This window comes from Hemicordylus capensis, chromosome 1 (assembly GCF_027244095.1).
Source record: "Hemicordylus capensis ecotype Gifberg chromosome 1, rHemCap1.1.pri, whole genome shotgun sequence".
In the NCBI taxonomy this organism is placed as follows: domain Eukaryota; kingdom Metazoa; phylum Chordata; class Lepidosauria; order Squamata; family Cordylidae; genus Hemicordylus; species Hemicordylus capensis.
The window spans coordinates 190,289,069-190,361,157 of NC_069657.1; the positions used below are offsets into that span (position 1 = coordinate 190,289,069).

General features: G+C 43.5%; 1 long non-coding RNA gene across 1 annotated transcript; it reads right to left on the reverse strand.

Moving 5' to 3' along the window:
* Window positions 1–7,435: 7,435 nt before the first annotated feature.
* Window positions 7,436–44,233, reverse strand: LOC128346236 (uncharacterized). The gene is made up of 5 exons (XR_008316856.1): window positions 44,127–44,233; window positions 24,500–24,560; window positions 17,179–17,229; window positions 9,025–10,650; window positions 7,436–8,935 (listed from the first exon to the last, which is right to left on the reverse strand). It is a non-coding gene; the product is annotated as an uncharacterized LOC128346236 (long non-coding RNA).
* Between the last annotated feature and the right edge of the window lie 27,856 nt (window positions 44,234–72,089).

Consider the following 72,089-nt stretch of genomic DNA (forward strand, 5'->3'; position numbering starts at 1 on the left):
TCAGTGTTGCAGCATTGGCTGAAATCAGCTGGCACTGCACACGATCCAGAAAACGGGGCTAAGGGAGTGTTTGTTCCCTTAACCTCGTTTAGGGGGTGGGCTCCTTAGGAAGGCTTGTTGCCAAAGCGCCGCCAGGACTGAGTGTGATCCCAGCGGTTCTTTTGTGCAGCCAAGACCAGGTTTGTCTTCCTTAGCCCGGTCTTTGCTGCGTGCGAGAACAGCCTGACAATCTACTAAATGCCTTGCTGAACAGATGGGTTTTTGTAGGGGAAGGATGGCAGTTCAGTCCCCAAAGAGCAGAGCAAAACCAGTTTGGGAAGAAAGGAGCCAAGCAAGAGGTCTGGAGACAGTTTTTTAGGACTGAAGAACAACACGGCTTTATCTTAAAGGTTACAAATAAATGGAAAGAGCTTGCAACTCATTTTAGTTGCAGCTCATGGCTGAAGAGAGAGAGACTAAAACAAATAGCCATCTCTGGAAGAGACAAAAAGGAGACTACAAACTCTGTGTGAACAAAGAGGGGAGGAGTCCAGCACTTTTCATCCATGACCCTAAACCTCCACCAGCGGTCACCATGAGACATTGCAGCTGAGAGCAGATGCTGCTAAGGTCCCAGTTCCAACAGTTTTGACAGCACACTTAAAAGCAGCAGGGGTGAGGATCTGGTGATCTTCCCCAGGGAATATACCATCACTGAAAAAGCCCTGTCTTTCCAAAGCCCAGTAAATCTTTTGTGCTGGAGAGAGTTACAGGCTTTAGAAATGCTGAGAGAAAGTACTAATTCATACCATTGAATTGCTGGATTTGGTGTCTTCTGCATCAAATAATTTGAGTATAGTAATATATCATTTGAAAATTCCACAATATACTATTCTACTTTATATATCTTATTTTATACATCTTTATTATTTAGAATTATTTAGAATACTGGTTTTCAATTTTTAAAAAAATCTCAAAGTGGTTATATAGTAAAAGGAGTAAGAAGATGGTTCCTATTCCCAAAAGGGCCACAATCTGAAAATAAACAGAAGGGAGACACCATCAACAGATACTGGAAGGGGCGCTATGCTGGGATAAATAGGGACAATTACTATCCTCCTGCTAAAGTGCCACTTTAAAAGGTGCCTCTTTGCCTGGTTAGCAGGAGGCGTTTAAGCAAGGGAAGTTAGATGTCTGATATTAGAGCTGTCAACACCAAGGCAAATGAGAGCTCACACAATATTACACAGCACATTTCCATTAAGATTAATCACTGACTTATACAAAACTGGCTGCAGCCACACCTGGCATAGCCAGGTGGATCTCCAGTAGAGATTTAGTCATTTAATATGAACAACCAGCTGTAGACAAAACACTGGGGCATATTTTACATATATCACATGTTCCACTTTGTCACAAGGTTTTTGTTATGAGCCACGCAGCTTGGAAGAGTCTATAAAATAGTGATTACAAGCTTTCTCCTGCATCTACAGCCTACCTTTATAATATGCTGGGTTACAAACAAAAATACTTTGAAAAAGAACTCTCTTGTTTTGGAGCATTTGGATTGAAAATAAAACTGCTAATATTATAATGCCCTTATAAAAAACTATGGTGTGGCCACACCTGGAGTACTGCATACATTTCTGGTCACCACATCTAAAAAAGGACATTGTAGAACTGGAAAAGGTGCAGAAGAGGGCAACCAAGATGATCAAGGGGCTAGAGCACCTTTCTTATGAGGCAAGGCTACAACACTTGGGGCTATTTAGTTTAGAAAAAAGACTGCGGGGAAACATGATAGAGGTCTATAAAATCATGCACAGTGTGGAGAAAGTGGATAGAGAGAAATTCTTCTCCCTCTCCCATAACACTAGAACCAGGGGTCATCCCATGAAATTGATTGCCAGGAAATCTAGGACCAGCAAATGGAAGTATTTTTTTCATACAATGCATAATCAACTTGTGTAATTCTCTGCCACGAGATGTGGTGACAGCCAACAACCTGGATGGCTTTAAGAGGGGCTTGGATAACTTCATGGAAGAGAGGTCTATCAACGTCTACTAGTTGGAGGGCTATAAGACACCTCCAGCCTGAAAGGCAGGATGCCTCTGAGTACCAGTTGCAGGGGGGTACAGCAGGAGAGAGGGCATGCCCTCAACTCCTGCATGTGGCTTCCAGCAGCATCTGGTGGGCCACTGTGTGAAACAGGATGCTGGACTAGATGGGCCTTGGGCCTGATCCAGCAGGGCTGTTCTTATGCAGGACTGGGGTTGTAAGGGTGAGTGGGCAGTTTTTTCCTGGTTCCACCTGCTGAGCTTACTGCTCAGCCTATATAGGAAGACTGCCAGTGGCAGTGGGCCCGCCACCGGCGGGGTCGCCCCTTTGGGGGAGCCACTTCGGGGGAGAAACGAGGGCGAGGGCTGGACACTTTGTCCAACCATTTGTCTAGAGGGAGGCTTCTGTTTAATCAGTTTTAGGTTGTGCTGAGGTTGGGTTGAAGTTGTAATGTGCGTGGGTTTGTCTGGAGATGGGGAGCCAGGGAGTGCCTTCGTTGAAGGTGGGGCAGCTATTCCTGTGGTGGTGGGGAATAGAAGAAGAAACGCTGGCAGGTCAGCAGGCTGTTCCGGGGGAAGGGTGGTCAGAAATTTAATAGCTGTCCCCCTTTCCGGCTCTCCTGCCAGCTCTTTGATCTCGGGGAGCACTGCCAACATCCCACATAACCATACCTTGCTTCTCTGCAATGCCAGGTCAGTCCAAAATAAATCAGAACTCATCCATGATTTGATCATGGATGAAGGGGCCAACCTGATGTGTATTACTGAGTCTTGGTTGGGGGAGGCTAGTGGTCCAGTTTGGTCCCAGCTTCTCCCGCCAGGATATTCTGTAGAGGAGCAGGTGAGGGGACGTGGGCGGGGAGGAGGAGTGGCTGTGGTCTATAAGGATAACATCTCCCTTACCAGGGTCCCTGTTAGGGTATCGGACCATATCGAATGTGTGTACTTGAGTTTGGGGACCAGGGATAGATTGGGACTTCTGTTGGTGTACCGATCGCCCCGCTGCCCAACGGAATCCCTTACTGAGCTCACGGACTTGGTCACGGAACTTGCGTTGGAGTCTCCCAGACTTTTGGTGCTGGGGGACTTCAATGTTCATTTTGGGACCAATTTGTCCGGGGCAGCTCAGGAGTTCGTAGCGGCCATGACGACTATGGGCCTATCCCAAGCGGTCTCTGGATCGACGCATATTGCAGGTCACACGCTTGATTTTGTCTTTTATTCTGATCAGGGTGGTGCTCCGTGGGTGGGGACTCCTACGATCTCCCCGTTGTCATGGACAGACCACCATCTGGTTAAGGTTGGACTTACAACCACTTCCCACCTCCGCAGGGGCGAGGGGCCTATTAGAATGGTCCGCCCGAAGAGGTTACTGGATCCGGTAGGATTCCAAGAAGCCTTGGAGGGATTTAATGTTGGCTCTGCAGGTGATCCTGTTGATGCCCTGGTTGAAAACTGGAACAACTTGCTCACCAGGGCAGTAGACACGATTGCTCCTAAGCGTCCCCTCCGACCTGCTTCAAAATTGGCCCCTTGGTATATGGAAGATCTATGGGGGCTGAAGCGGCAAGGTAGGCGACTGGAGCGCAAGTGGAGAAAAACTCAACTCGAATCTGACAGATTACGACATGGAGCACATTTAAAGATCTATGCTCAGGCGATACGTGCGGCAAAGAAGCGGTTCTTTTCTGCCCGTATTGCCTCTGCGAGTTCACGTCCAGCGGAGTTGTTCAGGGTTGTCAGGGGACTAGTATCTGCTCTCTCTCCCTTGAACCAGAATTTGGAGGCATCAGTTACCCGCTGTGGTGTGTTTAATGAATTTTTCACAGACAAAATCTCGCGGGTTCGGGCCGACCTAGATGGAGACTCCACAATTAATCTGATGTCTGAACTGGAGGTGTCCGACAACTCCTCTTATATGATTCGGCTGGATCAATTTCAGTTTGTGACTCCTGAGGATGTGGACAAGCTGCTTGGAGCGGTGAGGCCTACCACTTGTCCTCTTGATCCTTGTCCAACATGGCTTGTTCTATCTAGCAGGGAGGCTGTTGTAGGCGGCCTGGTAGAAATCATAAATGCTTCTCTGAGGGAGGGCAGGATGCTTCCTTGTCTTAAGGAGGTAATTATTAGACCTCTTCTAAAGAAGCTTGCATTAGATCCCTCAGAGTTGAGCAATTATAGGCCAGTTTCCAATCTCCCATGGCTGGGCAAGGTAATTGAGAGGGTGGTGGCCTCTCAGCTCCAGGCGGTCTTGGAGGAAACTGATTATCTAGTCCCATTTCAAACTGGTTTTCGGGCGGGCTATGTGGTGGAGACTGCCTTGGTCGGCCTGATGGATGATCTCCAATTGGCAATGGACAGAGGAAGTGTGACTCTGTTGGTCCTCTTGGATCTCTCGGTGGCTTTCGGTACTATTGATCATAGTATCCTTCTGGAACGTCTGAGGGGGTTGGGGGTGGGAGGCACTGTTTTCCAGTGGTTCCGCTCCTACCTCTCGGACAGATTCCAGATGGTGTCGATTGGAGATTGTTGCTCTTTAAAATCTGAGCTTAGGTATGGTGTTCCTCAAGGCTCCATACTCTCTCCAGTGCTTTTTAACATCTACATGAAACCGCTGGGAGAGATCATCAGGGGATTTGGAGCTGGGTGTTACCAGTATGCTGATGACACCCAGATCTACTTCTCCATGTCAACTTCTTCAGGAGTTGGCATATCCTCCCTAAATGCCTGCCTGGAAGCAGTAATGGGCTGGATGAGGGAGAATAAACTGAAGCTGAATCCAGATAAGATGGAGGTACTTATTGTGCGGGGTCGGAACTCTAGAGATGATTTTGATCTGCCTGTTCTAGATGGGGTCACACTTCCCCAAAAGGAACAGGTTCACAGTCTGGGAGTACTTCTGGATCAACGTCTCTCCTTGGTTTCTCAGGCTGAGGCGGTGGCCAGGAGTGCCTTCTATCAGCTTCGGCTGATACGCCAGCTGCGCCCGTTTCTCGAGATCAGTGACCTCAAAACAGTGGTACATTTGTTGGTAACCTCCAGACTGGACTTCTGTAATGCGCTCTACGTGGGGCTGCCTTTGTACGTAGTCCGGAAACTTCAGTTGGTCCAGAATGCGGCAGCCAGGTTGGTCTCTGGGTCATCTCGGAGAGACCACATTACTCCTTTGTTGATGGAGTTACACTGGCTGCCAGTAGGTTTCCAGGCAAAATACAAAGTGCTAGTTATTACTTATAAAGCCTTAAACGGCTTAGGCCCCGGGTATCTAAGAGAGCGTCTTCTTCGTTATGAGCCCCACCGGCCGCTGAGGTCACTTGAGGAGGTCCGTCTCCAGTTGCCACCAACTCGTTTGGTGGCTACACAGAGACGGGCCTTTTCGGCTGCTGCCCCGAGATTGTGGAATGCGCTCCCTGCTGAGATACGATCCTCCCCATCTCTGGCAATTTTCAGAAAACACCTGAAAACACATCTCTTCAGCCAGGCTTTCTCAGCTTTTTAAAATTTGTTTTTAAATTGTTTTGATTGTTTAATTGTAGTTTTATGATGTTTTTAATTGTTAATCATTATGTTTTATAATTTTAATTTTAATTATTAACTGATTTTAAGGTGTTTTAATGTGAACCGCCCTGAGCCTTTTGGAAGGGCGGTATAGAAGTTTATAATAATAATAATAATAATAATAATAATAATAATAATAATAATAATATGTTCTTATGCCTCACATGGCACTGGCAAGTTCTTAGACCATGGATAAAATGGATGATACTAGGTGGTTCGTACCCACAAAGGTGCCAGAAGCATGGTAGGAAAAGTTAGGAACTACTATGGACTGAGGGAGGATTGAAGAGTTGAGGGAACTCTGCTATTTGGAGCTGATGAGAAGAATCCCCTTTCCTGACTTGATAGGACTGGTGGTTGTCGAAGAGTAGGGTATACCTACTTCCTTAAGGCCAGCCATGGGACACGTAATATCTCCAGATTTATTCTTTCCTTTTTTATGTGCTTATGTGCTCTTATATCTTATGGAAGGAAACCCCAGTTTCTCCATCACTGATAGTGTATCTCTTCCTAAATCAGCTGCTTTTGTCCTACTCTCAGTAAATAGCTTGTGATTAGGATACGAACAGCAACTCCAAGAATCTGGTGGTGGAAGGAAGCAGCAGTTAAGGAATACTCCACCGCTCCTTGTAAGTATACCTCATGAGTATACTTGATCTTGCATTAGAAGAAGTATCTGAGCCTTCAGAATAGTACTAGTTAAAAATAAAAACATCTTCTGACAATGAAATGTAAACTAGAAAACGACATAAAACTGTTAATTTCTATTGAGATGCTACTGAAATCCACTTCAAAGAATTCCAAGCAATCCTTTTAATGTTTCAGATTGTGTTTAATAAATTATAAGAATGATCATTTAATGACAGGAAATGGAAACATGAAAAGAGGCACTGCTTTGGTTCCAAAAACAGTCACAGTTTATGTATATACAAGATGACTTTTTAATTTTTTCCCTGTGTGCCCTAAACCATTAAGTCTTGTCTATACAAACCCTGTGAGTTCAAGATTCCTTTCCTTTGCATTATGCTAGTGATGATTATAGACCTTCACTGAAGGGAACATCTCTACTAACAAGAGGTTTGTTTAATCTCCATGTCTATTATCCTCTCAGCTTACTGACTACAAATCAAAATGCTTTTCTGTGGGCCTGAAATAGACTTGCAACACAGAGACAGGAGTAATGCCAACTCGTTTTATGCAAGCTTGTAAACTACTGTCAAATCATTTTAACTTGGTACTAGTCCAGTGATGATTCTGTTTCTTGCACCTTACAGCAAACATACAGTGGTAAAGGAAAGAAATTCCTATGGCTGAGTTTTCAAAAATGAATCAAAACCAAGACATGCACCTCATTTCATGTAGGAAAGAGCAACAAAACACACACCTGAACAAGTTGTTCTAGTAAGTAGGATTGCGGCCGAAACGTTTCGGAGGCTATTATAGAAGTCTCCAAAATGTTTTGGCCACCGGGGCCGTTTCGGGTTTTGGAGGTGGTGGGGTGTTCCCTTAAGGGTGGAGGAGGGTGCACTTACCCCTCCACCGCATTTCCCTCACCGGTGCTCCATTGTATCAAAGCCCCTCAGGGCAGCAGTGTACCTCCCTGCCACCCTGTTGCCGTCCTCAGCCAGAAATGGTCAGAAGTACCGGGTGCGCGGGCACCTGTCACGTGTGTGCACATGCATGGAAGACAGACGCGTGCACATGCGATGGGTGTACGTGCGCCCGGTACTTCCAGCAGAGGACAGCAATGGGGCGGCATGGAAGTATGCTACCACCCCAAGGGGCTTTGATACAACGGAGCACCGGTGAGGGAAATGCGGCGAGTGGGGTAAGTGCACCCTCCTCCACCCTTAAGGGAACACCCCCATCACCTCTGAAACATGGAGGAGCGGTTCCGGGCACAAAGGGCATCCCTTTGTGTCCATACAGCTGTAGCAAATTTGGTTCAAATCGGTTAGGTGGTTTGTTTACGCATCCACCATCTTGGAACAGGGTGTATGACATCATTACAAACTATGCCATTGAGGTGTCCCTATGTGTCCCTACAACTGTAACCAATTTGCTTCATATTGGTCCAGGCGTTGCGAAGTTGATGGTGGGGACACACACACACGGATGGACACACACGGATGGACACACACACACACACACACACACACACACACACACACACACACACACAATGTCGGGTGATCCCATAAACCTACTGGAAAGTAGGCTAAAAAATGAGTGGTAACCACTAGACAATAGTCCAACTGGAAATGATATGGGGAATATAGTGGATCAGGCAATGACTATGTCAGTAATATGGATACTCCTGAGGCGGCAAAAAGCAGGCAGTTATTTCAAGTTAATTAGAATGGTGCAAGATTTCCCAAGTTTTAAAGAGAATTTGGTACTCTCACAGAATTTGCAGTAAGATGCAAAGTTAGATCTATCTTGACTAAGTCTTTCTCCAGGTTTCCTCAAATTCATTGTCTGATTCCCCCATGAATCTGAAAAAATGATGATGACGACGACAACAACAACAACTACTACTATTACTACTACACATTTATATGCTGCTTTTTAACCAAAGTTTTCAAAGCAGTTTACATAGAACAAACAACAAATAAATAAGATGGTTCCCTGTCCCCAATGGACTCAGTCTTAAAAACACAAGGTAGACACCAGCAACAGCCACTGGAGGGATGCTGTGCTGAGGGTGGCTAGGGCTAGTTGCTCTCCCCTTGCTAAATGTAAAGAGAAATACCACTTGAAAATGAGCCTCCTTGCTCAGCAAGGAATTCTGGATTGGATTCGAAGGGTTTTCCCTATAATCCTCAGTGATTTGAAAAAGCTATCATGAAGCTTTTAGAGTGACACCTTGAGAGTTCTTATCCTAGTAAAGCTCCTCCACCACAGCAAAGTTTCTGAGAAACAATTGAAACTGCAACACAAGCCCTTATCCGAAGTTACCCTCCAGGTGGAGATCACTGTACAGTAGGGGTTCTGTGCAATTTGTGACCCATCATGCTGAATGCAGGCCACCCAGTGTAGCTCTGTTGCCCCTCCTCTAAGACAGTAATACAGAGGGGTTGTCAAGCACCTGGAAAGTCCGGATACCTGTCTGGTAGGGCTTGCTCATTGCCATGTCAGTATTCTCGTCTCAAGAGAAGAATGCATTAGTTCTTGCACAACTTCGGAAGCTTGGTCCTGTTGCTTTGCCTTATGGCAAAGTGTCTGTTTCATCAAAATGTGGTTATCTCCGCCCAACAAAAAAAGAGATTGCTTTTACAAGTAATGGAAAGTGACTGTGTTGTTTTCATTCCCTCTCCTTTCCACCATGACTCTGAAAGCCCTGCAAAAGCATCAAATAATGTGGTCTGATTTAAAGTTTGTCACGAACTTGTCTCTGTGCATGTTGGCATTCCACTTAGAAATACTAACCCTTCAGTGTGATTCTCTGGAACATGTAGCTCAGCTCCTTTTCCAGGAGCAAAAACCCCCAGAGATTTCGGTCACGATGCCACTTCAGGAGGATCAAATGCAACATCTGAAGATCAGAGGGGCAACATTAGAAGCCGTTATCAGCCCATCAGGAGAGACAAACTTGAAATTAAAAAGACGTATGACACGGAGTCAAAGGCAATGCGATGCCAAGTTCCACATTCGTCATTTAACAAATTGTCCCTTGCATGTCTCCCGTGTCAGCCAGAATGACTGCTCAGTTTCATTTCTGTCCATCCACGAGCAGAATGATCAGAAATGTTACCACTGGGCAATGCATTACAGGACCTGGATACATTTGTGGAAAAGAAGTTCCTCTATCTGTACCCATTGCTCTTGCTTTAAAAAGATTCAGCGCCCAAGTGACAAATTCAGCTCCATGCACGACATGTGCAAATTGAACTGGTCTTGTAGTGCATTGCCACACAGCAAGTTCGACATTATCTGGATCCGAAGTTTTTCATTCCACTAGATCACAATCTTCTAAGACAGACATGTCATTTTAATTTGTCACTCTTTGTGTGCTGTATCTCACGGAAATATCATCTTTCCAACCAACTGCCATAGGCTACTACTCTGGGAAAGAAATACCTGTCACAAAGAATAGAAATGTGGACTTACCAAAGGAAGTTTATAACTGAAATCACCACTCAGGGGTCCATTCCCACAGGCTTGGCAGGTGGTGTAATTCACCCAAAAGCTACATTGGAAAGCTGTTTAATTTCCAGGTACTATATACACAGACAGACAGGCACATGCACACACCGCTCTCCCGCTGGTTCCTGCTACTGCTTCTACCCACTGCTGTTACTTCTATAAAGCAGAGCCATCCACACAGAAGAGAGTAGCAGTAGGAAGGGAAAAGAAAGCATTGATGGCCACGTAGAGAAGTTTATTAGAGGCATGACTTTGCCTTCTGACAGCAGGCCTTAGGAAACCTACTGAAGAGGGGAAAGCAAGAAGAAAATTACAGAGCACAAAGTATAGGACAGTTCTTAATGTAAGAACTGTACACCACCCAGAGACGTAAGTTTTGGGTGGTATAAAAATACGTTAAATAAAATAAATAAACAAACAAACAAACAATGGGTAACGTTTAATCTGTTTTTAACCGATCTCTCCTTAAGTCAGTCTTCCCCTGGATGATGAAGGCACCACTGGAGAATGAACACTTCTTAAAATTCAGTAGTCTTTAATGTTTGACTTTTTCGTATGCATCCCCTTTGTATCTGCTAAGACTCCTGTGTCAATAATCCTATGGAAATGGTTTGCAATTTTATTTCTGTATCTAATAGTCTAAATAATCCCAAGCTTCTCAGTCCTTGATTATTCACCTAGTCCACAGCTCCCATGTATGTGAAGCAGTGCACCATGCAACTTTTGAGCCTGCCCATGCCTCGGGGACATGTTTTTGGGTGGCATAGAGGGCTTCCTGGGGAAGGGGAGGTTGTCTAAAGTTGCCCCTTGTGCACTAGTGCAGTTGGTCTGGAAGTGCTGCCCGTCTGTTCCTCTCATTGCACCAGCACTTCCGTGCTCCGGATGTCAGCCATCCAATTAAAAATATGCCTTAAAACAACAAGAACGAGAGAAAGTTAAAACCACAGAAAACAGGCAAATGAAAATCAGAGCAGCAACCAAGAACCAAGCTCAGCTCGGATGAAAAGCTTAGAACATTACAGGATAGCACAAGATGGAAAGTGACATGGAAGGGGTCTGTGACATTGCTCTTGTGCTCTTTGGAATGGGAAGGAAGGGGTAACACCTGTGCCTGCAAAAGCTGCCCCAGTGAGGCCTATGTAGCAGCATGGAAAAATAGGGAAAGTATATGCCCAGGAGAGAACAAGAGAGAGGGCTGTTAAAGGTACAGAAGGCAAAACAGGATCCTGATCTTGCAGAGCATGGTTTTTAATTTCCTTCCCAGTTTGCTCTGTCTGCTATTGAAAGTAATCATTCAAGACAAGAGAGGTGGCCATTGTCTAATACTAACAGGCTCAAAATTGCAGTGTATTATTAAATGACTTCTCGGATTTTACCTATTCTGCTTTCTATTAGAGTGTATGGAAAAATGAATTAGGGTTTGTATTATTGTTTTACAAGCATGAGTTACTGGTAAATCAGTGAAGCAAAACTTATTGAAATCTTAGTCTTCATGGTTTTAAATCCATAGGTTTACAATAATTTTCAAAGAAATACCATAGCTGGGGTGGGGTGGGGCTGGGAATCTGCCTATGCAGATTGTTGCATAGAAAGCATGCAAAGAGGGCATGCAGTTGTTGCTGCTGGATCCGAGCAAGGATCAGTTTAGTCCAACAACAGCGGGTAGCCATTTGGCTGTGGAAAACACAAGTATTCTACTTCTACCCGCTACTCCACCAGCAGGGGGAGCTCCCTACTATCTGCAGACATCTTGACCCTTTTACAAGGTAGGCCAGGGGATAAGCTGCAGAGCCGTGAATGTGAGTTCCGAGCAGAAGGTACAAGGGGGAAAGGCGAGGTTCTGCTGGTTTCCAAACCTGCCCCCTGCTGTTACTCAACAGATTTCTTGGCTGAGCTCACTGAGGTAAGCATGGAGTTAGTCTGGAGGTATGCCCAGTTCTTAGTTCTGGAAATCTCCATCATAAAGCTATAAATGCAAAGAGAGCTAAAACCTACAACAACTGATGTAAAATATTTGTTTTCACCAGCCATTGAAAACAGGGAAGGTAGGGAGCCAATTGAACCTCTCTTGGAAGAGCTTTATATAGAGTAGGAGGTCCCAGACTTGTAGGACTGCAACTCCCATCATCACTTAATTTCTTTTGCAGCTCAACAACATCTGGATATCCAAGACTAGGAATTCCTGATACAGAGAATATACAGAGTGCCTCTAGCTGTCATGGCCAACAGCCATGGGCATCCATTAAAGAAATATTTGAATTTCCTTCATATATCTTATCTGAAGCTAAACAATAGAGTCTTACACAACTTGGAGAACTTCCTAGTCTCCCCCACCTCTCTCAGTTTCCCCTTCCTTTTTTTTTTTTAACAGACTGCCTTTAAATCAGCCAGTCAGTTTGGCTATTCCACCCTCATGAATCCTTTTAAATAATGGGCCCTTTCTCGTGATCAATGAGGAGGACTACCAGGTGCACAGAAAGGAAGGCTACTGAAACTTACCTCCCCTTCAGGTGATCATTGGGTCCATGCTGGGTACATGGATCGCACACCCAGATGGACACCAGCTGCTCCTGGCAGCACAGAGGGTTGCATTATGGGTAATCCCATAATGTACCCCAAGAGTGCATAGTGCATTTTGGGGATCTCCCTGGTACTGGCTGGGAGCCCCTGGAAGCAGCCAGTGCTGACACATGAGCAGCTAGACAGCGGTTAAGGGCACACACACCCTTAACCTAGGCTAACTGGAGGGCTTCTTTGGCAGGTTTGCCACTGAAGCACCACCACGATCAGGGCCAATCCCTGTGGTTCTTATGCACAACCTAACCCGGGCTGGGTGTCCCTAGCCCGGGTCAGGCTGTGCATGAGAACAGCCTCAATGACTACTACTTTTTGCAGATAAAATCTCTCATATTTGAACCAAACTGGATTCTACAATTATTGCAGGGTCTACCCTTGTATGGTTGAATTGGATCAATTTCAGTTTGTCACTTCCGAGGTCATGGGCAAGCTGCTTTGGGCAGTTCTCCTTACCACCTGTCCTCTTTATCCTTGCCCAACATGGCTTATATGATCTAGCTGGGACGTCATTGGAGAGGGTCTTGTTAAGATCATTAATGCCTCTCTGAGGGAGGGCAAGATGCCTCCTTGTCTCAAGGAAGCAATTATTGGACCACTTTTGAAGAAACTTGCATTGGACCCCTCAGAGTTAGGCAACTACAAGTCCAGGGGTGTAAATACTATTAGGCAAGGGGAGGCGGCTGCCTGGGGCCCCCCACGCCTCGAGCCCCCCCAGAGGCAAGTCACATGACTATATATTGTGAAGTGTGTGTGTGTGTGTGTGTGTGTGTATCAGCGAGGGGCCCATTTTAAAATTTTGTCTCTGGGCCCACTCCAGCCTTGTTACGCCCCTGTACAAGTCTTTCTCCGACTTCCCATGACTGGGCAAGATGATTGAGAGGGTGGTAACTTCTCAACTCCAGACAGTCTTGGAAGAAGCAGATTATTTGGACCCATTTCAAACCAACTTTCAGACAGTCTATGGGGTTGTGGTGGCCTTGTTCAGCCTATTGAATGATCTCCAATTATGAATCAGTAGGAGCAGTGTGACTGTTGGCCCTCTTGGATCTCTTGGTAACTTTCGATTCCATCTACCATGGTATCCTTCTGGATCGCCGAATGGATTTGGAGGTAGGAGGCACTCTTTTACAGTGGTTCTGCTCCTATATCTTGGGCAGATTTCAGATGGTGGTGCTTGGTGATAGTTGCTCTTCAGAACAGGAGCTACACTATGGAGTCCCTCAGGGCTGCATTCTAATTCCAGTGCTTTTTAATATGTACATGAAACTGGGGAGAGATCATCGGAGGATTTGGTGCAGAGTGTTATCAATATGCTGAAATCTATTTCCCTGTGTCAACTTCATCAGGAAATGGCCTAACTTCCCTAATGCCTGTGCTGGTTGCGGGTTAACAAACTGGGGCTGAATTCAAGCAAGATGGAGGAGGTACTTATTGTGGGAGGTCAGAACCTAGGAAGTCATTTAGATCTGTCTGTTCTGGATGGGATTGATTGATTGATTGACTGAGTGCCAACAAGTTGGTGTCGACTCTTAGCGACCACATAGATAGATTCTCTCCAGGATGATCTGTCTTCAACTTGGCCTTTAAAGTCTCTCAGTGGTGGATTCACTGTTGTCGTAATCAAGTCCATCCATCTTGCTTCTGGTCGTCCTCTTCTTCTCTTGCCTGCAACTTTCCCCAGCATTATGGACTTCTCAAGGGAGCTGGGTCTTCTCATAATGTGTCCAAAGTATGATAGTTTGAGCCTGGCCATTTGTGCCTCGAGTGGAAATTCTGGATTGATCTGTTCTAGGATCCATTTGTTTGTTTTCCTGGCTGTCCATGGTATCCTCAAAAGTCTTCTCCAGCACCAAAGTTCAAAAGCATCAATGTTCTTTCTATCTTGTTTCTTCAAAGTCCAGCGTTTGTATCCACAGAGTGTCATGGGGAAAAACATGGCCCGAACAATTCTAATCTTTGTAGGTGTAGACACATCACAGCACCTAAATATCCTTTCCAAGGCCTTCATTGCAGTTCTACCAAGTGCTAGTCTGCAGTGTATTTCTTGACTGCTGGATGGATCCTTTACTGTTGACGGTTGATCCTAAAAGGCAGAAGCTATCAACCACTTCAATGTCTTCATTGTCAATTCTGAGGCTGGTTGCTGTACCTGTTGTCATTAGTTTAGTCTTCTTTACATTTAGTTGTAGTCCCATTTTTTCACTGTGCTCCTTGACTTTCATTACTAGAACTTGCAGATCATCCACATTCTCAGCTATCAGAGTGGTGTCATTAGCGTAGCATAGGTTATTGATTTTTCTTCCTCCAACTTTAAAATCATGCTCATCTTCTTCCAATCCAGCTTCTCCCAATATATGTTCAGCATATAAATTGAATAAAGAAGGAGAATGTATATAGCCTTGTCTCACTCCTTTGCCAATCTGGAACCAGTCTGTTTCACCATGTTCCATCTGGACTGTGGCTTCCTGTCTTTCTCATGAGAACAATGAGATGTTCTGGGATGCCCATTTTCCTAAGGATATTCCACAACTTGACATGGTTGATGCAATCGAAGGCTTTTCTGTAGTCAATAAAACACATATTGACTTCTTTCTGGTATTCTTTGGCTTTCTCAATTATCCAGCATGCATCAGCAATGATGTCTCTTGTTCCTCGGCCTTTTCTGAAACCAGCTTGAACATCCAGCATTTCTCTTTCCACGTAGGGCTCTAATCTGTGTTGGATGATCCTGAGCATTATTTTGCTAGCATGTGAAATTAAGGATCTTGTGCAGTGGTTTGCACAATCTGTTTAGTCTCCTTTCTTTGGTATGGGTACGTAGACTGACCTCTTACAATCTGTTGGCCACTGTGTTGTTCTCCAAATTTGCTGGCATAGTTTGGTTAGAGCCTTGACTGATGCTTCTTCTATTGCGTGCCATATTTCTGTAGCTATTCTATCAATTCCTGTAGCCTCCCAACTTGGTAACAACCGGAGTGCTGATCTAACTTCATCTTCCCGTACTAGAGGTTCTTGCAAGTAGGGAATATATTCTAGAGTATCTTGGATGTTGATGTCCCTGCTGCACAGATTTTCAGTATACTCCTGGATGGGGTTACACTCCCCCAAATATGTAGCCTGGGAGTACTTCCAGACCCAAAACTCTCCATGGTTTCTCAGGCTAAGGCAGTGATCAGGAGTGCTTTTTATCAGCTTTGATTATTTATCACTTATCTATGTGTTTATTTATCTATCATATTTTCATATTGCCTGATATGTACATCTCTAGGGAAGTAAACAATTAAACAAAATATAAAAGAGTAAAAACAAATTAAAATTCCACAAAACACAATAAAAACAATCTCAAAAAACTGGTTATTAAAATTAATTCTAGTTAAAAGTCTGCGAAAGCAGGTGCATCTTGAAGGTCTTCCTGAAAAGAGAGAAGGAGATACTCTTATTTCAACAGGGAGCATATTCCAAAGCCCCAGGGCAGCCACAGAGATAGCCCGGTCCTGAGTCACCAGCAAATGAACCGGTGGCAACTGTAACCGGATCTCTCCAGAAGATCGTAATAGGCAGCAGGATTCATGGCAAAGAAAGCGCTCTCTTAAATAACCTGGGCCCAAGCCACTAAGGGCTTCATAGGTAATAACCAGCACTTTGTATGCCAACTACATCCAAATCTGGAGATAAATTACCTTAAAACAGTGGTACACATGCTGTTAACATCCAAGCTTGACTTCTGCAATGCTCTGTGCATAGGGCTGCCTTTGTATGTAGTCGGTAAACTGCAATTAGTACAGAATGCAGCAGCCAAGTTGGTCTCTCGGGCTATCTGAAGAGATCACCACTACTATTTAAAAAGAACTACACTGGCTGCCAATGAGGCTATTCACACGATTGCTCGAAAGCAGGAGCTGTGTGGCTCCAGGCGGTTAGCCTGCTTAATCCCCCCCCCCAAACAAGGTAAGCGGAGCAAGCGCACCGCTAACCCCATTTTGGTGCTCGTGAGTTGCCACGGCACAGCTCTACGCTGCACCAACTCACAAGGAGACCCCCGACTGGGAAGCTCCAACAAGCCTCCCGGTCTGGGGAGGTCTCCCCAGAATGCCCTGCACACTCACATTCTGGGACTTCCGGGGGCTGGGTGGCCCCTGATCCCCACCACCCTAACCGGCTCCGTGACAGAACTGGTAGTCATGTGGGCAGCCGATCCGGCCGCCCAGGGCGAGCTCCCTGCTTGACTGCAGAAAGAGCAGGCTAAGCTTGCTCTCCCCGCAGAGCATGGATCATGTGTAGAGCCTCAAAAGGTTTCTAGGCAAAATTATAAGTGCTGGGTTAAAAGCCCTGCAACCATTTGGGTCCTCCTTCTGCTTCATGAAACCTGCCACCTATTAAGATAATCAGGGGAGGTCCTGCTGTGGTTGCAACCAGCATGTTTGGTGGTGAACCCAAACGGAACCTTTTCTAGCACTGCCCCAGGACTTTGGAATGTGCTCCCAAACATGATTAGAGCCTCCGCATCTCTGGATGTTGTAAAGAAAAATTTGAAAACATACCTGTTTAATTTAGTTTTTCATTTTATGTTTAAGTTTTAAAGGTTTTTTTAATCTATAGTGTAACTGTTTTAATTGTTGTTTGTGTTTTAAAATTGTAAACTGTCCAGAGGTTTATAAATGGGACACTATAAAAATGCACGAAATAATAAATAAAGAAATACTACAGCACACGCTGAACAGTTTATTTATACACCTACGAAACATGCTATAGCAGGCTTAAGCGGGATCCCTAAAGAGCCATTAACTTGTATTATAGTGAAGTACTTATTACTGTGGCATATGTAATGGATAATATTTGTTTACGTTTTTAATTACTCACATTTTCAGCCAAGAAAATCTCAGAGGATAATGCCTCATTTACAGGAGTGTCCTGGCAAAAGACAACATAATGTAATCACATATTACCAACAATTCCATGACAACCAGGCAATGGTTTAAATATGAATTTCAAATAAAGACTTAATTATAGTATGCTATAAAAACAAAATTAAACATAAGAGACTAGAACACAGCTTTTTGCAAATTAAGGAACCATACCCCTCTTCCTCAAAAGCTAGGGTGGTTTGAAACTCCATGTGAAATTAATGAAAAGCTTCTTGATAAGGGGAAGAAAATGTTGGATAACACCTTTATGTGCACCTTTCCAGTACAGTATGCTCTTCCAACTGGAGCTAAAATAAAACCGAATATTGTCAGTGAAAAGATAGGAAGGTAGGGAACTGCTTTGACCAAGTCAGACCATTGGTCTGTCTAGCTCAGTACACTGATTGACAGTGGCTCTCCCAGGTTAGTGGCTCTCCCAGTGTTTCACAGTCCTACCTGGAGATGCCAGAGAGAGGAGTGATTTTTGTATCTCTCTCCTAGCTGCCACCTAATGGCACAGCAGAGAGATGACTTGACTAGAGGTTGCTGGTTGAAATCCCCACTGGTATGGGAAACACCAATATCAGGCAGCAGTGATAAAGGAAGATGCTGAAAGGCATCATCTCATACTGTGCTGGAAATGGCAATAGTAAACCCCTCTTGTATTCTACCGACGGCACACTTTACCTTTACCCCTTGCTGCAAATGACTTTTCAGCTTGCATAAATATCCTCTCAGGGCCACACAAACTTCAGGAATATATTCCCGCCAGCAGAAAAGACTTTTGCAGTGAGGAGAGAACCACAAAAGTGGCTCCCCTCCTCTTTCATACCTGCTCAGTTGCACAGGGATGCCAAAGGCTTTTTGCAAGTGCACAGCTCTTCTTCCTCTCACCGGCTGATGCACAGAAAGTGGGCCACTATTATGTAGGTAGTAAGATTCATGGTGTTAATTTGTAATGGATAAGGAGTTGCAAGGCTTCTGAGAAGATGATCCTGGCTTGGGGTCTTTATCAGAGAGTTGTTGTCAGAGAGGTCCAGGTCATATCATGTGGTGAAAGATGGAGACAACCAGGTAAAAACTCACTAGAAGGAACTGGTGTTCAAGCTTTTTTCCCCACTGCCACCATATAATGTCATTATTAGGCCCAGATCTGATCTGACCCAATTGAAAAATTGTTGGGAGGGACTTACAGAATTATTGGGTCAGGTTGTCTAGGATCAGAAATGACAGTTTCCGACATTCCTTTCAGATGCCAGTTAAATGGTCCATGCAGTGCCTCTCAGGTGAGAGGTGGAACATGGGCCATTTAAAAATTAAATAGAGCTCACTGAGAATAGATCTACCAGCCTGGCTTATGGAGACTAGATCTCCCTGACCACTGCAGAAACCAAAGGGCCACCAGTGGCTAGGTCTACCAGCTCATAGAAGCTAGGTCTGCATGCTGTCCATTAAAAAAATTGAACAGCAAGTTTGCAGCAAATCGACCAGGACTCCATGAGCTGATAGTACCTGACAGTGGGCATATTGGTCCCGACATGCCTATCAGACTGACAGGACTTCACAGCCTTAGTAGTTATGACAATAGGCTCTTGATTATCTTCAAAACCTAGGTCAATCATGGAAGAAAGAATTAATGCTATAGTAACTGTTGGTCTCTTGATCATGTACGTTCCTGTTTCATACAACCAGTCTGTCTAGATGAGAAGGGTAATCAAATAGCACTATGGTGAGGAGTGGGAGGGTGGAAGTGAAAAAAACATGTAAGTCAAAAAACAGGTAGTTACACATGACCAACAATGGCTTTGCCTGATGTTGTTAGACCCACATCTTAAAGAACCACCAGTCTACAGTCTTCTGGGGCATGGTGGCTCCAATCACAACTGTCCAGATGAAATCCTTTTTAAAAGTTGAAACAGTACTGTCCTTTAATTGAAGGGACAATCGCCATATTCTCATGTAATGAGGATCTGTGGGTCCAATGAACCAGCAGTTCTGCAACCCACCCACCCCCATCCTGTCTGCATCTGGATGTAATGGAGAGGAGACTCTATGCAGTCAGGGAGACTTAAGAGAGGAGGGGGAACTGGCTGTGCAGGCTTCCTTCTTGCATGAAGGACAGCCTGCACAGACAATCACAGCTGGAGAGAGGGAGGAGCGTCTTCCCTCAACTCTGGTTTCAGACAGCCAATCCTGCAGTTCCGCATTCAGACGTAACTGTTAACCTCACATAGGAGCAGCGAAACTCACTACAACCCAAGGGTTCAAATTGGAGTTTGGAGAGCAAAAACTCAGGTTGCTTTACGTACATGCAGGGCCGGAGTTTCACCGGAGTGTCATGCATGCAGATGCACAGGTTTGGCAAGTTCTGGCCCCTCCAACTCCAGTTTCCCACTACACGCTAATGGAGCCAGTGTCTAGACAGTGTCTAAAACTGTCTAAACATCGCCTTGGTTTGATTTTAAAAGCCAAGGTCAACAGCTTGAAATAAGCTGGGCCCTGAACTACACTGCAAATTTCAAGACAAAGTAAAACATGGCCAGAACATGCCATGAAAACCAATGTCTTTGGCAGAACATACTGACAATCTGGTGCATTTTCTCTCAGTGGGGAACGAAACCTCCAAAATTACTCTTAGTTTTTAATCAAGACATCACATGGAAATTAGTCCTTGTGAAATCAATGAGACTTGCTGCCGAGCAAACATGTTTAGGATTGTGATGTATATCATGTGAGTTACAATCATTTGGTTTCCAGCCATTCCAGTGATTAGATTCACCTTCATTAACTTTTTCCATGCCCGCATGCTTTGGGACTGGATTTGAAATTCAGAGTTTGAATATTTTCAGAGACATTTCCAAATGTGTTTTATGGAAATCTAAATTGACTGGCCTGTCTGAAGTGCCATGCTGTGCCAGGCAGAGCTAGCTGGCTATTTTCTGTTTGTATGGAAAACTGGATAATGCAATCATTTATTTCTCAATTGTGGCTAATGCCACTTTGCCCAAACCTTGGGAGCTTGATCAACCAAAAAGGCCTGGGATGTTGCCCAAAGGGGCAGGAGGCAAATCAACCTTCCCAGAATGATACGCAAAGGCGTGGGAAGGGAGATGCAATTGCAGCAAGGCTGCAGTCATGGTTGGGTCCCAACACCAGTGCAGGGGCAAAAGGTCATTTTGCAAAGATGCTAGAGCCATTATGAAGAGTTTTATGAGGGCATCAGAGCCCAGGGTGGATTGGCGTGGAAAAACAGATGGGTAGTCAGGTTCCACAGCAGTCAGATCATGACCTGAAGAGACAGAGACAGATGGCATGGTTAGGGATGGGCTGGAGGTCAGGTTCTGGCATGGACAAACAGAAGCCCAGGGAGCTGCCTTATAGTGAGTTGTCAGACCCTTGGTCCATCTAGCTCAGTATTGTGACTGACCAGCAGCTGCTCTCCAAGTTTTTAGGCAGGAGACTTCCCCAGACCTATCTGGAAATGCCAGGGATTGAAATGCCTGGGACCTTAAGCATACCAAACAGATGCTTGCCCACTGAGCGATGACCCAATCTCCACCCCTCTGAAATGTGAAATCGAGAAAACTGAAATCGAGACTGAAAAGTCAGAGAGGTATGGCGCAGGTCAGGTCCTGTAGCTGTCAGATGAAAAGCAAGGGCAAATCTTTTTGGCATCCTCTCCTCCGGAGCAGCCAGTGCAGGCACTGTTGGGGGTGGTGGGGGTGGTAAGAGGCTCCTTTAAGAGTAAATTAGTAGGTGCTTGCCTCTACTACTGGTGCACCTGAAAACTGCTCAGAGCAGCAGCACGCCACCCAGCACCCGGTGGGGCAGGGAATGGGCTCCACCAACTCAGCTGGTGGAGGCCCTTTAACATAGGAACATAGGAAACTGCCATGTACCGAGTCAGACCATGGGTCTATCTAGCTCAGTATTGTCTTCCCAGACTGGCAGTGGCTTCTCCAAGGTTGCAGGCAGGAATCTCTCTCAGCCCTATCTTGGAGATGCCAGGGAGGGAACTTGAAACCTTCTGCTCTTCCCAGAGCAGCTCCATCCCCTGAGGGGAACATCTTACAGTGCTCACACATCAAGTCTCCCATTCAGATGCAACCAGGGCAGACCCTGCTTAGCTAGGGGGACAAGTCATGCTTGCTACCACAAGACCACTTTGTGTGACCAGCAAATGGCTTCCATGCATGTGCAGAGGCCAGGTGAGTAGCGGAGCCAATCTTACACCGCACCGGCTGCTGGGTGGCACGTCGCTGCTCTGAGCAGTTTTTAGGTGCAGCGGTAGCAGAGGTAAGCACCTACTAATTTGCTCTTAAAGGCACCTCTTGCCACAGGCCCTGGTGGTGCCTGCTCCGGCTGCTACTTCTTCTCCTCCAGACCAGAAGCTCAGACCAGCAAGTCAAGTTGGGGGATGTTACTACATAGGGCCGTGAGAGACTATTGGCTCCCCAAGCCATCTGATTCACCCTGGGCTGATTGACTGCCACTTCCTTTCTGGCCGTGGTCAAGGGGGCACTCTGTAACAACAAGAAAAGGTCAGCCAGTCCTTCTACCCGTAAGCTGTCTTGGTGGCACAGAGGAGGAGGCACCTGACTCCTAGTGCAGAGAGTGATGCAGCACAGCAGCTCATAGGACTAGACCATCTGTGTGCAGTTAAACAAGCACCCTGCAAGCATAGACGACCATGTGGAGTTGCACCTTAGCTGAATTTTAGCTTCTTGGAAGAGTAGCTTGCATCCCTGGGGCCTGAGAATGAATGAGCTTGTGGTTGGTTGTTGGCGAAGTATGGAAGGGCATGAAGGGCCTGGCCACTGTGCTGAGCACCTAGCAGCGCAGTGGTGGCCGAGCAGGTGAGGGAGTGCTTGATTGATTAATGAAGGATGGGATTTTGTGAGGCCCTTGCAGGGTTGCACTCTTAATCTTGAAGGGCCATAGCTCATCGGAAGCGCATCTGCTTTGCATGCAGAAGGCCCCAGTTTCAATCCCTGGCATCACCAGGTAAGGCTGGGTCAGACTCCTCCTGCCTGAAACCACAGAGAAGCTGCTGCCAGTCAGTGTAGACAATACTGAGCTAGATGGACCAATGTTCTGACTCAGTACAAGGCAGCTTCCTATATTTAATTTTAATTAGATAGATGCTTTGCATGCATTGTGCAGCATTTTTAATTTCTAGTTAAACAATTTCAGGACTGGGGAAACTCTTCTGGAGGCCTTGGATTGCTAATCAGTGTAGATAATCCAGGGCCAGATAAGCCAACATTCTGACTCGGGAGAAGGCAGCTTCATCTGTTAATATCGTCAATGCCCAGCATTTATGAAAAGGGGAAAAAAATTGTCATATTTAGTTATTCTTCAAACTACAGTACAATTTGATGAAGAGTATGTTGAGCACTATCCCAGAAAAGGAGCTTGATTCTTTAATATATGCATTTCAAAAAAGAGGGTCTTTTAAAAGGATTTTTTAAAAAACTGTTTTGATCTGTGTAACATGATTGTCTCTGGAAATATTCTGTCACTCGGTAATGCTTCCAGACACATTCATGGTGGCCAACTTTGATCATAAAAATGCAAGAGATTCCTAGACTTTTTTCTATTAGCATAAAAAACAAGGCTAGTCTTGTCAGAAATCCCCAAATATGCATTTTGAATCAAGTTACAGCTAACTGCTACACAAAGACTCAGTGTCTTGATGCTAATTCACTGAAAATGGCTTGGCCTCTAGGAATTTCCCATTGGCACTTACTGGAATTGATCTCAAAATGGCAATTGGGGCAGGGTGGGGGAGAGGGGGACCGGTCATTGAAAGTACATTCAGGCTGACATCCCTAAATCCTAATGCTTAGGGCATTGCTGGAAAAAAGAGCACCAAACATACATAACATGATCTAAGGGGTAAACAACAACAACAAAACCCCTTTTCCTGTAGAAAGTGGAAACATTATGTATAGCATTCTTAATGGAAACTAAAAAGACATAACTGTAATGTGAGGTAAATGTGATTTTTGTGCCTCTGTGCTCATGTACATATGATTAGCACCCAAATATTAGGATAGAAGCTAAATAGATAAACATGGATGCAGAGAATGCTGTGTTGTACACAGTTGCATATAACCATGGGCAGAAATGTGATACAGCACTGGCGAAACATGGACACACAAATGTTAGAAGCCACTGCACCTTCTCAAAAATGGTAATCACTGATAGCTCCTCAAAAAGTGTTTTCCATTGCATGTATGTATGTATGTATGTATGTATGTATATACTCATGTTTATATTATTTATCCAGCAATTCATATTAAACAATACAGCAGAAGTTATGCACTTCACTTTTGATTGCAACATGTGATCATTTTAATTATCCAAAGAAAGATGATTTGATGTGCTCTTCTATGCATATCTATGCATCTTCATATTTAGTCATTTAAAAAAAAATCAATGGGACTTGAAAGAGCTGCTACTCATTTGCCCCATTGATTTCAAGAGGGTTTCAATGGGATTAACTTTTCAGGATCAGGGCCATCATGTACATTCTTTAGGTACAATTCAGTAAAAGTTTATCACTGTTTAATCCTTTGGGGGTATGATCCAATACACATTAAAAACTTTTGATTCCTGCTTGATTTATACAAGAGAGATTCATGCATGTGCTTCACTCTCCCACTGACACCAACATAACTTAAAGGTTCTTTGCTTTGGTGTCTGTTGATTCCAAAAGGAATCTTAAGCTCTCTCTCTTGTTGACATGAATGGTCTTTAAAAGTGTTCATTTTGTCCACAGCATAAAGAAGATCTAATGGCTATATCTACAACTATATTTAGATGTAGATATATGTGTGGGTTTAAAAAAAAAATCAAGTGAAATTAATTGTAGTTTCTCCTTGATTTAACAAGACCTTGGGGTTTCACTCAGAATCCATAAGTAACATACACATGCATGATAGTTAGGCTAGTTAATTTATTTTCCCACTGAAGAGATGTGTTTATTTTTTGAGCCAAGATGTGAAAAGTTCATTCATTGTCAGAATGTGTCGCTAAGAATAAACATGCGGTTTCACTTTAGGCCAGCTCAGGAAAGACCCTGGGTGTGTAATCTGTGAATTGGCTCTCCGCTGATATTGCCCAGGTTTTGTATTACTAAACTAGGGCTCATAACAACAACAAAAATTTAACCTTTAAATAGAGGCACCAAAATAATTTAAAACAGATTGGAGGGTTTAAAGGGCTTGGAGAGTAAGCAGCTCATATTTCAGTTCCTCCCCTCTAGGGCCTACCTATTTGGTGTTCAAAGTTCATCTCCTATTGCAGGGGCTCGTGTTCACTTCTTTGCTTGCACTGTATTGATGAAATGTCCAAAGTTTAAAACAAACATAAAATAAAATGCAGCTTTTTTTTTAAACCCTCTCCTAAAACAACAGGTTGGCTGTTATTGGACAGGGAATAGGACAAATCATCCAGCACTTTTAAGAGAGACAAAGAAGAGGAGGGAGGAGAAAATGTAGAGGATTTTGAAGGGATGTTTGTTTTAGGATTTATTTATTTTTTAATTTTCAACACAAAGTTCCTCTAGGTTATAAGGCCCATTTTTTGTTCTTTTATTAAAAATTTCCTTGTAATTCATTCAGACTTTCTTGCCACTGGGTACTGACAAATAGCAAGAAGAAACAATTGCACTCCATATGTATCACTTTATAGCATATCTCTGATTATGGAAACAATAGATTTTGCAGCTGGCTTTGGTGTCTCTTTGTCCAAATAGCCTTTAGAAGTAATATACTTTCCTAGTTTTTAATAAAAGTGTATTGCTATGTTAAATGTGTGGGATGTGTTTTGAAACACAGCTCTGCATTTAGCATGAGACCAGGGTAGAGAAAGAACCAAATGACAAAAATCCCTACAGTAGTCAAGATCTGAGCAAATAACATCTTTTGCTACATTTTTTTTTGAGACAGAGAAGAATTTTTTCTTTCATTAGACATAAGACATTTATTCACTTAACATTTTTCAGCAGGACAATCCTAAATATCATACCACAGAAAATGTGCCTTCAATCCACCGCACATTTATGCAAATGTAATTCCCACTTAAATCAAAGGGACTTGTGTGCTATTGACTGCACACTGAATGGAAGCTGTTGATTGTTGCCAGCTGACAGCTTGTCTTATGAGAAAACGTATAAAGTTACCCTTCCAAAAGCTTTCTAGGATTTCAGATTATTTCTTTAAACACCTCCTCTTGAGTCACTCTCATAAAACCTCTACTGTTTTTATGCTCAAATGTTATGCTTAAAATATCACCACTCATGGTGGATTGTGGAAATGAGCATAAGCCATTGGTGTGCAAATTAAGAAGGCAAAATCAGCACCAAATAGATTTTTGAATAGTCTCTTCAACTGAATCCAATAAAGTCCTCCCATAATCAGAAAATGGCAAAAAGAAAGACACCATCAGTAGTGAAGGACACTCATCTTGAGCAGCATAAGAGATTATTGGTTTTCTTCTAACACACTGTGACAACTGCAGTCATTTTCTGTAGGAGTCAAACATCTGATGGAGGAGGCACTGGTAAACCACTCCTGTATTCTACCAAGAAAATCACTTGGAATGTGATTGCTAGGAGTCAACACCGACTCGACGGCACAATCTTTCCTTTTCTAACAGCATTAAAAATCTTCATATTTCTTTCCTTAGAGAAATAGTTATAATCTTCGATATGTATATAATTACAGAATAGAGATGGATATGCTCAATACAATGCTGTGTATTTTACCATCATGACACAAGTTCTGCAGTTGATAAGCCTGATGTATGCCTAAATCCCGACTGCCTCTTAATATACAGATATACTCAATGCAGTTTTGCATTGGTCTCTTGCTCCTGGGGCAGGCCTATTATTCTCATCAATGTTGTTCATTATGTACATAATTGCTATTGATGTACAGAACGCTATACAATTATTCAAAAAATATGCAAGGATCCAAACTAATAAACACACTGTTAACATTTAGAAGTGATTTAAAATGGGCTGTTTCCTGCTGCCTTTCATCTATTTCCAATGGTTTGTCCTAGTTGGATGAGATTCTGTGATGTCACAGAATGTTTGCCAATATTATAACTGGAATGGGAATCACACTTCATCTGTAGCAGTACCCTCTGCATTAGAGAGAGAATTGGGCTATAGGACAAAGGATAATGCCCTATACACTCCTTTGGATATTTCAGAGAGTTGTGCATTAAGCATAGTCAAGACTTACATATACATTCTACATTCTTATTTATTTGGAAGGTTAATGAAAATGCAAATGAAATAGTTCCTTTATATGGGGTTTATTTTTCATGAGCACCCGTTGTAAGGCTAATTGATTATGTCAGACGCTCTATAAATATTGATAGCATATGGAAAGGTTAAGTTGGGGGTCTCCTCATAACAGGATTTGTACCTTTTATTGATGGTGCAGCCATTACCTCACTATAATACAAATTGTTCGCATCTGAAAGATAGTAGCTAGCAAATCCAGTTAATTCATATGCAGTAAGAATGGTATCTCTGGTACAAAGCATTGTTGGTATATGCAGTAAAGGAGGTTGTTACTAGGAAAGGACAACAACTTGTTAGAGCAATTTTTGGTTGTATTGCCAATTGTCTTCTCATTTGTATTAAATTATATGTACTGTGAAACATTAGGAGGTATTTATCATCATCATCATTAAGCATCTTGCTCCCAAATATTTATTCTCAATTGGAGGACATATTTTTCACTATTTATATTCTTTGTAGGGCATCCGTTTTGTTTTGTTTTTTAAATCTACACTGTTGATAGAGCAAGACTGTTTTCTCATCTGAGCTCAGTTTGACAACTCAATTTTCAGAAATGGTCAGCGGTAGAAAATACTATGGAGAATTTGTTTTTGTTTTTTAAACACCACAGTTATCTCGTTACACTGCCTAGAGTGCCATAGGGCTATAAAACATTCATCAGTATATCTGACTGGCCAACTTATTGACGATTAAGGACAAGTTTAGTGAGATCTCTCCTTTTTGAAAATATGAAAAAGATGAAAAGTCATCTCTTGTGATTCAGGAAACTTTTCCAGTCCAGAAATCTGTGGACTCTCCCCACCAGCCAAAGACATAATGGCAGAAGTAATCAAAGAATTACTAACTGAGCAAGATAACTACACATACAAGTGGGAATGCCAGCTCTGGGAAATTCACCCTGTCTAGGAATATTCTCTCATATATATACTAGGGGAGGAGATCCCTGTGCAGAACTCTTCTTCACTCATGCATTGCTCCTTCACTGGAACATAATCTATACTTTATTTAGAATTTATTTTCCAAAGGATAAATTATTTATTTTTGCATTCACTTGATAGAACTATGTCCTCATTAAATATCCTCCAAATGCCATCTGTGAGATAAAGTATTTAACTAATGGATACTTTATTAATTAGTTACAACCTATAAAAATGTTACTGTAATTCAGGGGGTTGTTGAGTAAGTAAGAAAGTAGAATCTGTGACATTCTGATGAAGCCCAGTTCAGACATTATATTGTACATGCATATAGGTGTCTGAACACATGTTTCTGAATGCACGTGCATTCATTTTGAATGTCAATGTGGGTATAGGCCTCCGCAAATGCAGGCTACAGATAGGGGCTACAGTGTATGACTGTGTGTGCATTGAACATAATGTGTGAATAACTATAAGTGTGTACAGATCTGTATGTGCGTATACTGTACAGAGATTGTACATGAGCATAAAATGTGAATAGGGTGAGTATTTCAAATTGTGGATACGTTTTAAATCAACTGTAATGTAAATATTAGATGACAGAGAGCTAGAAAATGGGGGTTAGTTTCGTTATAGGTGGATTTCAGTGCACAGTATTCCATCTTTAAATCAAAACTTTATTTGCATTATAAAATGCCCCCTTAGCTTATTTGGAGCATACGAAACCACCTTTACTAAGTCAGAAAGTTGGCCTCATCCAGCCCAGTATTTACACTGACTGGCAGCAGCTGCTCAGGCGGGCTGAATCTACCACTGGGCAACTGTGTGCAGTGAGCTGGGGTGACCAATGGGGCCAGGGCTGGAGGGGGGCTCCCAATGAGGATCAGGGCCTACCTTCACAGCCATGTGCCCATCTCTCTTCCTCTGTCCTTGTCACCAACAAAGAGCCAGCCCTGGCACAGGCTAATGATATCACGGCTTGGTGACATGTGGTGGGCAGTGACATCATCAGCCCACACACTGGCTCTTTGCCAGTGCCCACAAGGGAGGGAGGCAGGCAGAGGCTGTAGAGGGCAGTAGGGAGGGTGGGGCAGGCAGGCAGTTGGGGCCAGCAGTGGACGGGGGTTAGTACTGGTGGCAGGAGCAGCATCTGCCAAAAAATTAGGAAAAGGGGAGATGCGGTGAAAAAGCAGGATGGAGAGAATCATAAAGGTAGAACTATCAAGCAAATGTTTTTCTAGTGGATAGCTAGAGAAGCAGTGATAGTGATGAGGGAGAAAACAGAGGTTGTGGGCGCTGTGGAAGAGCTGTGGTAGACAATGAAGGGAAAGAATGTCTCAACTTGACATTGTGTTCCAGTGCAGGGCAATGCATCACATTGCAAGCATCATCTGGAAACATTTGAGAAGAATATAGACGTGTGTAAATAATATCTGACACTTCAAAAGAAAACAACAGTGGCAAATTGAGTGGCGAGAAACCTCTGCTAAGCAGAGAGTAAATGCAATGTATAGGGTCAATTTAAATGTCTAAAGAAAAGACTGGGGGAAAGCAAACAACAAAAAGCAGAAGTGAGTTGCTTCTGTGTTGCAGAATCTAAAAACCCAAATAAAAAGAGAGAGGACATCTGCCTGGAAAATATGAGTAACCACAGAAACATGAATATAAAATCTACATACTGAAAGTAAAATCCACACGCTTGTTTGCATGGTACACAGCCATTGGGCAATGGAGGAACATTGCCCAATATATATGTATGTGGCAGTGTCCTATGTTCCTATGTTTCCTGCCATATACTGAGTCAGACCATTGGTCTATCTAGCTCAGTATGTATTGTCTTCACAGACTGGCAGCAGCTTCTCCAAGGTTGCAGGCAGGAATCTCTCCCAGTCCTATCTTGGAAAAGCCAGGGAGGGAACTTGGAACCTTCTGCTCTTCCCAGAGCGGCTCCATCCCCTGAGGGGAATATCTTACAGTGTTCACTCATCAAGTCTCCCATTCATATGCAACCAGGGCAGACCCTGCTTAGCTATGGGGACAAGTCATGCTTGCTACCACAAGACCAGCTCTCCTCTCCCAGATGCCCTCTCCCGGGCCTGCCACCTCTGGCCTCCATGGTTGGGCCGCGGCGGCGGCAGCCAATCCTCCTGGATGCGCCTCAGCCAATCAGGTGCGTCCGCCACCCAGCCAATCAGCTGGGCTCTGGGACGCACATTCCAAGGCACACCCAGGAGAATTAATATAATAGATAGATATCCAGGGTTGAGTAAGTAGCTTTGGAAAAGCTGTTGCATATGTGTAAAGGTATATTACTTATCATTTCTAAACCTTAAGAGTGGTACCCTGGTAATGAGTAGTTTGTAGTCCTGGCCACACTGGCCTGCCTTATGCTGCAATGCAAACCTAAGGCTACGGTGCTGGCTTCCAGGGACCACAATGGTTCACTTTTGCATTGCCTTGCTGTTTGGCATCTCAATTGTCCTAACCTTACGTCTTATCTCTGCACTTAATGGAATTCCTGGCACTGAATATTCTCCAACTATCTTCAGTTCTGGTAGGGCAAATGCTCTGGGTTGAATGAGTCGGGGTATGGGCGACAGTGCAGATGTGCAGAAGGTTAAAAGCACAGTAATATTGCTGGGAGGATAAAGACACTACCGATGATTCAAATATGTGTTAATTGGATAGCAAGTGCACATAAAGATTCTATAAAGCACTATATTTTAAACTGAGAAGTCAATATAATGTGCATTTCAATGACTTATTGGAGACAGAGGTGCAATTTTTCCATCGGAAATATAAAGAAATGACATCTTTGCGCTACATACAAAGTAGAAAGCAAATTAACAGACTTTTGACTGTATGTAGACATTTTGTAAAAAGGATCTTTAATCCTTCATAATGACAACTTTAGAAGATTGGCTTTTCATTTTCCAGAAGGAGCAGTTTTACTTTTTTATATTGTTGCATTTTAAGAATGTTTATGAGTTTTATTGTTTGTGCTGTTTTTATATTGGTGATCTTAGTATTGGAAGCTGCCAGGAGACTGGAATATAAATACTTTAAATAAATGCATACATACATACATCATTCGTAAAATAATGGCTGGCATTCAGAGCAATGGCACACTTTTATGGAATGAGCAAATTTGGGCTACTGCAAGAAATTAGCTTAGTTGCACTATAGTGCTCTTGTGCAAAAGCTGCTGCCATTGAAATAAATGAAGTGGGCTACATTCACACAACTGTTGTGGAACCACAAGCATGACAAGAGTTCAAGTCCTAGACTTCCAACTAGTTAGCACAGCAAGTTTGTGCTAGCCCAATGTCCTTGCTCTGGATATCCACCTCTACCTTGAAAACATGGCATGCAACAATAATGGGACATTTTAACTAACCACTTTTAGCTGAGATGGGCTTGGTGAGCACCGGAGACAGAACCTCTTCAGTGGTGGCCCCATATTGGTGCAACACCCTCCTCCTCGGACAGGTGCAGCAGGCTCCCTCTTCTCCCACCTTTGAACTGCATCTACCCTCCCTTTTGCCGCATAGCTTTTAAAGTAATATTTTATCAGTGAAGCCAACTTTTATACTGGCTGCTTTGAGACTGCTTGTTCTGTTGTATTGCATTTTTATATTCTTATTTTTTATGAACCACTTTGTGCCTGTTTTTAACAAAGAAAGGCAGGATTAAATTAAATACAATAAATAAATAAAACTGCCCACACGGTATGATCACATCTGTGTACGCTTCAACTGTATAGGTTCGTCTGTAATGCTCCTATGAGTATTCTGTAATACTCAGCATCAGTGCAATAATGTAGCACCTCAGTTTTATGTTTCAAGCATCAGGCTGGAGTATCACTCTAGAGAGTCGGTGTATAGCATGCTGGACGTAAGGTGGGGAGCCCTATTCTCAAATCCCTGCTTAGCTATGAAACATATTCTGAAGATAAAACAGGGAAGAAACAGGGGAGGAGGAACCCCAAGCCCTTTGGAGAAAAGATGAAATTAAAATGTAATTGATCCATAAGGAAAATATCCACTTGCAAATAAGCATTCCAGCTTACGGTTTCAAAAGGAAGCTAGCTATCATGTCCTACCTGTATGCAAATCTGCTTGTGAATTTCAGCTGGCAGAATGGTGAACTACCTAGAAGCTGATGTGTACATATTCCAGGCTTCAGTCAGGAGAAGAACATTTATTCAATTGCTTCCATCCCAATACGTGTTCCTTAAAAATGTTCCTATACTGCAGTGATTGTTTATTTTATTTATTTGAATGAATAAATGAACTCATTAATATATGTAGTAAATTTAACGGAATGAATTATAATCAGTTCAAGAAAACAGCTGAAAAACCATTTGCTTCTTCATATTTAATTTATATTTCGGGGGACTCTGTTGAAGTAAATGCCGAATTGTATCAGTAGATGATGGAAATGAGAGTTAAATTGTAGTAGAAGACACTTTTAGTAGAAGACACATTGTAGTTGTTGGTGCTTCTGATATGTCAGAAGAAATTAGGAGGTCTAACAGCCCGAAATGTTGGCATTCTGACCCAAACTGAGCCGTCCTTCTACGGTCCCTGGGAAACTTGGCTGATGCTGGAATGGTAGTTTTTTCTGAGGTTCCAAACATGGCAGCAGGCTTAGAAAAATGAAACCCTTGCAGCACCTAGCATTGCAAACCCAGACCCAAATAATGACAGGACATGCATAGTTGGAAGAAACTATGGCCACTTCATTAAATAATTATAAAACCTGCAATGAGGAATTGAACAAAATGTGGGTCAATCTCATAGGGGGTATGCCCAAAGGAGGGTGAAGGACTGGGCTTTGATTCGGCTTGGAATCAGTCTGAACCTTATCTTGACAATGAGGTTACCCCCGATGAGGGGATGCATTCCCACTCACCATAGCAGCCCTCCAGCCCAACACCATTGCAAATTAGCCTACCCTGACCCGCACTCAACTGTAAAGTGACCAATTAACCCGGTGACAACCTTAACAAAGTGAGTGAGAAGTAGGCGAAAAAAGGCCTCAACCATAGCCAATCGGCTGAGACCCAAATAATTCCTACTTGGCCCCCAAAGGTGACTCGAATATCCCACACTGAGTTCAGGGATGGGCGGGAGGGTGCCTGCCCGCAGAGCAATTGAGGGAGACTGAGAAGGAGCCGACTGATTATGCAGGTGCTCCTGTAAGTTGATTGGTCCACCTGCAACATGTGATGAGGGACAATAATGGCAGCCTGCATGCCTGCTTCTTGGGCAGGGCCCACAACTCCATCCCCCTTTTGTCTCGTATCACCGCTGATGCAGCGAAGAGGGAAGGAAGCGTCTATGTAGGAGCACTAGTGGAGCCAGACTGTGGGCAGCTCGTGTCCAGCTGCCGCTGTGGCCCCGCTTGCACCCCCCCACACACACACACATCTGAAGTCAAACGTGGGGGGTTAGCCACACCCCCGTGTCTGATGTCAGACACTGGAGGCGTGGTCTGGCTCCCAAATAGGGCCGCACGGCCCCATTCGGGAGTTAGATCCAGGCTGGCTCTGCGTCCACAGTGTGGCCAGGAGCGGCTCTTCCCTGCCTTAAAGACAGGGAGAGCTGCTTCTGGCTGCACTGCAAACACAGTGCGGGCCATCCAACTCCCGAACAGGGCTGCGCGGCCCCGTTCGGGAGCTAGATTGGGGCCAGAGCTGTGTTCGCAGTGCAGCCAGAAGCAGCTCTCCCTGCCTTTAAGGCAGGGGAAAGACACACCTGGCCGCACAGTGAATGCAGCGCCAGCAATTTAACTCCCGAACAGGGCCGCGCGGCCCCACTCAGGAGCTAAACCTGCACCCCTGCGTCTGATGTCAGATATGGGGTAGGGGGTGGTCAGGGCCACGAGGTGCGGCCCCTGAGTGGTGGCAGCCTAGGTTCTTTGAATCCGGTCACCCAATCGTGGCTACGCCCCTGTGTAGGAGAAAAAGATAGGAAATTGCTTTTTTAAAACTGAAGCCTCAGACTGAAGAAGAAGTAATGCAGGCTGTCTCCTTGTCCCACCCAGTCTCAGGTACAGGAGAGAGAGGGGGAGAGGGCAGAGGAGAGCAGGCGGGGTCCAACATACTCTGACAGAGTTCCGCAATGATAGCAGGGCTCGAAATTGGAGTTCCAGCTGTCGGAGGCTCCCTGCTGTTTTCCCCTCCAACAATACCTGGCAGTGTTGTCTGTCAGCCAGCATGACTCTAGAGCCCTAGAAATTAGTCCGAGAAATGTACTGGTACATCTGACAGTGCACAAGAGCTGAACTGATACTACATGGAGCAATTCACATGACCTGGTGGTTGGGCAGGCGGGGGAGAGGCAGGGCCCAACTTATCTTCTCCTAGACAATTGCTCTTCATTTATTTGGCATGTGAGCTGCACACCCACACAATCCACACTGCTCCTGGTGGCATGGATCAACAGAGGCCAGGACTTGTTTTCCTGCCGTCCAGATATCCCACAAGGCTATTGGATGGGTGTGGTGGCTTGAGGGATTCCCCCATCAGATGGGCCCTCTAGGCATCTGTCTCTGTGTCTGCTTGGGCTCCGTGGAGACACACGAGCCAGGCAGTCAGGTTAAGGGAACATAGGAAGCTGCCTCTGAAATGTGAAATTGAGAAAACTGAAATCGAGACTGAAAAGTCAGAGAGGTATGGCGCAGGTCAGGTCCTGTAGCTGTCAGATGAAAAGCAAGGGCAAATCTTTTTGGCATCTTCTCCTCCGGAGCAGCCAGTGCAGGCACTGTTGGGGGTGGTGGGGGTGGTAAGAGGCTCCTTTAAGAGTAAATTAGTAGGTGCTTGCCTCTACTACTGGTGCACCTGAAAACTGCTCAGAGCAGCAGCACGCCACCCAGCACCCGGTGGGGCAGGGAATGGGCTCCACCAACTCAGCTGGTGGAGGCCCTTTAACATAGGAACATAGGAAACTGCCATGTACCGAGTCAGACCATGGGTCTATCTAGCTCAGTATTGTCTTCCCAGACTGGCAGCGGCTTCTCCAAGGTTGCAGGCAGGAATCTCTCTCAGCCCTATCTTGGAGAAGCCGGAGAGGGAACTTGGAACCTTCTGCTCTTCCCAGAGTGGCTCCATCCCCTGAGGGGAACATCTTACAGTGCTCACATGTGGTCTCCCATTCAAATGCAAGCAGGGCAGACCCTGCTTAGCTAGGGGGACAAGTCATGCTTGCGACCACAAGACCAGCTCTCCTCTCTTCCCCTCTCAAGGGAATGCTTGCTCCCTTAACCTTGGCTAAGAGCCGGGGTAAGGAATGCCGTTAGACTGTGCAGGAGTGCCGGGATCCATGCGGATCCCAGAGCTCCACACAAGCAGCCGAGCCCAGGCTGGGCTGACTTAGCCTGTGCTAGGCTGCTCATGAGACCAGCTTCCATTTCTTGTTTTGAGTTCATTTTTGTGCATGTTGAGTGTGCCTATTTTTAGCACTTTTTGAAAACCTGTTCATGTTGTTTTGATGCTGCCTTCAGTCCCGTTTTCCTTCCTCTTCTTTGCCCTCACTGCCATTTAATACTATTAGCTGTGATGATACACACAATTTTGTCAATGCTGCTTACGTCTGATGTGATGACATCACAAATGCTTGTGAATTATGTGGGTTGTCACACCCACTCACATTCAATGCCAATGTGGACAAATGATGTAGAAGACCATGAAGAAAAAGAAGGAAAACAGCACGGGGAAACAACATCAGCCAAGACTATGAAAGGGTGCTGAACAACATTAAGCACAATGTTCATATTAGTGAGGTGAGAACTTCTTTTGATAACTTGCTTGGTTTCAATGAACGTATTTCTTTCAAAGCAAACATTTAAATGAGAGAGAATTTTGGGGGCAACCCTAGAGTGCCTGCAGCACAGAGCTCCAGAGGCTGGGATGATGCCGGACGACATGTGTAATGCACTTGGGGATTCCCCCAGGGGAGGGGCATTCTAGGCACCCATCTCTGAATCCGATGGGGCTAAACATAGCCCCAGTGAACACACAATCCTGGAGCCCAGGTTAAGGGTTCAGTCGAGCCCTTAACTCTGGCTAAGAGCCGGAATACAAAGCAGGGCTGGTGGCACTGCCCTGCTGGGATCGGGCCTGATCCTGGTGGTTTTCATGTGCAGCCGCCTAACCCAAGCTGGTTTTCCCTAGCCTAGGTGTGCATGTGAGAATAGCCTCATTATGTTTTCTTTACATCCAAACACAAGTTAATCACACAGGAATAATGATTTCAAGAACTCTTCGAAAAAGCTCTGTATGTTTTCCATGGTAGTCTTCCTTTTACAACTTCACCAGTATAGCAACTAAAAGGACAATCTTTTTGAATAATTCTGGACTACACTACAAAGGTCTCATTATCAATAGCAAACATCATTTCTCAGTTCAAAGAAAATGCACAAGATCCTCCCAATTGCAAAGAGGTGGTAACGGCCAAACAATATTGTTACATTTGTTGAGAGCTTCCTAGTATGTTTGAAGAAAGGCGGGATATAAATTTTGATACAAATAAATTCACAAGCATAGCAGAATGAGGTCCAGATGTGGAAAGGTTTCAGTGTCCTTCCAATCGTTTGTTGCATTGTACTGTGACATGCTCTTAACTCCCCAAAATTATTCCAAGGGACAATTTTGCACAGTTCTTTCACACATGAGATGAACAAGTGCATGTTTTTTTTTAATCCCTCCGAAGAAAGACCATAACAACTTGGTTTTTACTTCCAAAATACAGTGGCATGTTAATTGCTTGATCAGCCAAATGAAACTAAATGTAATTAAGACTACTGTGGGGTTAATTTGGTCCATAATTATGTTATATAAACTAAATGAAAATTGTTTCTTTCCTAAATTGCAATTCATTAAAATTACAGATATTAAAATAAGATACTATAAAATTACATGAAGCATGTACACATTAATAGCCATTAGTAATAGCTTGATATTTCTATCTAAGCAACAGTTTATTAGAATGCCAAAAGGTTACATTTGACAACTCACATGGCTGATTTTTTTTCTTCATGTTTTTTCTGCTCCTGTGAGAAACTTGCTCTCCCCCCCCCCAGATCCTGTTTCATGTTTTAGCATTTAGAGGACATGTACTTAACATATTTATTGTACATTGAAAACACTTGTATTAAATACTTTTGGACTGATGTAACTGCATAAACCATTGAGGGTACTTTCACAAATTTATTTATTTATTGATCAAATTTGCATACCACCTGATATGTGTAACTCTAGGAGGTGCACACAAATTTAAAACAACGAACATAAAATAGAGTAAAACCAAAGAAAATGATTTCACAGAATAAAAAAGTTAAAACAATTTCATGGGATAAAAACAATTAAAAGCAGTTTAAAATTAAGACGTTTATTAAAAGTGCCTTTTGATTTCTTTGGTCATTTACAAGAGTGCCTTCTTCTACATGACCTCCAGCACTTGTTCAGGTGATTGGGAGAACTCTACCTACAGCTGCCATCATTTTGATTGGTGGCCACTCGGGGTCTAACCTTCATTATCATCATCTTTGAGCTTTAGAATGTGCTCCTAGCCAAGATATGAGGTTTGCTGGCTTTTAAGGCCGCCTTAAAGACATACCTTTTTGACTAGGCATTTGACAGCTCTCTTACAATTTTTCTAATTGGTTCTGTTTTAATTATGTTTTAATTTCTGCCTTTAATTGGGTTTTTGAATTGATTTATGTCACTTAATTGTTTTTGACTGCTAACTGCCTGAGATTCTTGATTAGGTGGTATAAAAATGTAACAAATAAATAATTTCTCCATCGCTTCTACACTTTTTAATTTGAGACAGAATGCATGGGGGGGAAACAATTTTTCAATTCACATTTTAATCAAGTTCGCTTTTTAATTCAATGCATGGCTACGCAGAACTGATTCAAATGCATTTCTCTAGAAAAGTGGCATTCGTATGCACAGTATTTCCTGTACTTAAGTTCCAGGAAGGAAGAAATGTTTGAGCCCAAGTTTGTCTTTAAAAAGTCACCCAGTGATGTGGAAGCTCTATTCCATTATGTGCAGTTGCTCTGAGTAACTACACTCAGTGGTAAAAGAAATGAACTTAATTTATATGATCATGGGTTATAAAGGCCAAGCGCTGAAAACAGAGGCCATGGCTGAGACTTAGTTAGCTCACAATAAGTCCTGGCTATTCCACTTCTCTAAGTGCAGAATAAGCCACTTAAGACTCTCCACTCTTAAGTCTCGGCTCTCACCATGTTCCCAGTTTACCAAAGCCAATAGTTACAAATGGGTTTCTTTTAATAGATCATTCAGTTTGCAGAATCTCAAGGCCTCCAGTTGTTCTAGCAGTACTGTTCAAGCATGGGGTTTCCTCATTAAATATAGCAAGAGAAGCTATAACAAAGAATATTATAACAAGGAATACTACAGCACGACTCACCTTGTTGCATATTCTACATACCTGAGCACTCCATAGCAGAGACAAGTATGGCCTGCTTGGATTACTCACAATCACAGTCCTACTTCTTTGTCTGCTGGTTGCTCCTCAACATCTCTACAGGCGGAGCAGGAGCAGCCGATGGGGCTGACAGTCCAGTCCAGCAGCCCTTGAGAACTGCGACATGCTCCAGTGTGCCTGCGCAGTTATAATAGTGTGTCACAATGCTCTATTCCAACGGTGCAGGCGTGCTGGAGCACCTCGCAGTTCTCAAGGGCCGCTGGGCCACACAGGCCCAGCGGCTGCTCCCACTTCACCCTCTGCCACCACCATGGGAGGAGTCCAAGGAGTCCTGCTTGGCTTACCCCCCACCCGCTGGAAGCTAGAATTATTGAAAAAATCAGCGGTTCAGCCTCACAATGAGGCAGTGGCGGTGGGTGCAGGGTGGTGGCAGGAGGACCCCCAGGCCTCTGGAGGCCTCCCCAAACCTTGGAGGCCATGGGCCAGGGCCCCAAGGTCCAGGGGTAAGATAGTGTCTGAATAGTACCACAAAAAACTGTAATATGAACTATCACAGTAATTGCATAACTGGAGTAACTAACTCCAATAGATAGCGCTACAATTATTTGTAGTTTTATTTGTCTGATTTGTACTATTTTTCCTTGAAATATGTAGATCACGTTTCAAAATTTAAAATTAAACTGTTGTGTGGCCTTATTTAGAGCGACAGAAAAGAGCAATGTTATTCCAAAAAAGCTATACTTAATAGTAAGTAAAAGGCTAAATTTTGCATGATATAAATAATCAAAACTTCCACCATGTTCAAGGACTGTTTTCTCTAATTAAGTATCACTGAAAATGATCTTAATAATATTTTAGTGCTTCATGCATGAAAATATATACTGATTTTAGTATGTCAGGTAAAGTAGGACACGCAAATTATGTTTCTATTAAACAGTGAGTCACGTTGCATTTAATACACCAAAATAGTTTTGTATATTAAACAGAAAAATCACAGTAGGGGAAAAAAAAAAAGCCCATGAATTTAGTTCAGATGTTGAGCTGCTATGTAAACCAATTATCTATCCTGAGGGAAACAGCTCTGTCTACAACAGCTTCGGCTCTAGGGCCTATTATAAATCCTGGAGTGGGCCGTTGTTTCAGTTCTCAAGGGAATCTATCACGTCACACTAGGAATGGTTGACAATAATTAGAAAGCCTGCTTCTGCCAGTATGGCACACATTTATAATACCTTCCTAAGTGTTATGGGAGATAATGCATAATGTTTTAGAATTCTAGTCAGGGGAAGATGAATCCTAGAAAGGAGGACAACTAAACAATAGCCCCAAACTGGACTGTGACAGGCTAATTATTGTGGCTTCATTATAAGATCTTTTTTTACATAGGTCACCTGGGAAGTGTAATTAAAAATGCATTATTGGTGTATTCTTTTTTTGTACTGAAGCAATTAAATTAAAAAGCCAAAAAAACAATTATGTGAGGAGAAAATAATAATGTTGGTCAACAACGTTTATCTAAGAAAGAGAGAACAAGTTAGGGGTTCATTAGCAGTAAATGTGTTAACGGGAATACCGTTTGAAAAATGAGCCATAGAGCAGCTTTTAAATACTCAGATTAAAGGATTTATAATGTCAAGTTTAACACAGAAATTATAGATAGTATTACATTGCCATGAGTAATAGCACCTTTAATCTGACTTAGTAAAATGATTTGCATCACACTCTGTGTCTGCCCCTATTATAGTGGTGTGTGTGTGTGTATCTATATATAATATTTATCTATAGTATATATGACTATATTCACAAGCACATGCATTTCCAATATAGGAGAATGAAAGATTCTGTAATGTAATATTGTATATTTGTTATATAAGTACTTACAGAACCCTTCTGACATACTATATTCATGATTATTTATTTGTTTGTTTATTTGTTGTACTGTATTTCTATACCACCTGATATATAAATCACCAGGCGGTGTACAAATTAAAACATAAAACAATATAAAACAAATTAAAACAAATTAAATATAAATTTAATTTATAAAACATATAAATTATAAAATAAAACAATATAAAACAAATTAAAACATAAAACAAATTAAAACATAAAACAATATAAAACAAGTTAAAATTCATAAAACAGATAAAATCTCAATAAATAAAAATGCATGTAGGGAGTGGGTTTGTTTGGGTTTTTTGCGATGAAAAATTAGCATGGAAAACGCATCAGACTTGTCAGAATGAACCATTGTGTTTCTGTGGAATGAGGGTGATTTGGGGACCATCCATAGAGAAATCCCAATCTATCTGATCCTACATGAAGCTGGGGGAAAATATTTTTCAGAATGCTTTGCTGGTCAAAAGCGATACTATCTCTATTGTTTGGGCATTCACAAATTCAGGATTGCTACCATGTCAAGGACAACTGGATGGATATGAAATATGTTGACAGTGATGTCAATGTATGGAAGTAATGAAGGATATAAAACGGAACATTCTTTTTTGAGGGAAGGTATTGGGAGAAGTAATGCACACTGAGAATACTAAAGGATCAGAATGAAAGAAGAAAACTTTGCTGTATTACAGCTCTGGTCAGGGTTTCTAGAGTCCGAAACATAGCTCAGATATAGAAAAGGGGAGGAAAGTGTATCAGGAAGGCAATGATAGCTGGTAAGTAACATAATGCCTTGCTGGGGTCAAAGGCAGGCAAACTGAAGCTGAGTACCCTTTCAATTAGGGTGGCCATCTGGCCGGCTTATAGCTGACATGGCTTTTCTTTTTGCTCCCCCTCCATTTGTTTTAGCTCAGCCTAATGCTTGTGAAGATCCATTTAAAGTCTGCATACATTTAAATGAATTAATGTCCACAAATCAGCAATGGCTGGGTTTCTCCCCACCTCCAATGGAGACTGTCACACATTCATTTCCGTCCAGTAAGAGTTTCCTGCAGCGCAGTCAACATGGGCCTCAAAAGAGCAGATCTCTGAAAGCAACTCAGCAAAGAGAGGCTCTTCTAGCCCAACTGCAAAAAGCTCAGAAATATTTCTTAACAATATGTCATGTATTTATTTAATCAATTTGTATTCCTCGCCGCATAAACTGCCTGAGGCAGCTTACGAGAATCATAAAAGCAGACACCTGGTGGTGGCATCTACAGTTTCCCTTACTCCAGAACAAGGAGTCTTACTCTGGAGTAAAGACTTACTCTGAATTCCAGAATAAGGGGAAATGTGGATGGCACCCAGTGCAAAATGCATCTTATTTAAAAACCGAACACTGAAGCAACAGAAAACAAAGAAAGACATTTAAATAAAGAAAGTTATCAAAGACATAAAGGTAACTTCAATAAAACAACTGCTGTGAAACACTTTAAAATCATGAGTTAAAAACCTATTTAAAATCATTTGGTGCCAGATAAAGATATCTGGCACCAAATGACATGCTGCCAGACATAACAAGGTCGGAAGGGCATTCAACAATTGTGGTGGTAGTATGGGAAAGGCCTATTCTCCAGGATCTCAGAGGGGCAGAGAAGGGCCTCACCAGAAGACCTTAAAGTGTGTATCGGAGGAGGCAGATTATAGCCTAATTTATGTTTGCACATCATGGAAGATGCTTCCACCTGGTTTGGGGAATCCCCCCCACCCCACTTCCCCTGTAACTCCTCACCCCATCCTACCCCCATTTCCAAAGGTCTTCTGACCCTCATAAGTGAATTTTCAGGGGGGTTGGGGACTTTCTGGAGTGAGGAATTGTGGTCATACCTCTGTGTGAGCATATGTTAGGATATAACTCATTATTTCCAAGCCATACAGGGCTTTAAAGAGCTAATATAGCAGAGTATCACATTGGCAGATACTCTCTTTATATGAATATGAATACAACAAATACTTATATACCCCTTTTCAACAAAAGTTCCCAAAGTGGTTTACATAGATAAAAACAAACAAACAAACAAACAAACAAACAAACAAACAAACAAACAAAATGGCTCCCTGTCCCTAAAGGGCTCACAATCTAAAAAAGAAACATAAGACAGGCACAAGCAACAGCTGCTGTGCTGGGAACAGATAGGGCCAGTTGCTCTCCCCGTGCTAAATAAAGAGAACCTTCACTTCAAAAGGGCGCCTCTTTGCTCAGTTAGCAGGGGGTGATTTGACAGATTGGGGGTGATTTGGTTTGGGTACAAATCGAATTTAAAAAATCAATGTGCACATCCCTACTAACTACTCTTAGTTACAGTGGCATTTGTACAGGGAAACACTGTAATGGCAACGGCTGATGCTTCCGAGATCAGCAACTGGGAGCGATCCATGACAGTTATGGCATTTCCCTCTGCAGACAAACGCCACTGTAACCGTGAGCATCTAGGAGGAGGGCGTAAGCAGGGTAGGACTTCCAACCTGCTTCGATGCTGAAACTGTAAACATTTGGGGGTTTTGGCTAACAGATGAATAACCTAACTGAGCAGGATTTCAAATCCAGCCCAAGTCCAATACTCCAGCCACCACACCATGCCTAGTGTGCAGGTTCCCAAAACCTCTGGCAAACAGAACAGTCAGCACCATGCAGATCTCCTCAGGAGATGCGGTGGCTTCCTGGGGTTTGGGGGGCCAGGCCGCTGTGTGGTGGCGCTCCACTTCCCCTGATCCCCGGAGCTCCTGACAGACCCAACAACTGGGTGTGGGAGAGCACAACCAGAGCATCCACTTGTCTGGGCAGCCAATCCGTCCACCCAGCAATGAGCAACTGCTCCTGTGCAGGGAGAGAGGGCTAAGCCCGCTCTCCCCGCATGAACCCTCCTGGTGCTTCACACTAATTGTGTGATACGCCCCAAGTAGTCTTACTACTCCACAAAACTGGAGAGAAAACTTTTAAGCGTATCTTATGACAGAGGCCAAGTTAGCCCTCTTCACACATTTCAATGCAGGTACACTAAATGTGCATGTTGGGAGAAGTAGGAGTGCACCCACCATGACCTACATATTCTTCGGAATGGAGCCAATCCTCTGTGGGTGCACGTATTTGCATAGGCTTTGTCTTGGAACCAAAATTGCTCCAAAGTGAAATATAGAGAGAATTTCAGGTTTCTTTCAAGGAGAAACTGAAATGTGAAAATAATTTCAAGGAACCTCTCAAGAAGAATATTTGAGAACTTTCTCAGTGGTTTCTCCACATCCTGGGGACCCTGGTTTCTGTGCTACATAGAGTGTGTAAGGAGTCCATTAACGGATTACCACAATGAACACTTGAGATAACCAACGGTGGGGACACACACCATGTGATTTGGAAAATCAGTAATGAAAAAATTCCGTTTTCTCTTAGAGATGAGAACTGAAAACTGATAAACGCTTCCCCTCACTCACACTAACCTGTCATTACTGAATATATGAGGAAACTGGATAAGCTAATTCACAATTGATATAAGACTTGTGCCTGGCTCTATACCCCATCTTTTAAACTTCAGTGCGTTCTGTATGACGCCTCACCCCCTGCCACATAATGCTATGAAAGTGTTCTAATTCTGGCTGCTAAAACAGAGCATTGGGAAATAATTTCAAAATTGAGGAAGTCATAATAGTTAGGGTCTGTGCAGAGGGAATGTTCCCTGAACCCCTCAGGCCCACCTTCTCCACATCCCCTTCCTCCCCATCTTTCTCTCTTCAGGCTCACATTTTCTTCCTCTTTCCTGTTCCTCTTATTCTCCTTTGACTCACATTCTCCTCCCTTTTCCTCCTTTTCCTCTTTTCAGCTCACATGCACCTCCCCTTTCCTCTCCTCTTTTTCTCCTTGGGCTCAAATGTTCCTCTGTCTCTTTTCCAGAGGATTTCCCCTCTACCTCCCCCTTTCAGAGCTAATTATGGTTAGCATTATTTTGTGCCAAGTCTAGAGATGTGAAGGTCGGGGGGGGGGGGGAACACCACAAAATTTTGGAGAAATTGGGTTTCCTCCCATTTTTTCTTTGTTTATTCTAAAACCAACAAAAAAAATGGGGGGACCAATTTTCCCCATTTTTTCTGTTCTTTTCCAGGCCATCACATCTATAGCCAAGTGTAACACTAACCGTAGTTAGCTTTGAGCCAGAGTTTTAAGCCTGCTTCTAATTAGCAATGTGCACAAAGCATTTTGTGCATGAAACATTTCATGCACATCCAGGACAGTGGAGAGCAGGCCCTTTAAAAGGAGGAAGTCAGGTCTTACCTGCCCCATTGCCCCCTGCTGTCCCAGAGTGACACTGTCAGTATTAAGCAGCTGGGCTCTCTGTTTTGCCGGTTGTATTTGCTAATAAACAGGAAGTTCCCTGTTTTTAGCAGGAAATGGCATCTGAGCATGTGTGTATGCCATCTTGAGTACTCAGTTAAGCACTCAAGATGGTGTCCGCACATGCTCAGATGCCATTTCCTGCTGGGAACTTCCTGTTCCTAAGCAAATGCAGCTGGCAAACAGAGAGCCTGGATGCTTAATACTGAAAGCTGTGCTCTAGGGCGGTGGTGGTGGGGGCAACCGAGGTGCAACCGAGGGGCAGGTAAGACCTGCCTTCCTCCTTTTAAAGTGCCCGCTTGCCCCCAGCTGAAACAATTTGGCAGGAGAAGCTTGAAGCATTTCGGCACATAGAAATAGAGGTGCCGAAACACTTTGAGAACATCGCTACTTTTAACCATTTTGACAGACTCTGATTTAGAACTCTCTTTAGCACTCAACTCACTGTAGCCACACCAAGCAGTGAAATGGGAGAGGAGAGGGAATGTAGAGGTACAACACAGTAGCCAGAGAGGCACTCCTGATCAGGGGTGGGGTTGTAATAAGATGTTGGAAATTGGAGTTAAAATCCTTGTTGATCCACAGACTCTGGTCTGCCAGCCAGAAGGAATGGGGGGCAGAAGCAGGCAGGGGGAGAAGCGGGCTGGCTGGCTGGCTGGCCAGAAAGCCAGGGAAGGCAGAAACAGGCAGCGGGAGAATCAGGCTGTTCACCCAGAAAGCCGGTGGTGATGGGGAGAAAAAGGCAGTGGTGGTGGGTAGGCCAGCTGGAGGCACAAATATTCTGCACCTGGACCAGCTAGTATTGATTAAATCTGCAGGAATTTGTATACAAATGAAAAAATATGACTGAGGAAATGATGACTGACATACCACTCAAGGGTAAGTATGGTGCACACAAGCTACATAGTTGTAAAAATTGTACAAATGATGTTACAGAAAAGAAAGCCAATTATTTCAAATGGGCTTACTCTTGTGTAATGTTAGTTACACAATCTGTGTACATGCATTTGTTGCTAACGAAGCTTAACTGTTGGCTCCCAGGAGCCCCTTGTTTGTGTTTGAGTCTGCAGGCTTGGAGATCTCACTCTGTATATGCTCAGGAGCCTCACAGCATCATGAGCTCTCCATTTATAGCACATGGGGACAGGTCACTTAGTGTCAGTGGTCCAGTCCCCCTAAATTTGGCTCCTAACAAGCAAATTGTAAAGGGGAGCAGATGCATGCCCTCACTAGCATCCTAAATAGACCCCAGAAGTTAACTAAAAGGAGGTTAACTCTCTGCCAAGGCCACTCTGCATTCAGGGTGAACTGCCTTATATTTCGCCCCCTTTCACAAAAAGGATAGCAGCCAGCTAATGTGCCAATTAGCTCAACAGGAAGTACACAGTTAGAGGCTCACGGGGGGGGGGGATCTCCCCCACTGCACAAAGGAGGTTGAGCAAGTGATACGGACCTAAGAGATGCAGCCATCAAAAGTACTGATTAGATTACCGGACTTTTCAGTTTATGCAGATGCCCCTTCTCACATCTATGCACTCTGTTTTCATGACAAAAGCCTTGGCATACCTCAGCAATTCCCACAATTTTTATTTTTTTATTTATTTTATTTTTACATTTCTATACCGCCTTTCGTTAAAAGGAAACCCCAAGGCGGTTTACAAAAATTAAAACATACAATAAAAGCAGTAAAAACATCAAGCAATAAAAACATCAAGCAAAAAACATATAAACAAGCATAAAAACACGACAACAGATAACAGATAAAAACACAGAGAAGCCGCAGTAAAAATGATCATGTAAAAGCCTGGGTAAAAAGCCAAGTCTTTAAAAGCTTTCTAAAAGCCGTGATGGAGTCTGAGGAACAAATGGCCACCGGGAGAGACTTCCAGAGTCTAGGGGCAGCAACAGAGATTTGTTACACAATTGTTACACTCAGGAATAAAGATCAGCAACAATGGGATCCTTTCTGGTCCCTCCCAACACACCTGTCAGACAACAATGGTCAATTGGGATTTGCCTCCAGGGTATGTATTTGGGTATAAGGATCCCCAGTTACATACCCAGTGTGCTCCCTGGGATTTGTGTGCTCCCTTGTACACTTCACTTGGGACTCCATCCCCTAATCTTTTTGATCTTTGTGCTCTCTACACACCAGCAATCCTGGGGTGACTTGCTGTCCACAGGCCACCACGGAAGGCTGTGTGCAGTATTTCGTGCCACTCTCCAGATCGGTTTTCCAGCCTGATCTGCCCAGTCTTCCTCGCTAACATGGGAAGCTGGGTCCAAGGAGGAAGCACCCTCCTGGAATAATCTCCAGCAACTAACCCCTCCAACCTTTTTGCACCCACCTTGGCCCAACCTGTTCCTGAGGAGTGAAATGCATCAGTGGTCCTCGGAGCCCTTCATACAGACCAGGTGATATGAACCTTCGTCCCTGCTTGGGCCCAGAATCTATCTCTTATTTCCTTTCTTAGATCCACTCCCACTCCTTCTTTAGAAGCCTCTTTCTCTTGCCCACCTGGGAGCTTACACAATTAGGACTCTAAGCTAAAACACTTCATCGCAGTTAAATGTATTATATTGTTTAACCACACATTTATCTCCCCTGTGCCCCTCCCTACAATAAATACCTTCTTCTTATTTTGAAACTTAAATCTTGTCTCAGTCCAGTCATTTCCTGCATCCACAACTTTGCACAAACTAAAACTAAAACGAAACTGTTCTGTTCTGAGCTAATTTCTCCACATGAGCCCAAAAGGTAGATTTTGGGATGTTCGCCAATCATCCTGGAGCAGTTTCACTAATACATTATAGGCTTGTGTGCCACTGTGTAGTATGTCAGCCACTATTTCATGTTTTTATTTTAAATTTAGATGATGCATGTACATACACGTATCACAGCAGGGTTAACCTTAAGAGAGGTATTTCCTCATGTCTGTAGAGATGAAGGGGGAATTCATCTTCTAAGATGGCACCTGTCACCCACAGTTTTTATACATTATTGTAACTAAACAATAAACTTTTTTTAAAAATCTGCTGCCCTATTAATCAGGCATCTGATTTTAAAAAGATTAATTAATTAATCTAACCAACTTATTGACTAAACATTGCACCCCTAGTTTTATAGATCAATATCTGTAAAAGAGTGGCAAAGCCCCCGCCAAAACCCGATCTGCCAAGTATTTTCAGTGCTGTATGAACTATAGCGGTTTATCACCAAATGAAAGGGGAAAGTATTTGGCATGCATTCTTGAAGTTCCACACAGATTTATGAGAGAGGGCCATCAATTACAAGGTCTACGACATTCTTTAGAACTAACATTTTGAGTTTGGTGATCTCGGAAGAGGGATCACCACAGACTCGAAAAGTTGTCTCCTCAATAGACGTTTGTGCTTGTGCAGGCAATGAATCACAAAGACAGGAGATTCAGGGACGCCTGTGAAATTACTGGAGAGATTGTTTTGAAGGGCCTGTGCCAGTATATATCTTAACAGGCTTAAGAAGCACAGGCCTGGTAGTTTGGGGTCTAAGCAAGCTAGTGAGTCCTCCCCACTCCCCACCCCTCTGCTTCCAGTGATTTAATTTCAAAATGCTCTCACCAAAGACAAAGCAAAACCTTGTGCTGTTTCCAAATCCCTTCATGCTGGGCTTTTAAATGAAGTGGAGGGGGAATTAATGCACACAGTGAATTCATTGAGGGAAGCTGAAGTGAAAGGACAAAGATTGTTTTTAACCATTACAGTGATACAAAGTTTAGTAGTGTGGGACAAGCCCCAAATAATGGTTCTTCTTTTTTATTGTGTATTTTAGAAAGGCATTCTTTTCAGAGCAACATGTTATCAGCAGAGCTCAGGAGTTTTGCTTCTAATTTCTTTCGCTCTTGTTTGTAACTGGAAAGTATTGTTTTACATATAGCACATCTGTTGAATTTAAATAATAATTAATCTTCAGGCTAACATGCTTTCCTGGTGAAGATAAACCTCCCAAGAGTATCTGTGGTATCTAGGTCCTACTTATGCCTTTGGACTCATGACTGGAATTAAAGTCATCTTTATTTTTATATGTCTGTTAAGGGGCCTGCAAGAAGAGCAACTTTTCTTTCTTTGTCATTTTTGGAATATATAGGGGAAAGAACCAGAATCAGGACTATAAAGGTTCTTACTTGCATCCAAGGGCCAAGGTAATGTGCACACACCTGGGAATCCTCTGCAACATTTTGTTGCTGGGCCCAGTTGTTTAATTTATTTTAGACATTTTATCCCACTCTTCAGCTGACAGATTTCCAGAGCAGCTTACATAAAATCTATAGAAACAGTAACAAACCAATAAAACAATTAAAGGCAGAGCAAACAATTATTCCCTGATAAAATGATATGAAAACCAAGTCAGGGGTTCCTCACTGAGAAGATCAGTAATAGCAGACAACCTTCCCTGAAAGATAACTTGCTGAGGCGCTTCACACGACATGTGTGAAGCACCTGAAGGGGTTTTATGGGGAGAGCGGGCTTAGCCTGCTCCCCCACAGACGAGCAGCCATTCGTACCTGGGCAGCTGAATCAGCCGCCCACATGACTGCTGGCTCCATCATGGAGCCGGCAGGGGCTGCTGGGATCAGGGGCTGTATGGCATCCTGGAGTGTGCGGGGTATCCTGGAGAGACACCCCCACCCCCCGAGCCCGGGGATCTACTCATTTGTCACCACGTGCCGTGGCGACACATGAGCAACAAAATGTGGTTAACGGAGCGCTCGCTCTGTTAACCTCATTTAAGGAGACAGTGGTTTAGGCGGGCTAGCCACCTTGGGAGCACCAGGCTCGCCTGCAAGCCCGGTGGTTCCCATGACCGCTGGAAAGTGGGCTAAGCTCTCTTAGCCGGCTTTCCAGTGATCATGGAAATAGCTTCTCTGTCTAATATTGATCTCCTCCTGCAGTCTACAGCCACAGGCTATGCTTTTATGTTGTATGCTTGGTCATATGATGTCAGGCCCTGGGAAGGCCCTAGAGGCCTCATCAGGCAGTGTGCTGCATGAATCTACCTTGCATCCTCAAATATGCCCCAGAATACCCTATGAGGCTTTAGGGTTACATAGGAACATAGGAAGCTGCCTTACTGCCATTGGTCCATCTAGCTCAGTATTATCTACACCAGGCCTGCTCAACTTAGGCCCCCACAGCTGTTTTTGGACAGCAACTCCCATAATCCCCAGCCACAGTGGCCACTAGCCAGGGATTATGGGAGTTGTAGGCCAACATCTGCAGGAAGGCTGTAGTTGAGCAGCCCTGGTCTACACAGACTGGCAGTGGCTTCTCCAAGGTTGCTTGCAGGATTTTCTCTCTCAGCCCTATCTTGGAGATGCCAGGAGGGAACTTCAAACTTTCTGTATGGAAGCATGCAGAAGCTCTTCCCTATTGCCTAAGGGGAATATCTTACAGTGATCATATGTCTCCCATTCAAAGGTAAACCAGGGTGGACCCTGCTTAGCAAAGAGGACAATTCATTTTTACCATGGCAGATGTGCAGCAGTTCCTCAGTAGATGCTGACATGAAGACAAAATGTTCCTAGAAGGTAGAATATGTGAAAATGAGCATCTAAGAGATGATTAATTCAAATAACTAAGAAGAATGACTAGGAAGAATAGCTTTTCTGTTGCATACAGGTAATTTCTTTTGGGCCCATCCTTTAGTGTGAGAAGTTTATAATGAATGGATGGGGCCTGCCCACTGGCGAAGTCAACAGTATTAACTTTGAACCAGTGGGGAACATTCATTACTTCATGTTCATTTGTGTAATTCTGTGCTAAGCAAATCAAGCTGTGGCCTATTTTCCCTCTGGTAATTGGGTGGTGCCAAGTTAATGAAAAGTAGGATAGTGGAAGGTGTGAGAGAATATTAATGATAGCTATGTATTTGCACGTACAGAATATTTATGTACTTTAATAGTCCTTAAATTAGCACACATTACTGGGATGTATATGCTTTACTATACACGCCTATAACATGCGCAGATCAGTATTGCAAAAGAGCACTGAGTAGGGTGCGGGTGCACAATATCAGCATCTGTTCTGTGCATCTGACGTTTGACTCTGAATTGGTCGAAGGAAGGGGGGCAGTGAAAGTGAGAGTGAGAACATTGTGTCATCTTCCACTATCCAAAGCATTTTGATACATATTGGGCACAAAGGGAGCATGACTGAGCCAACCAGACCCATGAATTCCAGGTTCCAGATAAAGATACAAGGGTTCCACAAGAGCAGTTTGCCACCATGCCTTTCTATATTTACTTAACTGCTTTGCTCACATGTGTATATACTACACCCATGTGTATGTATGGCTTTGGGGCCAACTAAAAAATGAACTCGCAAGTGTAAATAACAAACAGACTGCAGTCTGGACAGAGCCAAGGCAATGTTAGGGTACTCCAGAAGAGCAACAGACTCAGAGCCAGCACTATTAGACACTAGAGATAAAGTTTACTAGTGGGCCCGGGCACAGAGCATCTGTGCCTCTAGCTGGCCCGCCGCCGCCGCCTTGCCTCCGCGGCCGGGCCCGCCGCCTTGCCTGGGCTGGGCTGGGTTGCCGGGACGCATTTTTCCTGGGCACACCCAGGAGAAATACATATATATAGACTGGTAAAATAGCAGAGGCACAGTCTAAAATGTTTTTAAAATGGCTGTTTTTAAATTGTCGCCTTCTTTTAACTTTTATATGTGTTTTAACTGTTAACCGCCCAGAGACGAAAGTTTGGGTGGTATAAAAGTTTAATAAATCAATCAATAAACAAACAAACAAATAAACAAATAAACAGATAAATAAAATGTGGTACAATTATGGTTGCAGAGGGAGTGAAAGCAACTCCCGGGATGAGAAAGGGGAAGAATGAAGGCAATTGGCAAGCATTGAAATGTGGGCAGAAAGAGGAGGGTGGGGAGAAAAGGTGAAAGAGACAGAGAAAAGAGATAATCAAGAGCAGGTTGAATACCTGTCCTCAGTCTGCTGTTTTGTGCATGGTGCCAAAAGGGGTATGCCACCAGGGGGACATTCAGGTGTCCCAGGTGCAGAGGTTTTTTAGGCAAGGAAAAGCAGTGGGTTGCCAACTTGACACTAGATTCCAAGGTCTGTGGTGCTCATTGATGGCAAAGCAAAGAGAATTGATGGGTTTTCCAAACAGTCAGATGCAAGAGTTAGCCTGCAACAAGCCACATAGGGAAGGGCGCAGCCTCCATTATTTTGCTCCAAACTCCGGGGGTTCTCAAGCAATCAAGAACAGGGATTAACCTGTAGCAAGTCCACAAACAGAATGACTCAAAGTCTCTTAGTTCCAAGAAAGTCCAAGGCCATCTAGGGCAGTTTACCCACAGTAAGCCCACAGAAGGAACAATCAATGACAGTGAATATTTATTTTATTTTATTTATTTCATTTATATACCACCCATCTAAAATGGGTCAGAGTCATTCACAATCAAAGAAAAAGCCATTTACAATATTAACACAAAACATAAAATAAAACCAGTTAAACTATTAACATAAACCTAATTTAAAAACCACTAAAACCATTGACATGTTATTAAAAGCCAGGCTTAAAATAATGGGCCTTTAGGTCTCTCTTGAAGGTCTTCAAGGATGATAAGCCTCTTATACTCACGGGTAGCGTGTCCCACAACCTAGGGGCTCAGCTCAGTGGTTTGGACCCTGTTGTCCAGTGTTTCAACTTACAGACACACTCAGAAATCTAGTTTTGGGTAAGGAGTTTGAGCACACAAAGTGGTGCTCAGCTGGGTGGGCTTGTTGGCAGTAGAAGGCAGCATGCGCCAAGATTCCACAACAGAAGACTTCAGCACTGGTGTCTGAAAGGAGGGGCTTTCCACAGAGTTCCTTTTGTCCTCTGCTAGGTGGAAAACTTAGAAATGTAAAGGGGGGAAGGGAAAATGTTCCAGATTGTGCTGTGTAAAGCTTTGGGAGCCTATTTGGGATTTGCCTGCTCTAACCCCCATTGTCCAGAAGCAACACACCATCTGGTGGTGGGGAGGAATGAAGTCAAAGAGAACCAAACCAGGCAAGCACTGCAGTCCACTTCAACTCTACCCCTCACTCCCCACCACTCAAACTACTTCGGGGGACAGTAGGGGCGAGAAGAAAAGACTCTAGTCCATGAGAGAGCAATCAACCACATGCCATGGCTTGACTTTTAAAAGCATACTTTTTAACCTTTTCCCATGCAGTCTCGCAAAATAGCGCAGATGCTTCTGGGATTTGTAGCCTTTTCAAAGGCTGTGGCTGCAGAGTGCTCATCATTAAGAATGCATGGAATTCAGTGTGAGTGTGTCACCTTTTCCTAGGCAGCTTTTGCACTGGTTCAAGTTTTGCATGACACAGCTGTTTGAGCTAAACAGAGACCAACTTCCTTCCTGGCACCAGGTTGCTAAGGAGGAAAGCTGCACTCTGACTTGGTACTATCAGAAGCCAGTTTCCACAAGGGGTCACAACAAGGGGTGATACTAATAGTGGTGGTGGTGGTGAGGCTGTCTGGCAACATACTACTTTTCTGACAAAGCATTTAAGTCAGTTTGCTATTTTAAAATGATGCAATGCCACTACTGAACAATATACGAGTCCACTCATGCTAGACTGAGCATGTGCTACAAGTGGCACATTACCAGTGTGCCTGAAAGAGAGCAAGACACTTCAGGGCAACTAAATGCACTAACCAGTCTGAACAACTTAGCAGAACGTGCTGCACCATGAGACAGATGACTGCATCAAAAGCAACTAGTAACTGTTCAGCATCTTCTACTTGATCACAGTGAACAGCAGTTTCAGTGGTGATGCCTTTTGAGTGAAAAATGGACTTCTGGCACTTGAGAATTGGATTCTAGTTTACAGCCATGAGACAGCAGAGCATTAGGAGTATTATTGTTTGTTAGGTGTGCATCTAAATCATTTCTGGGTGTGCACCTAAACATGTAAAAGATGATGATGATGATGATGATGATGATGATGATGATGATGATGATGATCTGGTGCTTGAAAACACATACAGGCATATTTGTCAGAGTGCCAGGACTGACTGCAGCAACCTGTAGGGATGTGCATGAACTCTCTGCTCCCTGTGTGCGCATGCACTTGGTACTTCCGGGTACTTCCAGGCAAAGAGGGGACGGGGTGGCAGGGAGGCATGCTGCCATCCCGAAGGAGCCTTGAAAAATGGAGTGCCGCCAGGGGAAAAGTGGAGGGAGGGGTAAGTGCACCCTCTCCTGCCCTTAAAAGTACAACCCCCCACTTCAAACCAACCCCGCCTGGTTCCTTGCACATCCCTAGCTACCTATTGTAGGCACAGTTGGTGACAAACCAAGGTTTGTTGCTGTATGTGTGAAATGGTACTGAGGCTCCTTTGTTTCCCTTTTCTGCACCTTTTCCAGCTCTGCTCTTTGAGATGGGACTACCTGAACTATAAGTGGCACTGCTGTGCACTGTGTCGGGACTGTTGTAGACTCATCAGGCAGCCCAGATGATGCAGGGAATGAGCAGTTGTACAATCAGTGCCACCGCAGCTACTTCTGTGGTAGCACTGACTGCAGTGCTTACGGTACTAACAGTTGTCTCTAGCACGGAAATTTACCTTTTTCACAGTCGCCACACACACGGATGATGTTTTCATTCAGCTATCAACTACAACCCCAACATCTCCATCCTGATGCCCCAATGCACATTGTGTGTTTCTCATTCATTCTGTTTGGAGAGATTCTTGGGGAGCTCTTCATAGTCTGTTTGGGGTTTTACCAACACAAATAATACATAAGAACTTAAGATCAGCCCTGCTGGATCAGGCCCAAGGCCCATCTAGTCCAGCATCCTGTTTCACACAGTGGCCCACCAGATGCCGCTGGAAGCCACAGACAGGAGTTGAGGGCATGCCCTCTCTGTGGTTTCATCTGCAGACCTGTCTGACTCACTACTCAACATCTGATTTGCAGACTGGTACTGCTGCACTGCAGAGTTGCACAGTGTGGGAAGGGAGGCAATGTTCACTTCTGGGTCACGGGGAGTGTTTCCTGGGGCAGATGAGTGCAGCGTACTCTCTGCTTCTGGTGTTTTTTTTAGCAAGTTACCAACCCAAAAAAGAACCTGTCCTCCTTGTGAAGTTTGCTCAGGAGCCTTTGGTGAGAGACTTTGTCAAAAGAGTTCCAGAGAGTTAATACATATGCTGGACTGCATACTCTCAAAGTATCATCCACTGGAAGATCAGGAAGGCTTTACCCCTTACCCCCACCCTTGTCCCAAGCCCGATCCTCCTTCAGTTGCTCTTTAAGTTTGGGGGGAACCAGTAAACTCAGAGCCAGACTTCATAACTACATGCTGCTGTTGTAACAGAACAAACTTGCACATTCTAAATATCAGACTCTATATATTGATTTGTTCCTTAGCAACAAATATTTTGCCATGTTATACCTTGTTGGTACTGCAAATAATTATGAGTGTACTTCAGGAGTAATTAATTATAAAACCAATGACTAATTCTGCAGGATAATGAAGAGATGGGGTTCATTTCTTACTTCTAAAAAAAATCCATTAAATTTTTAACACAAATAATATAATTTCTAACAAATGCATCAAAGTGCAATTTCCAGCCTTAAATGGCTTTCCCAGGGGAAACTAATTTGAGAAATCTTTTCTGGAGAGAAGAGGGAATCCCTATTGCTCAAATCATTTAAACTATGTTTGACAAACATACTGCTGGCAAGATTCCTACACTAGCAAAGCATAGTATAGGCATGACATAACAAGCCAGTTCTGCCTCTTTGACAATCCTTGTTATCTTCTTATAACTGGACTGCCTTATGTGGTTTTTATTTCATACTGCAAAGGGCGGGAGGGATCCTTTGATTTGGCATACATGTACACACACACACACACACACACACACACACACACACACACGAAAAGGTCCACCACTCAAAACTGCTGACATCTCTAACAATCACTGTGAAAGAGAACCAATCCAGTTCCAGTTCCATTCTCCAGTAGTTTCCTAGGTAACCAACATAGAGCCACAGATAGGGACTTTAAAAGAGTGGCAAGGTAGAAAGTGGCAACCTATTCCACTTCTCTCCCCCCCTCACTCAGTGTTTGTTTTAAATCTAGTAATAAAATATCACAGTCCGGGTGGTGAAGGAACTCTGTTAGGTGATTATATAAGAGAAAGGACTACAAAGCTGAAATCTTTCCTCATTTATAATGTATTTTTCCTGCATTTATTACGGGTCAAATAGTCTAAACATTCAGTGCCACAAAATCCGCAGAAAACTTAGATGTAAACAGCATTAGAGCCTCCTCCAGTTCTCCTAAGCATTTGAAGAATTCACCCTCTCATTTTACTGAACTCCCTCATAAAACATATTTTCTCCCCCCAAAACTATATTTTCTCTTGCCCCAAAAGTTTAAGTGAGGAATTGCTCCTCAAGTTTTCCCTGTCTAAGCATTCCCCCTGTGTATACAACATTATATATCAGAAGCCTAATAGCCAGTAACTATATAGATGGAAAGTCAGAATCTGTCACCAGAATATTTTGATATTGATTAAACATCATGCTGAATATAAAGAGCATGTGCGGAGGCCAGATGAATGAGTGCCAGGCCGGCAGCCACGCTAGCAGCTGCCCCACCACGGTGTGGCCGGGCTGCTGGGGGCAGTGCCACTGCGGCTGCAGCTTTCAGGAATGGTACCGGACCAGTAAACTGGCAGCACCTTCTTATTTACTCTTAAAGGTGCCTCGCTGTTGCCGCCCCTGCTCCAGTGCCGCCTTCTGTCACTGGCCGCCCGAAGCTTTATCCCTTTTATTACAAACAACTTTTTAACATACACATGGTCACACGAACTAGTGAATCAGTCCGCCCCGAACCAGGCCGGATTCAGTTCTATCTCTGCTCTGACCAGTCCGCCTTTCCTAAGGACTGGTCCAGTTTGCAATTGAACTCGAACACACACACACACACACACACACACACACACACACTCGAACCGTTGAGCTGGGCTGATTCGCAGCAGACTGCCTTGCTCTCGAACTGTTCATGCACATCCCTACATAGCAAGGCCGCTGCACTGGAGGAATCCTGGTAGAAACTGGGATAACACAAGTGCAGGGGGACAGGATGAGGAGAGTTAGGCGTATGGTGGGGGAAGCTCAGAAGCATGGCTGGTGTAGCCGGAATCCTACACGCCCTCAAGGCGGTTTCCATTTTCTTCACCGGTACAAAATGATACGCACAGCATCTTCATGTCATAACTTTTTAAAAAAACTGTTTAAATTAATGAAGAGCCCCCAAGCCAGCCCTGTCCACTTCCCCTACCCAGAGACATTGCAAGACAGACTCTCAACAGTTAATTATGACTTTGGGCTAGTTGAAACAAACATGGCCCCAACACATGAAGGGAGTGGGGCTGCAACAAGAGTGTACCTGCCCTGACGTCACTAAAGGGCTCCCGATGCACTGTTGGGACATCCTTCAGTCGTGTGGGGGGACCATTCAGAAAAGACGAACAACAAAGGCCAGCAACAAAGAAGGAAGGGCAGATTGTTAACACCCCATCTAAATACCCTTCCTCAGGATTCCGGACACAAACACCAACCAGGAATCCCATTCCAATGCTGCAAGGACAAGAGGGGTGAGCAAAGGGAGACTTATCTTGTAACCAGGTAAACAAGGGGGGGGCCCTTTTGAAGGGGAGGTCATACCTCAAAGTATGACTCCTGAACATCCTCTTCTTTCTTTCAAGGTATTCCTAACTACACTAAGGATCACATGAGCAAACAACTCCTCTCTCTGGTGCCAGAGCTATGTACTTAAAAAAAAAATATTTATTTATTAACATATTTTTATACGGCCCAAAACTTACGTCTCTGGGCAGTTTACAACAAAATAAAAACAGAAAGTAAAACATTAGTTAAAACAAAAATGAAAAGTTTAAAACATTACAACAATCTAAAAATATGTAAAGAATATTTTAAAACAGCATTAAAACAATATTAATTAAATGCCTGGGTGAACAGATGCATCTTTAAAGACTTTTAAAAAGCTGTCAGAGATGGGGAGGCTCTTATTTCACTAGGGAGTGCATTCCAAAGCTTCGGGGCAGCAGCAGAGAAGCCCCGTCCCTGAGTGGCCACCAGATGAGCTGGTGGCAGACGAACCTCTCCAGCTGATCTCAGCGGGTGGTGGGGTTCATAACGAAGAAGACGTTCTATTAAATACCCAGGGCCCAAGCCATTTAGGGCTTTATAGGTTATAACCAACACCTTGTATTTTGCCCGGAAACATATCGGCAGCCAGTGTAGCTCCTTCAATACAGGTGTTATATGGTCTCTCCGAGATGACCTGGAGACCAACCAGGCTGCCGCATTCTGGATCAACTATAGTTTCCGGACTACATATAAGGGCAGCCGCACATAAAGCGCATTACAGTAATCCAGTCTGGAGGTTACAAGCAGATGTACCACTGTTTTGAGGTCGTTCACCTCAAGAAACGGATATCAGCTGAGGCTGATAGAAAGCACTTCTGACCACCACCTCAACCTGGGAGACCAGGGAAAGGCTTGGATCCAAAAGCACTCCTTGACTGCGTACCTGTTCCTTCTGGGGAAGTGTGACCCCATCCAGAACAGGCAGATCAAAATAGTCTCTCGAGTTCCAACCCCGCACAATGAGTACCTCTGTCTTATCTGGATTCAGTCTCAGTTTGTTATCCCTCATCCAGCCCATTACCACCTCCAGGCAGGCATTAAGGGTGGTTATGCCCTCTCCCAATGATGCTGACTTGAAGAAATAGATTTGGGTGTCATCAGCATAATGATAGCACTCTGCACCAAATCTCCTGATAATCTCTCCCCGCTGTTTCATGTAGATGTTAAATAACATCGGAGGCAAGCATGTACTTTGAAAAATACATCCTTGGGAGGGAATGAGGACAGAATTATGGAAAGTGGCCATTCTTTCTGGATTTTAATCTTTTAAAGATTAATGAAAATTAAAGATTAAAAAAAATTGAAATGCTTTATGAAATAAAGGGCTTCTCCTGATTTTGTGGAATTTTCTCAAAGGTTTTCAAATCCTCAGACAGAGACCCTGGACCCTCAAGAGGCCTCCATCAAAGGCTAAGAGAGTTCTCCCTCCCTCCCTTCCTCCAAACTACTACACACTTATGTTTCTACACACACACACACTCCTTCCCCTTACCTAAGGTGTACATGTCACTTTTCCCGAACTCTGGAGAGTATTTTATTCAGACACAAAGAGAGATTTCCAACTGTTCGCTCCAATCCTGATGGACCATTCAAGGCTATTGACAGTAATGTACCTAACAAAGGGAATGGTCAGCCAGCAGCCTATAACAACACACCTTTGGAAAGCCCAACATGAACTGGTTTCTAGCACAGTGAATAGTAGTTGCTTTAGTTCAACCATGGTGGTAGCAGGATAGTTGGGGATTGTGCTGAATTATCTAACGTTTTACTTTCATAGTTTACACAGGACAGAGATACTACTAAAGCCATAGTAAGTCCAGATCTTCCTTGTTCAGATCTTCCTTGCCTCCCTCTTTGTCCTTTCACCCTCAGGTTGATTGTGTGAGCAAATGTCCAGCAGATTCAGCACAAAACTCCCATCTGGAGACATGCACCCCTTCCCCCCAGTGCTTCTCCACTGTAGTATAGTGACTGTGAGCTCCTTGTAGGTTAGAAGGAGAATCTGACATAGTTTCATAAATCCCTGCAGTAGCCCATGCACACATCTCCTATGCAAGGGCCGCAGTTCAAATGCTTACTGATCCTCTTCCTCTGTTACAGAGAGATGCAGACCCCTCCACTACCCACCTAATGTAACATGTGAACACAGGGATGGCCCCTTCCATGAGGCAAGGTGAAGCAGTTGCCTCAGGCAGCAGATTACCGGGGCCTCCTGGTTCCTGCTCTGAAAAAAGGGAATCACCTTCATGGTGTCAGGAATTAGACTGTGAGGATGGCAACAGAGGACTGTGTACCACATGATTGCTGCTTAAGGACATTGTATGACAGTCTAGCAGCATGGAAGCTGGTTCCGTGTAGTTTCTCTAATCATACGATGAGGTGTTATACCATGCCATCCACACCTTCATACTTGTGACAGACATTGTACGAGAATCTGCTGTGATGGATGCCTTTTAAAAAAACCACGGTAACAGCATGATAGCATGTGCTCTGTATGTAACTCTTCACCCCTCTAACAGCCACTGCCAATAGACTATTGCCCGACTCCACTAATGAAAAGGTGTGTGGGGGGTGCTAGAAAATGCTTGCAGGCCCACTCTCCTCTCATGCCAAACGCGAGTCTGACGCGCATGAATGTTGAGAGCAGATTCTCCAAACATGTCATGTAATATGGAAACCCATGTTTCAAACACATCTTTTCAAAGGTGCAAAAATGTCACACTGAAAGCTTCTCTTAGTATTCCCATTGACTTCAGTAGAGGTGGGTTTTTCAGTCTGTCATGCAGCTTTTAGGCAGTAGAGGGCACTTAGAATATAGTGAAAGCAGAAACAAGTTCCTTTGAAACTTGACTTTCTTCAAACAGCTGTTTTAGTTATTTAGCAATGTGATGCCATCAGATTTCCATTTCTGATTCTGCAAGAAGATTTTTATAAAACATTCAGTGTTTTACAGGGTTTCAGTATTGATTTATTTCTATTTTTTTAAAAAATGAATTTACTTTTTAAAAACTTTTTATGCATAATAAATATGTAGAATAATCTTAAGCAATATTAAAACTACTAGAGGAGTTAAACTATTTTTCTTTAAGAAAAATGAAAAATAATGTATTTTCATGTTTTAAAGCTATACTTGTAGAATCAAGTTGATAGGAAGAAAGGTAAATATATACAATTCCAGGGCATCCTAATAGCAACAGAAAGTAAATAAAATATTAACATCATGCACATGTTGTGAGGAATAGCTTACTGCAATCAGATCTGACAGGCAGGGTCTCTGATATAAAAAGACTGATTCTTCAGAGGGGTGAGCACCTACAACAACGCCAAACAATTCCCAGCAGCATAGTTAGGAAAAGGTGATACTGAAGACTGTTTTCATTTCAATGGGTATTAAGCAGGCATAAACTGCACTGGAGTGCTATCTTGGAATTTAAAACAATTTGAGCATTTCATATTTAAATTTAAATTTCCATCTGAACAAAAATTAAATATAGGAATTGTTCTAATGGAAATGTTTTGCAACATTCAAATGTACTTGTATATTTTATTTTTTTACCTTTCCTCCAAAAAGCACATGGTAGCATTCCTGGGGTTAACCCAATTTATTCTAAACTCACATTAAATTGAAATAATTCAAAAATATCATACTCTTTATCCAGAATCCATTATAAATTGGGCTTTTCCTTAAAAAGCAAGTTTCAATTTTGTTGAATATCTATACATAAATAATCAAGACATTTTTTCATGCAATGTACAAGTTGTCATTCATTGAACAGAAGGCACACACTTGCTTAAATATCTTAATGGATCCACTTCAGCAGGACAATGATAAAACAGTTGCACACAAAGACATTAGCATGCATTTAAAACAAAACAAAACACATGATTACATGCCAGTAGCTCAGACTCAGTTTCTGCTAAACTTCCTCTTATTTAATCTGACTTTAAAATAACAGCTAAAAATAACCTGAGGAAGCAAGTTCAGCCTTATCTTTTGCATCCACACACTGTCCGATGAATCCACACAGTCAGTTGTAAACCATTAGCATATACTAGAGTGTCAGTGAATTATTCCAGTGCAGTGGTAGGGTCCCCATGCAACTGATTCTTCTCAACTGCATATAATCTCCATCTCTTTCACTAAAAAGCAGTTTACAAAAAGTGTAATCTGAAGAGAGGAATTCACATGAGAATCCCAAAGCTAAGCTTCTCCAAGCTGTTCTGTTTAGGAAGCAAGAAAAGACAATGCGGCCCATTAAGAAACCTGAAGAGCCCCAGGGCCTCATTTGGTTCTCCGCCATAATGTAGAATGCCTATGGCTCTTTCTAGCCCTTCTGCTCCGTACAGGAAGATGATTCTCCCAAAATCAAATCCTCTATTTAGGCAACTTCTGTTTTGTCTCAACTACATTTCACTCTATTCTACTGCCATTGGAAGTGGCCTTGCCATGGCACTCACAACAATCAGCATTAGGGATGATGTGGCAAGTTGCCTGGAAAGATTAAGCTATGAATAAAAACCACTGTTTCAAAGGTGGCAGAAATTTGATAAAGAGTGCCAAGTAACCCAACTCCTCAAAATGTCATTCCTTGCCAAACTCTGAATTTCCAGATTTTGTAAGATCTGACCTCCTTTCCTCTCTCTACTTGAGTATTTTCTTACAAAGTCTTTTTTATTCCTGTTCTTAAAATATTGAAGTGAGGGCTGTGTACAGGCAATCAACCAGCACACACTTACCATTTTATATTTTTATGTGATTTTTATATTTTAGTGCCACAATTCAATCTGCAGTCCTGAACACACTTTCTTTGGGAGAGCCTTTGGAATTATTGGGAATGACTTACAAATACATGTGTCTGGAATTGAGATATCAGGTTGTGTACAGCATATTACACTCTATGAATGACAGCAAAACCATGAGCTATGTTATTTTCCATCGATGTGTATCAGCAGATCTCTATCCAACACTAGATCTTCACCAGTTCTGAAATCACAAGCACAAAATTTATTCTAATGAGATTACAATAGGCAGCCACTTGCACTACATTATTTACTTATTCCCCCCCTGTTCTAGTCCTTTGAGAGATTTCTAGTCCTTTGCAAGAAACCCTAATAATTAATATTCCAAACTCCTGCTGCACTTGATCTTTGTCTGCAATACCAATAATACATCTGTCAAATCTAAGGCAATGGCAGCAACACAGAGACTCCTGCTGAAGCGAATCATTGAGACATCTACTGAAGAAGCAGAAGTTATCAATATTGTAATAGGAGTGCTCCTCTCTGTGCAACTCGGCTTGTCATACCAGCAAGAGATGGGTAATACTCAGCAGATCCTGGGATTGGCAGATTACTGCAATGAGGAAAATCTGTCAAGGAGAATGCTTCCTACTCTGGCTTTTATTGCTGGGAGGGAAGGAGAAGATGATGGGTCTGCCATAGTTGCTGTGGACAACTTGTCATGCTTACTGCAGCCCATTCTTCTAATGCAAGCCATAAATGACTCTTACATCTACACCCCCCCTTCTCTTCCTTTTGTTCAGGGAATCCTTGTTTTGGAGAAGGTACTTTTCAGAGCTCACAAAAAAATAGTCACCTCTTAGTTCTTCCAGCACCATGAAAGGTTTTTATACGGAAGCACACTTGCAGCATTTCATAACCAAACCAAAGTGATTCTGCGTAGCAAACTACTCTTCTGTGGAGAGATGGTGTTGTGGGGTTGTGACCAAGAGGAGTGAGGTGGGTGAGTTAAGCGGTTCCTAACTGAAATCTAGCCTCAGCTACAAACTAACTATGTGCCTTTTAGCAAGTCACTATTCTCTCAGCCTCAGCTTCAGTCCCCGGCTCCATCTGTAATATGGAAGTTTAAAAAAACACCATAGGAAGAGCTTTACTGGGTAGGAATGTGCATGGACCCGGTTCGGAGGCCCTTTATGGTGCATGGAACCTTTATGACGTATGGAACCGGTTCAGAGGCCCTTTATGATTTGGCCCTTTATGGGCCTCTGAACTGGTTCGAATGGCAGTTCGGCCGGTTCGAAGGTGAGGGGTGCATCTTTAAGGGCAGGGGAGGGTGCACTTACCTCTCCCTCCACTTCCCCCCTGCTGGCACTCTGTTTTCTTAAAGTCCATCGGGGCAGCAGCATACCTCCCTGCCACCCCATTGCCCCCTTTACTGGAAGTAACCGTAAGTATCCGATGTGCCTGTGCAAGGTGAAACGGGGCCAATAAATGCTTAATAATCATGGCTGGCATCCAGACTAACAAAGCACTTGTGTAAACATAGTGCAAGGCTGCTGCGCTGGCTATTTGTGCTAAATCTGGAGCCTGCATTCTGGACTTGTGCTGCATTAGCATGAAGTGTTTGTCCTATAGTTACAATGTACATGTGTGTCACGCCTCATATGGTTTGCAGGGACCTTTTGTGCAATGGAGCCATTCTGACAAACCAGCATGAATTCAGGTAGCTACGCAAACTTCTTACATTAGATCAACTCTGTTCATTGCACAAGCACTGGGTTAGTCTGGATATCAGCTAATAAACAAACAAACAAACAAACAAAAATTCTGCTCTATTTCTCTTGTTTTAGGGGAAACTCTTTTGTAAGACACAGCCTGGTTTTACCCAGTGTAAGGGTCATTTCCCGCAGGTTTCTGGAACAATACAAACCATTAAGAGGCAAGCAAGAGAATGTTTTGTACAAACACTACACTTTCTGCACTGGTTGTCTTGCTGTGCTAGACTGGGATGTGACACACCAGCAAAACAAGGTGCAAAGCAAAGCAAAACAAAGCAGTTAATTTTATTCTTTCCAAAATCCGTTTCCTTTTTCCATTGACAGTGACGACCTTGTGCTATTCACAAAAACAATATAGATGTACCCGAGAGGGAGTATATGTGTGGCAATGTCAGTCTAACAGGGCAATAAGCAAACCAAGTAAGACTGATCTGAAATAGAGTGGTGCAATTGTTCCAGCAATTTTTGAGTATAAAATATGAAACAAATCAAAATTTATTGTTCACCCAGAGTCAAGGCAAGAATTATTTATTTGGTTTTATGGCATCATCATGTAGCCAAAAAAAGGAGAAAAGACTACATGGTGCCACCAGTAAGTCTATTCAGAATGAGGGTAATGCTTCCTGTTCTTACTCTGATTTGACTGGTTATGTCATCATGTAGCCAAATCTGATTGGCTGCATTATAATGTGATGCCATGATGCTGCCTACAGAATTCCTGATTGGCTGGTATCACATCAGGAATAAGCATGTCTTGCTTGTTTTTTTTAAATTGCACCCAATATGAAGGAAGAAACATCTGTGAACAGGCTGTGAATAGTACATGTAAACTATAAGCAAGGAGGATAGCTATGATGTTTTGCCTCTTCAAGCATCCCTTTTAGCCCCCAATATTATCATGGCTGCAATTTCAACAGCGGAACAGTAAAACATACAGTTTAATGGTAATATTCAAATCACTTCTAAGGAATTTTTAAAAACAAATATTTCTTCCTTTTAAGGAGTGATCAGTATGAAATTGCCGAATGGACATGTTCAGTTTAGTGTGCAATTTGAGGCTAAATCTACCACACAATTATGTGATTATATCCACATTAGAGAGTATAATAGTCTCCTTTTAAAAGTCCATAAGCATACAGCTTGATAAATTTTACATCCTGTACATGGAAGAGTTTAGAGAGAGTACAGGATCCTTGCCTTGCAAGAGGCAAGGCTGGACTCCTTGATGTGTCCAGTTCTCAAAGTAAGAAGAGCTGGAGCTCACCCCAATCTGAAGTCATACCTTCTGAATGCTTTCCTCTCATCTCAGGCAAGTTGTGGTTGCTTGTTGATGATGAAAAGACACAGCAAATGCTAAATGGCACTCTCTTTGTTGTTACTTCACAATTCGAAGACCTTTGAAAAAGAGAAGTTATGAGCCCTTAGGGCTGACATTCTACCCAGCAGAACAGTGGCATTAGAGACATGCTGGAGCTTCTGTGGAACATGAAAGGCAGCCCTCATGGTATTGGGCAGAGGGGCGTAGCAAGGTTGGAGTGGGCCCAGAGACAAGATTTTAAAATGCCCCCCTCTCTCACTGAAGTTCAGCTCATGAAGTAAAGAAATCTTAAATGAGGCTGAATAGTGGTAACAAAAAGCACAATAAAAAAAATTATATATATGTATGTGTATAAATATATAACTGTGACTTGCCTCGGGGGGGGGGCAAGGCAGTCGGCCCCCAGACAACTGTCTCCCCTTGCCCTATTATAGCTAAGCCCCTGATTGGGCAACAGGACCATTGAAAAGTAACACTGCACAACTGCATGGACACTGTTTTAAGACATCAAGCAACTGTCCTGTTGCACAACACTGTCAGGATTACTTTTCATGTTGTGCAGCAAAACCGGTGGGCCCCTAATCCCAATGGCACCTGTCTCAAATTAAGTCCTTTGCATCTAGAAACTTAAATTAAAACATGCTTGCATGCAGAAGGTTCCAAGTTCCCTCCCTGGCCTCTCCAAGGCCAGGGCTGAGAGAAACTCCTCACTACAACCTTGGAGAAGCTCCTGCCAGCCTCTGTAAACAATACTGAGCTAGACTGATCTGACTCGGTAGAAGGCAGCTTCCCATGTTCCTATGGCAATGGGCTAGTTAAACTATTCCGTTATAGGGGATGGATGTAGAAGATGCACACACTTCCTTCTAATTATTTATATAGCAGAGTATTTCAGAAGCTAACTTACTCCCATTACAGCAGAAGCTGACAGGGTCTCAGGGGCAACAGCTTCTAAATGATAAGCATGGGGATTCATGTAAGGTTAAACTAATCTACTTTATTCAGAAGTCCATAATGATTAGGGATGTGCAAACTGGTTTGATACCGAACCAGTTTGCTATCAAACCGGTTTGGTGGCTCAATGTCGAGCTGAACATCCACCTCCTCCCAGTCAGTTCAACATCATGACCCAGGCCATGCGGAGACCCATTGTGCATGTGTGGCAGCCTCCAAAATGGCCACTGCAACAGGGGAAAGGCCTGGAGATGACCGAAGACTGCCCAAACCAGGCAATTTAAGGCATAACACAGGCTGGTGGGGACCCTCTGGGGACAAACACACACCCCCGCGGCCTTAGAGAAGCCCCCCAGATGGGGGTAAGTTAAAAAATTGTTTTGATTTTAAAAATTGTGAACCCCCCTCCCGAGCCGAACTGAACTGGGGGGAGGGCTTGAGGGGAAAAAAATTGAACTGGCCCAGTCCAGTTTGAATCTGGTTCAGACTCAAACCGAATAGGGCCACCCAATTTTGTGCACACGCCTAATGATGATAGGAAAGACCTATATCTAACAGCTGGCTACATGGTGGCCAGAGAGAAACCAATAGATGTATGGTGCTGAGAGAGAGAGAGAGAGAGAGAGAGAGAGAGAGAGAGAGAGAGAGAGAGAGAGAGAAGCTTTCTGAGAAGGAGGAGGAGGAGGAGGAAGTCACTCCTAGGAAGTTCCTGAGTACATTCTCTCAATAGAGGGGTCATAGAGGCAGAGATACACAGGAAAGAGAAGGAGACCCTATCTATATCTACACCCAGTGCCTCTAGTGGTCATTAGGGTTACTGGTGCAAATGGCCGATGCCTCCTGGAGCTGGATCTCCAACACTTTCTAGTGACAAAGATCCCCACAGAAATACCTGACCTATACACAAATCACTCACCACTGGCTTGGAGAGTGCATAATTGCATTTGTACCAGCAAATTCCACTTCGATACCCGAACACATTTGAAAGTGTTCCTAGAGGTGCAAGGTGGTTTTGACTGTCCTTTTCATAGAATCTAGGCTGATACATACACACCTAAGACTATATCTGTACATCTCTTTGGATGTGTGTCAACACTGTCACTAGCTTAGCGGTGGTCTGCCATTTTCCTGCAAAGCCAGGCACCACCTCCTGGCCAGAAGTATTTTTTACGGACTCCTTGGTACTTTAAATAAACTACTGCTTTAAGAACTGCCAAGTGTTCCTCATTCATCTTCAGGACACGGAAACTCATGTATATCTTTGCAAGGCTTGTCTCTGTGAAATGTTTGTCTCATCTCTTTGCCATCTCTAGCGAGCCTTTGAACTCGCTTCAGGTTTATTAATGGTCTCGGCTAAATTAATGCAGATGTGTGGGGGGTTTTTTTAAGAAGAGAAAAGGTTTAGGTTGTGCCTAATGGTATGCAAACTACCATCTTGTTTAAAGAAACAACCCCTATCTCCTCGCTGTCCTTTTCTAAAGGTGGATCTCAGATATTAAGTGTGGCAGGGGTGGTGATGAAGGGCGGGGGGTGGGGGGGAATGTTATTTCCTTTGGCTGTACTCCTCCTATAGTGATAGAAGGCTGTGCATCTGCTTTTCCCTGTGGAGAGAGATAGATAATATGATAACCTTCTGATTATATACATAAGCGAAAACTGATCGGCTTCTCTTGTGGTTCGTTTTTAAGGGCAAGTTCCAGTTGGATTGTGCTAATGCACATATTCATGAATCTCTCCAAACAGGATTCACAGCTCTCCAGGGAACTGTTGAAGTATGCATCATTGTTTCAATGAAGTATCTTCATTATAAAACATGGAGACTATAAAAGGTGAACACCATTTGCCTCAGCCTAATATAATCCCTAGTTTGACTTTCTCCCACTATGATGATTGTGTGTGTGTGTGTGTGTGTGTGTGTGTGTGTGTGTGTGTATGCTTGTGTGCATAACATATCCCAGGAAGTAAAATGACACAAAACTGAAAGAGATATTACACAAAATTATGTACAGAGGCTTGTGCTTTCAAGAAGAGGCTATTTCCCCCATGGTATAACTATAAGGGGTGGGGTGGGGAGAATCATCTCAGACATCTCAAAATATACATGTTTGTGTATTTGATACAAAGCAGCTCATGGATCTGTTCAATCTGACACGCAGGCTTTTGCGCTTGAGTGCTTTCCAAAATAAGGCTAAAAGACTGCAAAGTATCTTAAGTAAGTAAATTGTAGCAGAGTGGCAGTCTCATTGGACTCATCAGTCACAAAGACTGACATCACAAAGAAAGGAGTGGCGTTACTCCCTCCACTCACCCACCCACACAGTCTGATGGACTACACGTGGGACTTGAAACTGCTGGATAAAAAGGGCTGAAGATAACGGGCTGTGTGATCTTCTGGTTTGTAATAGCTGATAAGGGGTTCAACAGGGAAGTTGGACATTTTGGCTTCAATGGCTCTACCTTTAATGTTACTGGCTGACATGATGTGCAGCCTACTAGCTCCATAAGGATCTGCTGCAGGTTTCTTGCAGACTGCAAGGGAAGCTCTGGCACATCCCTGAGGCAGTGATCACAGAAGATGCATTTCTGCATTCTCCACTCGGGACAATGGAGAAACATGTGGAAATGCAGCTTCCTCAGCTGCTGCCTCAGAAAAATGTTGGAGCTTCCATTGAAGTCCTTAATAGCACCACAGAGGTTCTTTGCCTTTCCTACTGAAACCTGAAATGGCACCCCTACTCCTTACACATCCTATTTATATATTATGCCCTACTGACTTTATGAAAATCCATGTTATCATGTGCATTCATTTTGGAATTAATGGGAAAAAATGAACTGAATGGAGCATGTTTGATTTCTTTTTCCATTTGATGCTAAACAGATGCAAATAGTAACAAATATGAACCATGCATCTTTTTGCTACGTATTCACCTTCATTAATTTCTTTTCAGTTTTTACTTATTTCTGCTGTAATTTAGGGGTGTGCACAAAACCAGATTGCCTGGTTCGGTTCAAGTCTGGACCAGACTCAAACTGGACCAGGCATTTTTGGTTTTGGCACCCCTGAACACACACACACACACACACACACACACACACACACACACACACACACCTGGTTTGGTTTGGTGAGAGGGGTCTATGAGTTGTTGTTTTTTAATTACGTTTAAAAAATTAAATTTTACGCATTGAAACCTGGTCTGGGGGTTTAGGTTTGGCCTTGGGGGTGAGGTCTCCAGAAGTTTCCCCCCTTCCCCCCACTGGTCTCCATTTATGTGAAAATCACCTGGTTTGGGCAGTCTTTGGCCTGTTCTGGGCCTGCCCTCTGTTGCAGTGGTCATTTTGGAGGCTGCCGCACATGCCCAATGAGCCTCTGCATGGCCTGCTATGCAGAGGCCCACTGGGCATATGCAGCAGCCTCCAAAATGGCCCTTGCAATGGAGGGCAGGCCTAGAACGGGCCAAAGATTGCCTGAACCGGGCGATTTGCACATAAATGGAGGCCGGCATGGGGGAGGGAGAACTTCTGAAGATACATACACACACGCACACACACCCCCGTAGCCAGATCTAAGCCCCTGGACTGGGTAGCAGTGAGTACAATTTAATTATTTAGACTTAAAAAAAAATAAAATTAAAACTCATGGAACACCACCCCTCTCGAATGGCCAGGGGAGTTCAGTCTGATTGCGAACTGACCCGGGCTGTCGGGGGGTGGGGGTTCGATATCGTACCATCAAACTAAACAGGTTTGATGTTGAACCTGTTCGACATTGAACCTGTTCACACCTCCCTACTGTAATTACCAATTTCTAGGCAAAGGAGGACTGTAGGGGTCTGACATCTTTGCTCTAATACCAACTCTCTATGCCTTCCTGGCTTGAGAATTCCAGAAGCCCCATTTCAAACATTATAGCACCCATGAACCCTCTGCATCTGAATAGCATCCCCTTTTGTTGCCTCCCCACCTCCAAGCTTCCCATCTCCTATTTTCTCCTTGACACCCACCTTTTCCCTGAAAAGGCCCAACCCCCCGGCTGCCCGTATTATTTATTATTTATGTATATTTATAGCCTGCCTTTCCAATTCTGAGGAAAGCTCAAAAGCAGCTTACAAATTTAATAGCAATAAAAACATATGATACTGTAACTAAGCCTATGTACATATACATGAAATAATTACATATTCTTCCCCTGCATCTCTTCCCTCCCCTTCCTCTGTCATCTCCCTTGTGCCTCCTTTTAGATTGTGAATCCTCTGGGACAGAGAACGTCTTTTCATTCTGTGTAAAGTGCCATGAATACAGATGGCACTATAAAGAAACAACGCAAGCAACTCAGCCTAGATATTCTGGCATTTCAGGCATAAGGTGAAATAAATAGGAACATAGGATGCTGCCATATACCGAGTCAGACCATTAGTCCATCTACACAGACTGGCAGCAGCTTCTCCAAGGTTGCAGGCAGGAATATATCTCTCAGCCCTATCTTGGAGATGCCAGGGAGAGAACTTGGAACCTTCTGCTTTTCCCAGAGTGGCACCATCCCCTAAGGGGAATATCTTACAGTGATCACATATGTCTCCCATTCAGATGCAAACCAGGGTGGACTCTGCTTAGCAAAGGGGACAATTCATGCTTGCTACCACAAGACCAGCTCTCCTCTCATGCATCTGTCAGAAATATGGTGACCACCAATTTCCCCCAAAGTGCCCTGGAATGGTCTAACATTGATACCACTACAGGTTGTGGTTTAAAAAGAAAAAAGAAAAAGAATACAGTGTTGTGATGGGATTGTTAAGCAGATTCATTCAAATATGGATTCTCAACAGTTTAAATGGAAGATGGGGCCCATGTACTGAATTTTTGGTACTTTCACATCTACCTTCTCTACAGCACTGGTTCCAAAGAACTGATGATTCTGGGAAATAACCCTGAATAATCAGTTCTGGGTTATTTCTCCACTGCAGGAATGGAGAAGGAGAAGTTATTCAATCAGAGTTTAAATGCAGGTGTCCCCTCCTTTCTGTAGTGGCTTGGATCCTTGACTTTGAACATAGGATTGAGAATGAGAAAGCAGCAACTTCATACCACCACAGCTAATTTCTCAGGTGGGAAAACAATGAGCCACCCAAATCCAATCCTCCCGAATTCTCATTAAAACTTATAATAGTTTGTCCTAGTTCTACCACTCCAGACAGCTCTGTCCTGCTGATCCCTCACATTATCAAAAACGTATTCTTGCTAATAAGGGGAACAGTGTCTAGGAGTCTGGGAAATGGAGTCCATGAAGTAGTGAGCCTTGGGACCTCTAGTTCCCAGGCTCTCTGGTGACAATGGATGCTATGCAGGAGTGTCCATGACTCCAAGATGAAGCCTCTGCTGAAGTCAGCCACACCAACCCTCCAAGCTGCTAACCTCTCCCATTTTTTGCCATGGTAAATTTTGGGGAAAGAGGAGATTCAGTGGAGAGAGCTATGGCAAACTCTCCTGGGCTTCATCTTTGCAAGCTTCTTTGGATAACTCTTGGACAGAGTTTGTTTTGAGAGTTCATAGAAAAAGCTTAGGGAAACCCAGCTGATTATGAGGCAAACTGGCACAGAGTGGGGTTCACCCATCACAAATCCAGACTGGAGAAAAGAGTCAAGACAACCAGTGGCTGTGAGAGTGGCTGTTGTGGCCCCATAGGATGATAGCTTGCTTCGGGAAAATGTCTAGGGCCCCGTTTTCTCTAGAGAAATATCAATTCTCCATACATATAAAAATATACATTACTTCAATACTAGTTTTTTAAAAAGTAAATAGCCATTTGTCTACTCACCTGGAAGGAGAGGAGAGCTGGTCTTGTGGTAGCAAGCTTGATTTGTCCCCTTAGTTAAGCAGGGTCCACCCTGGTTGCATAAGAATGGGAGACTAGAAGTGTAAGATATTGTAAGATATTCCCCTCAGAGGATGTAGCCACTCTGGGAAGGGCAGAAGGTTTCAAGTTCCCTCCCTGGCTTCTCCAAGATAGGGCTGAGAGAGATTCCTGCCTGCAACCTTGGAGAAGCCACTGCCAGTCTGTGTAGGCAATACTGAGCTAGATGGACCAAGGGTCTGACTCAGTATATGGCAGCTTCCTATGTTCCTATGAATAAGAATGGTGACCAATGGAGAAACTTTGGCAAACTGGAAAAGTGTTTTTCACGTTTCCCTGCTTTGACCTCCAATGAGCCCAAATGTCTAATGTAGGCACTGTTATGTGTGAGTAGGCTGGCCCATAAAAACTTTCATAAACTCATTTGCAAGGCTGAAAAAAGCACTTTTGTGGCTTATACTTCAGTCTGTTTATACGGACTGTTTATACTTCAGTGCATACACTGAATTCACATATGACTGATT